We start from the raw sequence: 72,089 nt of genomic DNA on the forward strand, positions 1-72,089 counted from the left end.
GTTCTTCCCCAGCCGGGACACAAGGATTTCTCCATTTCAAGTAGCTAAAGGCCGACCAAATCAAACCCTTTGCTCTTATAATATCTTAAGAATATGTTTTTGCTGCTTTATCTCCATCAATCCAAAGGATTTCAAACACAGAAGTCATAAATAATACACTTTTAGTGTATTGATAGAGACGGCAGAGGGGATCAAAAACTCCCGTGTGCCGTGATTTAAAGGTGCATTATGTAATAAATCTAAAGCAACTTAGCCATAAAATCCTCCTAATATGTCACACAGACTCAGGAATAATGTTCATATAACAAACTGAACTCACCAACAACAACAGTACAGACAAAATATTTGCATTCAAAAAAAATATTTTGCAGACTGCAAATCATGTTTACGTTTTGAAATCATGTTTTTGCGTCATGTGGCGCCACCTACCGCCGTCTACCAATCACTGCAGTCAGTAGATTGGGCCAAAGATGGTGCCAAACTGTGCCAAAAGAGAGAACACCTAGACATCTCTTTACTAAAACCTCTGTAATTTTACGTCAGAAAACGAAACCTAAAAGACCTCGGTATTTTGAATTTGAATGTAGTAACCGTTTTTGGCCACATTCTTACATATGGCGCCTTTAAGAATCCCCAGATTCTCTCAGTGGAATTTGACCTGAGAAACGAGCAAGTTTTTATAAAACATCCCAAAAGTCAGTTTCCAGTCAAAAGAAAATAAAAGTGAGATAAAGCAAACGTATTCTTTAGATATCACAGAATTCTGTTTTTTTTTTTCGTTGTGTCACTGCTGGCAGTGAACAGGTGAATATATATCAGACCCTTGCACAGCCACAGAGAATATCACCATAAATAAAGTCCAAAGTCTAATCGCAGCACTTCTTCTTGCTCTTGGACACCGTGCCGGGCTGAGACAGACCGGCTCTCTGCATCTGCAGCGTCTGCGCGTTCGCACACTTCACGCCGTCCCAGCCCTCCTGCAGCTCCACCTCGCCGCTCAGCAGACCCTGATAGACCCGGCGGGCGACGAGCTCGAAGGACTCCCGGACGTCGCGGCCCGTCTTGGCCGAGGCCTCCATGTACGGCACGCCCAGCTGCCCGGCCAGCCTCTCGGCCTCCTCGCGGCTCACCGCCCGCTCGCCGTGAGCGTCCCTGTCGCTCTTCTGTCCCACCAGGACGAAGACGACCCGGTGCGGCTGCACCCGCTCGCACACCTCGGCGTGCCAGTCCTTGATGTGGTCGAAGGAGGATCTCTGCGTCAGGTCAAACACCAGCATGCCTCCCACCGAGTTGCGGTAATAGGAGCGGGTCACCGACCTGGGGGAGGAAATGGAGACGTCATTCATGGAGCGGAACGGGTTCGGTTTGGTACATTAGCTAGCTACAATGTCAAACTCATTTTCATTGAGGGCCACATCAGCGTAACGGTTGCCCTCAAAGGGCCAAGATGATGTAAACGCACCCTCAGAAAAAGACTTTGAAGCACGTGTGATTTCTTCAGCCACAATAAAGGCTTTTGTGAAAAACATTCTGCTGCGATCACAGTTTACCTTTTAATTATTTGACAATTTGTTGTTTTTCTCGAAGGCTAAAGCCCAATTTATGCTCCCGCGTAAAGTGCTCTACGTAGGTTACGCAGAGCAAACTCTGCGTCGACGGAGAGCCTGGCGGAGAGTCCCTCTGCGTCGTCTCCGGCTGCGCGAAATGTTTTTTTAAAGGTGAAGTAAGTGGTTTATAGTGCCATCTAGAGGAGAGGCTGAAATTTACAACAAAGAACTGCTCCTCTGCTCACCCCCTCCCTTCCCTGAGCGCTACGGTGTCCTCAGCCGGTCAAATGTCGTCCTCGTCGTCTTTCTCCGTGTCAGCAGAGGGCGGAGCTACCGCGGCCGTAGCAGACAAAGCGGAGAGAGTGGAGGCGGGACTTCCGCTACAAGTAAAGAGACGCTTGATTTGGTCTCTCGCGTTTGTCCTTACAGGCTCCGGTAGAAACATGGCGTCGTGGCAATGCAACAGCGGCCCGCGACCATGTTATTTTACATTACTTTTTGAAACACTATGAGACGGCAAGGGCTGCGATTGGTCCTCAGGACAGGCCGAGCGAACGCTGCTCTGTGCCGGCTCACAGTGCGCACCGAGCGTCCACAGAGGCGGAGCTGATCACCGTCGACAACGTCGCTGCCAAACTATAAATACGTCATATCTTAACACAAACACCACATGTTTAGACTCTAAATGGCGTTCCGTGACACAGAAAAGTGATAAAACGGCCACTGTTTCAACAACAACAGTCTTTCTCTCCCGGACGCCATTGCTCACTGTAGCCAGAAGCACAACAACCTTGCATGGCGACCCCTACTGATCGGGCGGGAAACTGCAGTGCCACATCTGGCCCCCGGGCCTCGAGTTTGACACATGGTGGCGCGAACCACTACACCAAGCCGAATTCAAGCCCCAGTTGAAACAAGTTCCTTTCTGCATGGAGTTTGCATGTTCTCCCCGTGTCTGGGGGGGTTTTCTCCGGGTTCTCCAGGTTCCTCCCACAGTCCAAAAACATGCGATATGAGGATTTGGTAAATTGGTCACTCGAAATTGACCGCAGGTGTCAGGGCCGTTTCTAGCTGTTTGGGGGCCCTATGCGAGATACTATTTGGGGGGGGGCCCCTATTTTTTTTCCAAACTCGAGGTATAGAGATTCCTAACTTTTTCTGATTACCCCACAAACACTTACATGCATAATGAATGCATCCAATACATGCAAATAAAGACGAATTCTCAAACATATAATAAAAATATGAATCTGAACGTGCAGTTTGGGGGGCACCCCTGGTGGCTGTGGGGCCCTATGCAGCCGCATAGTCCGCATATAGCAAGAAACGGCTCTGGCAGGTGTGAATGTGACAGTGAATGGTTGGTTGTATATCCCTGCAATGGACTCAACCATCCTGTGGAGGGTAAAGTGGTAGAAAATGGATGGATGGATGGTGTGGTAAGGTCAGCTGACTGGGAGATAGACTGTCCTGTTCCTGTTCAGCCGTCTTTAAAGCAGGAAGTGGAGCGACGTGCGCACGGCTTCACAGAAAATGGACTTTGTCACAAAGTCCTCTACCGAATAAACTCCCCGATTGTCTGCAGTGTTTGAGTTGAGCTCTTCCAGATAAGCAGATAAGACCTCTGTAAGAAATTGATAGCCACTGTGTTTTTCACCCTAATCACAAAAACGTCAAGCGGCACAGTCCCCCCCCCCCCCCCCCCCGTGACTCACTGAGTGTTTCAAAACCAAAGAATCCTCCTCGCCCAGACACGAGTCAGTTTTCCCTTCTTTACGAAAACAAACCAGCTTTTTTTTTTTTTTTTTGTGCTGACTCATCCGGAATTAGGCGGCCGCAGACACCAAATGCGGCAGCGAGATAAACACACAACCAGGGTAAGGGTTTATGCAATTAGCCACGGTTCATTCGAGCAGAGAGCTGGAATAATGAATTTAGAGACGGAGTAAAAACGAGTTAGTCTTTCATTAAATGCGCTGAGCTCGGAGAGAATAAAGATCCTCGGTTCAGTTGAAAACATCACAAACACTGTCATCTTCAGAGTGGAAGCACACACTGTTGTAAAAAGGTTACACACATACACATATATCTTTGATATTCATTCATTTTGACATTTTCCCATCTGTGAAAAACTGTTATTACTAGAGCTGATGTGTGTAAAGGTACCATGTGAAGTTCGGATACATCTAAAACATTGGTTCTCAAAGTGCGGCCCGGGGCCCAATGGCGGCCCGCAGAAACATTTCTGGCGGCCCTGCAATGAATTACAGTTGATAGTTTTAATCCAGGAGCTACTAAGCTTGTTAAATGTTTATTGGACATTACTGGATACAGACCAATAAGTGTAAACTGTACAACTGTATTTACTATGTCATCAAATTTTGGATGACATAGTGACACAGTATAGTATGACGTTTTTGTCAAATTTTGGCATTTAAATATTTTCCCAAAAAATTGTCACATTTTGGACGACATAGTATAGTATGACGTTTTTGTCAAATTTTGGACCAAAATTTTTTTTGTAACAAATTGTCAAATTTGGGATGGCATACATGTCATTTTTGTAAAATTTTGGACCAAATTTTTTTGGGGAAAAAAATGTCAAATTCGGGATGACATAGTATTGTATGACGTTTTTGTCAAATTTTGGACAAAAAACTTATTTCCCCAAAAATTGTACAATTTTGAACGACATAGTAAATTATGACGTTTTTGTCAAATTTTGGACCCAATTTTTTTTTTTTTTTTTAAATGTCAAATTTGGGACCACATAGTATAGTATGTCGGTTTTGTCAAATTGTGGACGCCATAGTTATTACAAATGGGATTTCTTTCAGTTTTTTTTCTTATTTTCCCCTTTTTTTGCCCTCAGTCCAATGTTGGGCTCCTAAATTGGCCCTCAGGTATCAACACTTTGAGAACCCCTGATCTAAAACATCCATTCCTATGATGACTGACATCTCCTCTCACCTGAACCTCTCCTGTCCGGCCGTGTCCCAGAACTGCAGCTTAACACGGACGCCGGGCTCCACCTCCAGGAAGTGGACGTAAAAGTCCACGCCCACCGTCTGGTTGATGGATTCCAGGAACATGTCCTCGGTGTAGCGCTTCAGCAGGGAGGACTTGCCCACCGTGGAGTCGCCCAGCATGATGATCCGGAACTGGTACTGCCACAGAGTCAGGTCCATCGCTGCTGCCTCTGATGGAGAAACAGTGACAGAGAGACTGAGGGACGGTTTTTGGAAAAACCCCCAAACCTTTAAGAGTCCAGCAGTCCCACAAGGACCAGGAGTAACAACCACAGCAGCCACTCCTGTTTTTAAATCTCCCAATCAGGACACCAATCTTTGTCCACAGTCATCTCACATTTCTGAGGCAAATTTGAGCAGCAGCAGCAGCAGCAGCACAACACTTTCATTCCAACAGTGGATCCTGAAATCCGGAAACAATCCTGAAACAAGTGGAAGACAAAGCAAAAGAAAAAAATGTGTCCAGTAAATGTCCAGAGCCGGAGCTCTCCCTCGAGCTGCTGGACTACACTGCTACTGTAAAGTAAGCATGCAGATGAGTGTGAGGGGGCGTGGACTTAAGTTTGCCTGTTGATACTTGACAAAGGGAGGGACACACACACACACACACACACAGACACACACTCACTCTTGTACTTGCTGCATACTGAGGACCAGGTAAAAGTGCTAACAAAGTGGGGACCAGCGTTTCCACTTTATAAATCAACACAATTACAAATATCTACTTCATGAATGACATCTATAAAGAACTACTGAGTGCAGTACCATAACATGTATGCAGGTGGAGCCCCAGAGCAAAAAGGGCTGGAGAACTTTTTCAATCTTTTTTATTTTATTATTTTTGGTCCAAACTTTGACAAAAACGTCATACTATACTATGTCATCCAAAAGTTGAAAAAAAAAATGAAAAAAAAAAATTGGTCCAAAATTTTACAAAAACGTCATACTATACTATGTCGACCAAAATTAAAAAAAAAATTGGACCAACAATTTTTGGTCCAAAATTTGACAAAACCGTCCTACTGTACTGTCAACCAAAATTGGAAAAAAAATGTACCCAAAATTATTCATCCAAAATTTGACAAAAACGTCATACTATACTATGTCGTCCAAAATGAAAAAAAAAATTTTGGTCCAAAATTTGACAAAGCCGTCAAACTATACTATGTTGACCAAAATTTAAAAAAAAATTCACCAAAAATGTTTGGTCCAAAATTTGACAAAAACGTCATACTATACTATGACGTCCAAAATTTAAAAAAAATTGACATAAAAATTTTGATCCAAAATTTGACAAAAACTTCATACTATATCGACCCAAATTTTTTATTTTTTTTTGACAAATTGACTTTAGCATGTTTACAACCTAAGGAAGTGATTTCAATGAATACAAAGTGCGGACTGGCCAAAATGTCCTCATTTCGTAAAAATGACCTCACTTTGTTGGTTAAAAACCCTCACTGGTCCTCAGTATGCTGCAAGTACAAGACCACACACACACACACACACACACACACACACAGGCGTCGGGAGAGCCTTTAGGGAAGGTGGGTGGGTGTTGCTGGTTATAAGGAAGTAGTGGCTGTATTTCATTGGAATGGAACGTGACACCAAGTGTGGGCATTTCTTTTGTACCCGTGCAGTTTCAGATCATGTCCATAGAACGAGAGTCGACACCTAAAAAATAGGGAAGTTGTCACCAAATACGGCTTTAAATCCTCCCGGGATCCTGTAGGGAAATGGTGATCTAAAGCGACAACACAAGCCCACGTTTTGCCTACGACGGCTTTGTCAGCAGTGTTTTAGTGCTTTATTTAAAGGTGCAGTGCGCAGGATTTTGTTTACAGCATTTGCAAAAATGCAAAAAAAAAAAAAATGAAGACTTTGACCAATCACAGATCAGTACACACGTTAAATAACAATAGTAAAGGCTTTCAGGATTTATAATACTAAGTCTTACTTGTGTTTTAAATGTTTTAGCTGAAATGTAAATAAAAGTTATTCAGGTTAATTAAGGCATTATTCATACATTATTTCAGCGTTTAAAAAGCTACCAAAACGTCAGTTAACACAGCATTACTTAGCTATAATTAAGCATTTATTAACCTTTATTAAGGGACATGTATCGCTTAACAAAGACTAACCACAGTTGATGTTTAAAGCTACTTGTGAGTCTTAAACAATCACACATATGCTAATTATTTGTGGCTAATAATGGTTAGCAAACGCTTAAATATAGTTAAGTAACGTCTTGGTGCAGAGATGCATGTTTGACAGTTAAAGTGCTCGTTTTGATGTGGAACGATTTATATTTCACAACAACAACATGTTTAAGATACAAAACAAATCTATTATTATTGAAAACAGAGAAATAAATGCAACCAATTGTAATTACCGGCTCCGATGGTCTACATGCCTGTATGTCCTTGGGCAAGATGTGGGGGACTATAAACAGCCCAATTTATTTATTTGTTTATCACCTGTCATACAAGAAATGCAGCTCAAAGTCGTTTTTTTATGTCACAATAACAATAATAATAATAATAAAGAAATAGTGACACAATAAAAGACAATGATGCCACGTATAGGGCATTAAAGTAACCGGAAAAAAGTACAAAAATAATACGATAATAAGCTGTTTTACACTTACAGTTAGTTATCCTTGTCATTATTTACTAAAGCTTCAATTTATTGCCGTTTGTTTATCCTAAACGAAGTAAAAAAAAAACATTCTTTATCGAAAACAAGCACTTCTTCTTTGGACGTCTGTCAAATATCATCGCGAATATATCGCTAACCCACTGCTAAACAGTTAGCGACACATCCTTCACTAGACCCGCCCCCTCTTTACCAGACGAGATGCTCATTGGCCCAGGTTGTTTGAGTTTGGCACCCGTGCTATAAAAGGCTTATTCTAAAGGTTATGATTATACAACGTTGTTGACACTTATATTGACATTAAATGTGATTTCTGCTAATATATACAAGCCCATAGATGTTGCACAGTGTTCCTTTAACTTACCAATCAATTATTTGTCTAAATAATTAACTAAATACGTTTAGTATTTACATCATGGCTACAAAGTTATTACAGTTTAGGTACAAATACACTCACCAGCCGCATTATTAGGTACACAAGACATCGCTCACAGTGGCAGCAGCGTCACCAGGTGTGCTCTCCCGCCGCTGTCGTCCATCTGCTTCAAGCCTGGATGTGTTCAGAGAAGGTTTCTATCATCTCGCTCAGTAGACGTTCTTTTTCTAGAAATCTTCTGGACGACTGCGTGTGAAAATCCCAGGAACAGCATTTTATGGAATTCTCAGACAAGACCATTGTCGTCGTTCCTCGCTCCGATGCTCTGTTTGAACTTCCAACAGGTCAATTTGACTATGTCTACAAGGCTGAACACACTGAGCTGCTCTTGCGTGATTGGCCGACCGGATATTTGCGCTCAAAGTGGTTTAACACGTGTTCCTAATAAAGCGGCAGGTGAGCGTGCACACTTCCAATGGAGCAAAATCTAAAACAAGGGCGCATTCAAGTCACATTGAATGCTGGAATCCGGGGCAAGAAGACCCGATTTCCTGGGTTCAAACCCCGCTCGGAACAACTTCGAGCCCCGGTTGGAACAAGAGCCTTTCTGCAAGGAGTTTACATGTTCTCCCCGTGTGTGCGCGGGTTTTCTCCGGGTTCCCCGGCTTCCTCCCACAGTTCGAAAAAAAAAAAAAAACGATGAATGACGGTGGTGGTCGGAGGGGCCGTTTGGCGCACATTGGCAGCCACGATTCCGTCAGTCTGCTCCAGAGCAGCTGTGGCTACACGTAGCTAACCACCACCAGTGAGAATGTGCTGATTAATAACGGGTCATTTGTAAACAGGGTCTCTGCAGGTTTCAACAAGTCAAATTTAAGACTTTTTAAGACTTTTTTAAGACCATAATGAATAACATTTAAGACCCATCTCAAATCCATACTGGGAAAAAAGTACAAAACACAAATTTTGGACAACAAAGTATAGTATAGTATGACATTTTTGCCAAATTTTGGAACAAAACTTTTTTTCAAAAAATTGTCAAATTTTGGCCGATATAGTATAGTATGACATTTTTTGTCAAATTTTGGACCAAAAATCTATTTTTAAAAAAAATCTAATTTTGGACGACATAGGTTTTTGTCAAATTTTGGACGACATAGTATAGTCTGACGTTTCTGTAAAATTTTGGACAAAAAACTAATTTTTTTTTTTTTTTTTTTTTAAATTGTCAAATTTTGGACAACACAGTATAGTCTGACGTTTTTGTAAAATTTTGGATGACAAAAAAAAAGTTTTCAAAAATAGAAAAATTTCAAAGCGAGACGTTTATGCATGTTTTTAAATAAAAGTTACGTTAATAGATTTTTAAGACCTTTCAAAATTGTATTTAAGACCTTTTAGGAGATTTTAAGCATTTTAAGGCCTTAAATTCAAATTATTGGATTTAAGACTTTTTAAGACTTTTTAAGACTTTTTAAGACCCCGCGGATACCCTGGTAAAGCGCTTTGGGAACTAGAAATGTAACGAATAATAACTGCTTGTGAATTAAATCACAATGGAAACAGAAAACAATATCCACACAACTGCACAAAATTGGAATTTCTGCACTGGGCTTTCATTCAATAGAACAACAAAAGTTGGATTTCTCACGCGAAAAAGTTGGAGCAACGTCATCAACTCTGACATGGGATTCCAAGATGGTTCCACCACTTCTTTTACTGTTAACGGCACCTGAGTCATATTTATTTCACCTTTAATCAGTTGTACACATGGTAGTTTTATCTCCGGATTTTGTTGATTTATTGTTGTAGATTGTTTTTAAATCGACTGGTATTGCTAACGACGGCTAGCCCGAGACCAGAAGGCGGTGAACAAATCCTCATGGGGGATAAACCAGAATAAACGATAGATTGTCATAATTTATTTATTCAGAATAAACGCACATAATGTTACAAACCACGCATGCATCCGAGCACCGTAAATATAAAAATATGTTACGCGTTTCGCACCTTTGTCACCGACAGACAAAGTGAATTGTAACATGGATGATGCTTATCATTCACACGTTACTGATAACCCTAGGATCAAATCAGTTTTTGTGTACCGAGCTTGTTTTTCCAGTTAATACCTTCGAGTCAAGGGTCACCTGAAGTCGGCTGAATAGTCAAATGACGACATCAAGCGTACTCTTGTTTCACAGATATGACGTTAAAAGACAGTGCAGCCTACAAAGGCTCCAACTAGAGCTAGTGACTGTGAGTTTATGGAATAAACAAAACGTCTAACGCGACAGGTTTGTCAGAAACAAATTCATGCAGAATAAAACCCAGGACCCTCATTATATCATCATAACTTAATCTTTCACCTCCTGTTACAACAGGAAAATGTATATACTCTGTGCCACCCTAAACCAGGATAAAGGCCAGATAATGAGGACTAGACCAGAATAAAATATAGTTCCTCGTGAGGTTTAAACCATAATAAAAAATTAGGTCATCATAAGGACCCAACAAAAACTTAGATTGCCATGAGGACCAAACCAGAATAATGGCCAGTTCCTCATGAGGTTTAAACCAGAATAAAAGCCAGTTCCTCATGAAGACTAAACCAGAATAAAGGCCAGACAAAGTCTCCATGAGGACCAAACCAGAATAAAGGCCAGTTCCTCACGAAGGTCAGTTCCTCATGAAGACTAAACCAGAATAAAGGTCAGTTCCTCATGAAGACTAAACCAGAATAAAGGTCAGTTCCTCATGAAGACTAAACCAGAATAAAGGCCAGTTCCTCATGAAGACTAAACCAGAATAAAGGCCAGTTCCTCATGAAGACTAAACCAGACTAAAGGCCAGTTCCTCATGAAGACTAAACCAGACTAAAGGCCAGTTCCTCATGAAGACTAAACCAGAATAAAGGCCAGTTCCTAATGAAGACTAAACCATAATAAAAGCCAGTTCCTCATGAGGACCAAACCAGAATAATGGCCAGTTCCTCATGAAGACTAAACCAGAATAAAAGTCAGTTCCTCATGAAGACTAAACCAGAATAAAGGTCAGTTCCTCATGAAGACTAAACCCGAATAAAAGCCAGTTCCTCATGAAGACTAAACCAGAATAAAAGCCAGTTCCTCATGAGGACTAAACCAGAATAAAGGTCAGTTCCTCATGAAGACTAAACCAGAATAAAGGCCAGTTCCTCATGAGGACTAAACCAGAATAAAGGCCAGTTCCTCATGAAGACTAAACCAGAATAAAGGCCAGTTCCTCATGAAGACTAAACCATAATAAAAGCCAGTTCCTCATGAAGACTAAACCAGAATAAACGCCAGTTCCTCATGAAGACTAAACCAGAATAAAGGCCAGTTCCTCATGAAGACTAAACCAGAATAAAGGCCAGTTCCTCATGAAGACTAAACCAGAATAAAGGTCAGTTCCTCATGAAGACTAAACCAGAATAAAAGCCAGTTCCTCATGAGGTCTAAACCAGAATAAAAGCCAGTTCCTCATGAGGACTAAACCATACATTCCCGTTTTGTCTAAAACTCAAACAATTTCCATGCAAAACATCACAAGATTATCCAAACCGAGTATAACCTGTAGTTTACACACATGAGTGTAAGAACCTGAGTGTTATATACACTTGACAGGAAAGAAACAATAAGTGGCAGTAAATAAAACTCTAAAAATAAACATACTTTAAATATCATGCAACATGGACAAATAAAGTCATGTAAGAGGTCAATGTTTTCTTTTTTCCCCAGCACGACGGCACCCTGACTCCCACTTTAATGCTATTGCTTTGCTTTTGAATATATAACCGGTAAAGTCATCGTCCATTTCCTGAAGTGCTTAGCTTCTCCCGTTTTCTTTACAGTTTTCTAACAATGTCTGTACGCAATTTTTTGTTACCATAATTCCTCAGATTACTGCATTTCACATTGTTCTTGTTGCAGCAACAGAGCTATAAAAACGTCCATGTACCGATACACAAACAAACTGAAGGCATAAATATATTTTGAATAAAAATAAAACTAGTTTAACATGTACTTTGGTTTTCCAACATTAGAGACGGACCATTTCTCACCCTGGACTTTGCAGTCGTCCACAAAAACACGGGTATATATTAAAGCACGACTACAAAGAGGGGAACCTCAGGTCCATGGTGTCGGCTTCAGGAGAGCTGCTGCCGCTGCGGTCGCTGTAGGTGTCCCTGTGATCAAACACAAAATGGATATTAAAACAGGGATTATTCTAATGCGGTTCCAGGTGCAATGGTGATAACACAGTGTAAGCTGTAATACCCTTTGCCCACAGCAGCCATTTTGACATGTTTAACAGTGTGACAGGGAACTAGCCTGCACACAAACGTAAGTAAGCTTAATGGAACTCAGCCATCGATCGTTTGGTGATTAACACTTGCTATTTCCCTACTGTGACCTGACAAAATGGCTGCCATCACACACGCATTGTAAATTTAATATCGATCAAAACGACGTCATGAGCTTGAACTTTGAACACAAAGGTGGAATCGAGGGTTTAACGATGCCCCCCAGTGTGACGTCTTGCAGGCGCGCCAGAGGGGGGGGGGGAAACAAATACAGTGTTGTGCTTGTAGCCACTGTAGCACAGCTACACGTTAGCTTTTCCTGCTAACCCGGAACTGCTGCCGACTAGAGCCCAATATATACTCCTGCGTTAAGTGCTCTCTGCGTTGTCTCCGACTGCACGAAATATTTTTTAAGTGTCCGTCACTCCGTCAAGGGACAACGGAGACGGCAAGAGCTGCGATTGGTCCTCAGGACAGGCCGAGATAACGCTGCTCTGTGCCGGCTCACAGTGCGCACCGAGCGTCCACAGAGGCGGAGCTGATCACCGCCGACAACGTCGCTGCCAAACTTATAAATACGTCATATCTTTACACACACAGCACATGTTTAGACTCTAAATGGCTAATTTCTCGCCTCAAATGATCTCTAAACTGCGTTCCGTGACACAGAAAAGTGAGAAACGGCCACTGATTCAATGCTGCAACAACAGTCTTTCTCTCTCGGACGCCATTGTTCACTGTAGCCAAAAGCACAACAAACTTGCGTAGCGACCTCTACTGATAGGGCGGGAAATTGCAGTGTGTATCCGTCACCACGACGGAGAAGTATGAAGGCTCGAGGGGTCTCCGTGGTTACGCAGTCCGAGAAGTATAATGTGGCCATGGCAACTGCTCATTTGGGCGACACATCAACCAAACTCGAAACCCCTCCTCTCTGTGACCGCTCTTCTTTTTACCGTTCGTTTCCAGTTGTTTGGTTATTGTTGCATTCATATTGTTAATAAATTATTTAAATGTAACAATAAGGCATTAGTGTGGTACATTGCAAACAAACGATGGGCACTACATCGCTCACGGCACCACATAGACAATCAAAATGGGAATACAAAAGAATTAAATTAGTTATAATGACAAAACCAATGATCCGAGACTAAACTAGCCAAGTCTAAAAAGTGCAGCCGTGTCTGAGTTTACCGTGGAGAAAGGCGACAGCCCTTGGCCATGAAGCCCGGGAGTTTCCCTGCAGCAGCCAGCAGGAGGCCAAAGTATGGAGGAGACGGTTTGATGGGTCTGGAGGTGAACTCTGGATGGTACTGCACTCCAACAAAGTAACAGTGGCCTGAAACAAAAAGAGCAGGTAGCAAAAGTCAATGCTGTATTTATTCATCATCACCATAACCATAACATGAATTTATTAAACTCACCCTCTAATTCAACAATCTCCATTCTCTCTCCTTCCACATCCTGACCAACAAAATGGAGGCCCTTTGATTCAAAGTGGTGCGTCAGCTCAGGATTCACCTGTAAGGAAGTGGTTAGTTTATAATACTGCATAATATATTTTTTTGCAGACTTGCATTTCCACCCAAAAAGCTTTAAAATGTAATTCAGTTTGTACCTCAAACCTGTGTCTATGCCTCTCCTCAACATAGTCCAAATCTCCGTACAGTTTTCCTGTTAAAAATAAATAAATAAATAAATCAGTTACAAAAAAAACCTCAAATGTTGAAAATCCACCATTTAGTTGTACATACTCAGTACACTGGTGTCCGATTTGAAAATGGTGCGTCTCTTCCCCAACCTCATCGTCCCACCCATCTGCCCTGGGTTGTGCTCCGGCATGTCAATCACCTGCCAGGAACAAAACAAGACAAAAGGATCGTTCAGCACTTTCAAGGCCGTATAAGATACTGACGAGCATCCCATCCAACTTCATTCGCACCATCAGCAGGGACACTTTATCTTTATGTCACACTTTCTCACCGTTAGACAGCCTTTTCTGACTGAAAACTGAAAGCTTTGTAAACCCCCCCCCCCCCTCTTCCACACCAAAGAGAAAATCAGCAATTTTCACATCACAGCACACAGGAGTTGTTGATCCTCACACTGCCTCCGACATCGAGTTTGAAATGTGTCTATGGTTTTAAATCCTTTGTTCAGACGTTTCATCAATTTACAAAAGGAGGCAGCAGTCGAAACCAGCAGCTCCCATGTGATCTGATTTTTCTCTATACATTGTTGTTTTTTTTACAGGCATGATATAACCGTTGATCCACTGTTGATGTAGTCAGGTGAAATATGATAAGGTGTCAACACGGGGGCTTTTATTGAACCCCCCCCCCCCCCAAAAAAAAACAAGGCCACATTACACTTCTCCGACTGCGTAACCACAAAGACCCCTCGAGCCTTCATACTTCCCAGCCGTGGTGACGGATACGCACTGCAATTTCCCGCCCGACCAGTAGGGGGCGCTACGCGAGGTTGTTGTGCTTTTGGCTACGGTGAGCAATGGCGTCCGAGAGAGAAAGACTGTTGTTTTTGTTGTTGAAACAGTGGCCGTTTCTCACTTTTCTGTGTCACTGAACGATGTTTTAAGATAACATGAGGCGAGAAATTGACCGTTTAGAGTCTAAACGTGCTTGGCGCTTGGCGCGCACAGTGGCCGGCGCAGTGCAGCGATATCTCGGCCTGTCCTGAAGACCAATTGCAGCTCTTGCCGTCTCCTTTGTCCGTCGACGGGTAGACGGAGGCTCTCCGACAGTCTCTCCGCGACGCAGAGGGCTCTGCGTAACCTACGTAGAGCACTTTACGCAGGAGTATGAATTGAGCTCTTACTATCGGTGTTGACTTCCTGTCCCGCTCTTGCTGAATTCTGCTGCACTGAAGCGCTGTATTTCGATGTCGCGACAGATATATACGCTTTCAGTGGAATCCCAGGGGAAGCAGTTTACAAAACTTCAGTATCCAGTTGGCAAAGGCCGTCCGACTTACCCCGGATTTCCACTGGACGCGTTACAGCCGCGGAACGTCAGCGGCTGCAACGCGTCCAGCGCTACCTATCGATAGCGCTGCGGCGCCGGCGAGCCGCTTCTGGGACGCTGCTGAGACGCGCCGCATCGCGTCTGGTGGAAATGCTCTCATTGATTAGAATGGAAGCGATTTGCAAACGGCGACCGCGCCGCTGACGTTCCTCGGCTGTAGCGCAGGGTTAAGCAGGTGTAGATTTGCATCTGCACTAGCAGCAAGCTGGTTTCCCATGCAGGGGGAGCACATAGTGTAGTCAGTGCTGACTTTATTTAATACTTCATACAACCACACTTTCATACAAAATTGACTAGTGCAATACCCATTCAATATGCGCCTGGTTTTTGTCTATTTCTGTGCTTGATGGTTTCTTTTTACAGCGAGAGGAAGCAGAAGTGCCTCTTTTAGTGATTTCTACCAATATCTCTTGCGTTTCCTATCCAAACAACACACGCTAGTGCCGTTTGCAAGTCATCTGCCGAGTCGGACAGATATGCATTTAAATGTAAAACGCGGCTAAAGAAACGGAACCTACCACAGGGTGTTGGGATTCAGGATCAAATTCTGTGGAGTTTGCATCTGAAAAAAAAGAAGAGCGAAAGCGATCTCAGCTCCAAACGAGTTGCGAGTGGCTTCATCATTTATGAAACCAGAGGAATTCAATGATCCTTGACAGAGTGCCCAGACCGACTGTGCAATTACTTACCTTTCCATCCAAGAACTTCTCGGGCAAACTCGCACACTGCCAGCTGCATGCCCAAACAAACGCCTGCACAAAACAAGAGCAGCAGAATTCATGCATAATTGAGAGCTGTTGTTAGAACCTGAACAAACGAGTGAACAAAAGCCCTTCTAAACAAACCACTTTGGTGGATAATGGTACGGTTATTACCGTGTGTATTATTTAGTTACAAAGTATGTGTCTGTGTAAACAGTCCCGGTTCGTTCAGTACATTTACACTGAAGTCACAACTGAGAGCTGTAATCACACCCAAGACACAGCGAGGATACGAGGATACAAGGACGCAAAGAGGCTTCTTATAAATCTGCAAATATATTATTGATGGGTTCCTGCAACTTTACAGTTTTCATATTGTATTTAGACACATTTAAGATTTAACTTAAGGATAAATGTCTTTTTTTAAGTTAAGGGAAGGACAGGACAGTATAATATGAGAGGTTTTTTTAATCTTTAAAACATCCATTTAGTCTTTTAAATTGATTCTCGATGTTTTAGTTGAGGAAGTCAAACTATGGAATGAAAGAGCTAATTAGCAGCAATTGTGTACATTTCCTGTCGATTATATGTATATATGTATATATACACACACACACACACATGTATATATACATATACATACATACACATATATATACATATACATACAGATATATACACACATATACATACATATAAATTATTATTTTATTTTAAAGTTTATTTGTTTTGTTTTTATATTTTCCCTTATCACATTGCTGATATTGTGGGATATTTATTGCATTGTACACAGATAAAAATCAGTTTATTTTTAAACTGGTGAATTAGGTTAAATCTTTAGTTTATTTTGGTTAGTGTTTAGAGTATCGTATACATGTTATGTCAAAATAAAGCCCATTTAGCATTTTATGAACAGCTCAGTGGAGCTTTAAGGATCAGTATCATATCAATAAATTAAAGTTCGCTTAGTATTACACTTAGTATTGATCAGGGGGTTTGCTGTGGCCTTTCTGGCAAAAGGAGCATTAATTCCACTGCAATTCAGCTCATTATCGAGTTGATTTATTCATGAAAGTTGACAATGCGATGCAAATATAAACCTGCATTCTAAACGGATTCAATTACACACACGTTAACTGGTTTACAGCTGGAAAATCTACATTATCAAATAATAAAAAAGGAGGCAGAATGTGTTAGTCAAGTTCAAAGTTGTGGATTCTCTCTTACCCAGAAATGGCTTGTTCTGTTTTCTTGCCCACTTAATAGCCAGAATCTTGCCTTCTGTTCCCCTCACACCAAAACCACCTGGTACCAGCACACCACTGTGGGAGGAAGAAATCCAGAATATTAAAAACACAAAAAAAATATACAGCATACATGTATTTTATTCAACACGTGACGCTTGTGCCAAAGTCTTAACATGCGTCTTGAATCCTGGGTTGCTTACGGTAATGATTCTTACATGTCCTTTACTACCACATTTTTTAAATTAACGTCACAGCCTCCACTATCTCTTGATGTCTGTGGGATGTGGTTGGACATTATGGGACACATCATAAAGAGTGTCCTTAATAGAGGACCGTGTTGCGGTGACGCTGGCTGACGAGCTTTATAGACCACTTCATGGCTGAACTTTAAGCGATTGAAATGAAGTTGGTCGTGTTGCCTTCAGGAGCAGACATGACAGCGCGAGAAACTTTGCAAACAATTTCGTTTGCTCAATGTCCGTCACATCGGAGCCAAAATGTTTCCAGATGACTCATATTTTCCTACCTTTGTTACCTTTCTGCCACGTTTTCAATCGCTCGCTCCTCATGTTATTGATGCACGCAAGTCACACGCTTGCTGCAGCTGCACTTAACACTGGTGCATTCAAGGTGTTTTTATAGCATAGGAATTTACATACACGGCGCATTAATCGTTTTTCTTCGATTATAATGTTTTTATGATCGTGAGAAGCACGAATCAAAATCACGATTAAAATTCGATTAATCGCACAGCCCTACTGCTGCCAATGCAGTGCATACAATTGTGTAAACACAGGGAAGGAGACTGTCCACATTTACCAGCCGAATGAAGAAAATGATGTCATCTCATTACCATTTATTCAGCTGCTCTGGTTTAATGTTTTGATCTTCTGGGACTTTAGAGTAAACCGTCTCTTGATTTTACTCCGAATGATCAGAAAAACAAACATCCCATGAGCAACAACAGCTTAAAGCTAAGAGCAGAAACATGTTCTGCTTATCTCTGGAATTGTAGACTGTGCAATTCATCATTTTCAAATCAAAACTGCAATTAGCAAATTGCAAACGCTGAAATTGATTGCAATGAGTTAATGACCTAGCGTTTTCAGTGCCTGGGATTGTTTACAGCAATTAGTTTTTATAATTTCTTTTTTACTCACACACTTCTGTAATGACTTTTTCTGTTGTTCTGTGTCAATTAATACACTGTAATGCACACATGATTGAAGCAATCCATTTCTTTATCCTTGCATTATAAATACAAAGCAGTTCATATTTTATTTGACGCGGTAACGCTCCGTCAAGTTTTAAATCCATTACACAGAGGATATTAAACGGAAGGTTGACTTACAAAAAAAGATTGCATCTCAAATCGAGAAACGATTAGGTCCCCGTCCCTCCCCCTCCCAAAGTCTTTCAGACCTATCGTGGACTTTAATTGCAAAGATTTTTTTGAGATGTGGTAAGAAACAAGTGATCAATACCTGATCATATCAGTTTACACAAGATTTAATGAAACTTCTACAAAGCACAGACATCCCTGCTGAAACGACAAGAGCTGCTATAATCATGTAGCATGAATTACAATACGATGAGAAAGGTAATTATATTGTCTTAAGAGTATTGAATTGTACAATTCCACCATCTTTCAGACCTTTGGGCACATGTGTTCTCTTGGGTTCGTCTACTCACTCAGCACTGCAGAGCTTCTGCCAGGCCTCGTGATATTTCACTGGTTCGTCTTGCTGAGTGGCAGGCTCCAGGTCTGCAGAGTCTATGTACTATAATAACAACACACACAGTATTTGGAAGGAGATCAGTTCAGAGATCAGATCATGGCCAACCTACTAAGACAGCATTTTCCCAAGCCAGGTCCTCAGGGAACGCGGCCATGCCATGTTTTATACGTTGCCCTGCTCCAAAAACACCTGATTCAAATAAATCGTCAGCTCATCATCAAGCTCAACTTTCAACTTTTGTCATTTAAAAAAAACTATTATATTTCAACTTATGTCATTTTTTTTCCCAAAAAATGTTGTATTTCAACTTTTGTAAGAAAAAAAAAATGTATATTTAAACTTGTCATTTTTTTTCTAAAAATGTAGTTTTAATTTTTGTCTTTAGAAAAATAAATAATAATAATAATTAAAAAAAAACAACATTTTATTTAATTTTATTTTCAAAAATGTAATGTTTCAACTGTTGTAAAAGCAAAAAAAAAAAAAAAAATATAATGTTTCATCTGAATCAGGTGTTTTTTTTTAACAGGGCAACATCTCAAACATGGCATGGCCACGTTGCCCGTGGACCAGGGTTGGGAAACACTGTACTAAGAGACCACACACACACATACAGGCACACGTATGAGATTAATCCAGTTTTCTAGCAAAGACCACAAAAGCAGAGAAGGAAATTCCAGAGATTAGTAAAGAAATAAGAAAGTATGAAACACTGAATTACATACCTTAACGTCCAGTTTGTGATTAATTGCGAGGGCCGAGTGCTCAAGGGCCTTAATAACCGATGTGTAGGAGTCGGATAACTTTGTATACTTCCCCACCAGAGCAATGGAAACTTTCTCCAGGAGACGGTCAGATCTGAGGACAGAGGAAAATGATTTAGAGACCTGACCATGTGCATTATTTAATCACATCCACACAGCTACTCTATGAACAATTCAATGTTCATTTGGTTTTTTACCTCCGCTTCCTGTGAGCTGCAGTGACTGCAGAATAATTTGGCTTTCAGCGTTCAATATTCCTGGGTTTGTTACACAATTCCTGGGAGGTAACAAATTGACTTTTTGTTCTATAACCGACTGATTCTATTCCATTTGTGTCTGTATGTTCAACTTTCTTCCACAAAGACAACGAGGTAGAAACGAGGATGAGCGCCTAAGACAAAACTTCCTCACCGGTCGGCCATCTCCTTCCACTTCGTGAGCATCTTTCTGGGCTTCGGCTCGACGGGCAAGTTCAGACGCTCGCAGAAGTACCTCATGACGCCCTGTTCCAGCAGCAGCAGAGGAACTCTGTAGACCGTAGAAACATCTTGGACACACACCACCTAAGAAGAAGAGAGAGGAAGAATTAAAAGTGTTACATCAAGTTTTATTTGACATGAGACGAGCGCAATGTCAATGTTTATATTAGGGATGTCGCGTGTATTATATGAACTGAAAGATAATAACTGTCATTTAGCAAACAGATTTTAAAAGGTGTAAAACATAAATATCCGTTTTGGATACCACCCAAACCTAACACAGACACAGCAACAATCGCAACTGGTCACAGGGATGCACATATGATGCATTTCAATGCCAGCTGTGAACAGTTGTGATCAGATCTTTTATTTGATGAATCAAATGCGATTTTGGTACTTCACCTGTGAGGGCTCCACATGACAAAACATGGAGATCTTCTCCTTAACGGATGTTTCTAGCGGTGTAGCGCAGCGGCACATAATCTGACAGAGAAATGAAGGTTCATTTTAAACGTATTACAACAGCAGGACCAAAGAACAGTCTCAAAGATTTCTATCTGCCCACACCACATGATGAATGCATACCCAACAGTTACAGTTACATACAGTTGACACAAAAGCCTGAGGCCACCATTAGATTTGTCGTTTTAGTAATGCTATAATGGCCACATAGTATAATTATTGATCAAAAACTTTATTGGAACCAGGCTTTTAGCCAGCAGGGCGTCCGGGCGTCCTGGGGACGGAAATTAGATGCCCTACTTTTAGGCAGGACGCCCTATTTTCCCCCCGGTAACCACCGAAACGATGTTGCGATGACGCGCGGGTATAGATGGGCACGTGCTGGCCGTAGTTTTTGCCAGCACGCGCTTGTCTATACCCGCTTAAAGTCTGTCCAAGATCAGTTTGGAACACCACAGGATTCCAAAAAGGTGCGAGTACACGGTGGAACAGCACCTATTAAATGCTGGAAAGTATCTTTGCGCAAAAGCGAAACTTGGCTGCAGTGCAGCGCGGAATATGAACTCCCTGCGACACTCCCTTCTCTCTCTTTGAGCGGTTAATGAAAGAGATCAGCTCATCTGATGCATCTGTTATTCCCTTAATTACAGCGCTAAAGCGTCTTCTAAAGAAAGAACTAGACGACGGAGTAAAACCAATGAAAAGTGCGTTCTTGAGAGTCTGTCAACAGTTTACTAAGATCTACTCGAAATAAAAATAAAAGTTACAAAATTGGCACAATAATTAATTTCACCCTCTAAAAAAAAGCCTAGCTAAAAGCCTGATTGGAACACAGCCAGGAAATATGGTAAACACACAAATAACATCTTCTACAGGATAAAGTTATCCTTGCAATTGAACAGCAACATGACCCTGGCTCTCTTAAACCTGGTACGGAACCCTAATCGTCGATATCGGTAAAAAACCTGTGTTTGTCCAGGTTTAAAAGGTCTATTACACCAGGTTTATTCGTGACATGCTTGAGCATTACATATACATGTATGAGGTTTGCTCATTGACAGAAAAACAACAAAGCTGGTGGTGCCTTGAGGCGACTGCACAGTACTGTAAGTGGAAGGACAGAGTAGCTTATTTATAACTGGGGTCAAAGAGGAAATGTTGTAGAATGCAAAACCTAACTCACCAAATCTGGAGACAGGCCCAGACCCCTGAGCTCTCGCACACTGTTTTGGGTCGGTTTGGTTTTTTGCTCTCCTGTGGTACTGGGCTAAGGAAAAAAATACACCACAATAACATTATAGCAGTATAGTAGCATATAGTAGTATTATACTGGGCATCCCACAAGCCACAATACTTTAATGCTATTAAATAATGCTAAAGGAGTCATTGTGTGTTTTTCTGTGCAGCGATTCATATACCTGTGGTATCAAGCTGACGTGGATGTTGCAGAAGTTCTCCCTCTTCACCTTGAACTGGAACTGTCTAAAGGCTTCAATGAAGGGCATGCTCTCGATGTCCCCCACTGTGCCTCCCAGCTGTCGACGCAGAAATACCAGCTTAGACAACAAAAACTAAGTACGCGTGAATAAACAGTTTCGGTTCTCAGAATCTTACACACTCCGACACAGACTTGGCAAGTACACGAGTGCAGCATGACATTAACTGCGCCGAGCCCATAACTCTGTCCGAGCTGCTTTTGATGCACGTCATATCAGGAAAAACTTCTGCTGGAGGCAAAGTAATAATTTAACTTGGTTTATGAGAATTTGGCTTGGAAATACCAGATGTCAAACACACCCTTGATTTATACCACTAGCTAAATTAGTTTCTTACCCAACTAATAACATAGGCACTAAAGCAGAGTCAGACTTACACAAGTGGATGAAACAATTTTAGCTTTTCAAAATAATGGGTTTGTTTTCCCGCTTCAGTGAATTATCATTTGAATAGGCTCAGTTTCTCCACATTTGCCAAGAGGGGCCAGTATTTTCTTCATCTCTCTACGAAGCTGATTTCGTTTCTGATTGAAAACCTGCTCGAGTCCACTTTATAGCACAAGAAAAACACCACAGTCACAAATTATTTCAGTAGTAGCACATGGGAGCTGTTGAAAAACAACACTTGTGTGTTTTTTCGCCTTGAATATAAAGTTGTCTCGACTAATAATTTACCTCTATAACACAAACTTGAGGCTCCACATCATCATCATCGACTGAAATTTTCGCCTGCCTCACTACCCAGTCCTGGATGGCATCTGTGATGTGAGGTACCACTAACAAAACAAAGGACACATACAATGGTCTAAGTAGTTTGCCATGTTGCTTGTGTTGATTCATCCATCGTCCACAAAGTGGGTGCAGAATTCACGCAGATGGTAGCAGAATAACCATGATACGTTATAATTTACCTTGGACAGTCTTGCCTAAGTAGTCACCCCTCCTCTCCTTGTTTATTACAGACTGGTAGATCTTTCCAGTGGTGAGGTTGTTGTCTCTGGTGAGCTTGATGTCCAGGAAACGCTCGTAGTTGCCCAAGTCCAGATCCACCTCTCCACCATCATCAAGAACAAACACTTCACCTGCACGACACAGAAATTGCAACCATTCAGTGTTCTCTGGTGTGAAGTGAATGTCGCGGGGAGTTCATAATCTGCGCCGTATGCAGCCAAGAGACTTTCCAGCATTTAATAGGTGGTGTACAGTGTACATACATTGTTGGAACCTATTGGTGTTCCAGACTGATCTTGGACAGACTCTAAACGGGAATAGACAGGGGCATCATGGCCGCAGTTTTTGCATGCGTCATCACAACATTGTTTGGGTTTGTTTCAGTGATAAAAGTTTTTCGGCCGAAACCGAAAATGCCTTTTTTTTTTGGGAAATTTCAGCCGATAACTTTCGGTGCGTCCTTAGCAAAAAGCATTTAAATTTGCGTTTAAAGGTGACGTAAGTAGTTTATAGTGACATCTAGAGGAGAGGCTGAAATTTACGACAACGAACTGCTCCTCTGCTCACCCCCTCCCTTCCCTGAGCACTACGGTATCCTCAGCCGGTCAAATGTCGCCCTCGTCGTCTTTCTCCGTGGTGCGGGCGTACGGTCAGGTACTGGTGTTCCTTTATGCGCTGTAAAATCCGCTGTGTGGTCCTCCGCTCTAAACACGTAAAAAGATCCGATCGGGACTTCCGCTACAAGTAAAGCGACGCTTGATTTGTTCTCTCGGGTTTGTCCTTACAGGCTCCAGTAGAAACATGACATCTCGCTGCTAACAGTGGCAATGCAACAGCGGCCCGCGACCGTGTTATTTTACATGACTTTTTGAAACACTACGAAAATGAAACAATTATACATCGACTAGACAATGCAGGAGCACATAATATGAATAAAAAAGTGGATTTTGGGTCATATAAACCCATAAATACTACGCAGTGTCCCTTTAAATAGTGATGTGAAGTGGAGCACTGCTGTGTCCCTCTGGACACAACCACCACTACATTGTATAATAAGTTGCACAACACTCTTGGTAACTGGTTCAAACCTGCATATTTGGCTGACAGCTTACTGGCTATAGTCAGGCTAGCTTATTGAGAAGCAGGAATTGGCTGTGTACATATTCAATCACCTTGGTTAAACAACCCACTAACATTTTTCTCATGTTTTAGGTGCTATGATAAACCCCCTTAAAATTTAAAAGGCTCTCTAACAAACATCCCTGAAAATATGCAAAATAAAGCAAAAACACTGTCCCTGTTGACATCAAAACAATGGATAAATCATGTTCCAGTTCTCACATTTCCCACTCCAAACAGGCAGTGCATTGACTGTTGTCTACAGTAAACAACACTCGAAGAATTCTAAAGGGACCATACACATCAAAACAAGTTTGGGAGAATCAGCTTAATCAGCTTTTTAACCACACAGTCGTCTTGCTCTTCTTGTGTTTGTAGTGTGTCTGGTCTGTTTACTTTATGATAACTTTTTTCCTGTGTTTACTCCCCCTGCTATGGTCATTCTGTCTCTATGTCTGCGTTTCCCCCCCCGAGTACATACTGTAAGGTAAACAGTGCACACAATTTATGGCCATGCATTCTGTAGCAGCGTTACAGTGCCACATATAGGTCTGGCATATGTACTGCAGCATTTAAAGTCGATTCGGTGCAGCTGGATGAAGACATTAAAAACAGACAGACTTATCTACTCACCGTGTTCATATGGTGAAAAGGTGCCAGCATCAATGTTAATGTAGGGGTCAATTTTGATGGCTGTCACATGAAGGCCACAGGACTTGAGGATTGTTCCCACGCTGCTCGCTATGATGCCTTTGCCAATACCGGATATGACTCCTCCAGTAACCAGGATGTACTTCATGGTGACATGCAATATCTATGCACATATAAAACACAAATCATTTATAAAAAAAATGAAGATGAGCAGATGAAACCTGACACAGTCTGGGAGTGTGTTCAACTAAACCCGCTTAACCACATATTGATGCAACATGTGATGTGCATGAGAGCTTTATATGTCTATTACATTCATGTAACGTTATGTTCTCACTGGATTCACATATACAATGCTAATGTATTATAATCACTCCAGGGCCGGCCCAAGGCATAAGCGAACTAAGCCGCTGCTTAGGGCCCCGTGACCACTGGAGGGCCCCAAGAGCATTAACTAAAAAACAAATAAATAAATAAAAGTTTGGATTGCTGTAGTTTACTTAGGATTTTCCCCCCGTTTTTTACCAAAGCTTTTTCACAGTTTTTACATAGTTGTCAGATGTGATTATTTGACTTCATATTGTATTTATAAACCATTTTTATTACCTTGTTCTGGGTGCCTCAGTTGATTTACATTATTATTTAAGTATTTGTTTGATATATATTTGATGTTTATTTTATTTTATTTAATGCTGTATTTCTTTTCATATAATAGTAAAATCTGTATTACGGGAGTGTATTTTTAAAATTTTGATTTTGCTTAGGGCCCCATGGAGGCTTGGGCCGGCCCTGATTCACTCAAATTAACCAGAGGTGACATGTTAAATTATGTTGTTTTCATACTTGCAGGTGGGCATACCGGTTTGTTTACATCTACATTTAGAACTGAACCTTCATATATATATATATATATATATATATATATATATATATATATATATATATATATATATACACGGTTTATATAGTATATAGACAATGGACGAGTAAACTGAAAAGAGCACCAAAACACTAAACCCTCAACTAAGGGTGTGTTCATAGCTGCTCATATGTTTTTGCTAACAGTCACGTACTTTATGAATTAGTGGCGGGAAATTGCAAGGGCGCATAAAAATATACCGAAAGAGACATCTGTACTGTGAGCCACCTGTGTTAAAACACCTCCACTTATTCATATTTATGAATACTTTATTCATGTTGTATTAACTACAAACGCAAAATAGGCTGTCAAAAGTTTGGTTAGCTTAACTTGGCTATCCTCCAAATCACCAACCGTTTGCACTGAGCCGTCACAGATTCACGGACTGAGCGTCAACTACGTAGTTATCAACAACAACAACAGTCGACAGTGTCACCTGTGTAAAGTCAACATGTTCAGCCTAACGTCGCTAAAAACAACAACAACAACAACAACAACAGTCCTGTTATAAACAACTAGCTACGACAGGGCTCAAATGTGCAGCATCGGTAGCTAGCTACAGTATTATTATTACAAGGCTTTCTCGCACTAAAACATAACAGCACGTAATTAGCAAAGTCTCACCCAACGGCTACAGAGAGAAGCTGGCGTTCAAAATGTGCGAGTTGCCGAGTAACCTTTACGTGTCTCTTCTATTTTCAGCGGCGACAGTTAACACGTGTAGGACACACTGACATTACTGTGCGGCGGAGTTGCTCCATGCGTTGCTCCCTTTTGCGGCTGCTGTTTGGTTCCTGCCGCGTCTTATTCTACGCATTAATATCGGCTGCAAACACGTTATCGGCCCAGCACTGCCACCTACTGGCGTGGAGTTCATATTTCCAACATTGCATTATGTTCCGCTTTGTCTCCAAACAACGCTACCCACTGTTGTAAATAATAATAATACTAATAATGATAATGATAATAAAAATAATAATAATAATAATAATAATGCATTATGTTTGCCACCTTTCTTTTTTTTATCGTATGTGAAACTGCTCATATTATCTTCTGTCTACTTTTTAATGATCCAATCCCCACATGTTATAATATTCTATTCCATCATTTGAAGTGTTGACATTGTTTTTGTGTACATTGCATTTCTCTGAACATCTAAAATATTAAACTTCTGTGTGCTTTGTGCTATATCTTAAACTAATTAATTGTTTTCCTCCCCTTCTATTAGTACGTACTCCGTTTTATTTTTATTATTACTAGGATATCAAAATAACTGAATAACTGTTATGTTGTTGTTATATAAAGCACACTTTAGTTGCCCTGTGTTATACATATAAAGCTGTCTTGGCTAAAAATTAAATGTAACTCTAATTATTCAATATTTTGTATTAGTTCTTCAAGCCAGATTTACAGCAACAACAATAAAAAATACAAATAAACAAGTTATATGATTTCATCAAAGTCAGGAAACTTATTCCATTGACTGTCCTTTGAATTGTGTAAGACTTTTTTCCCCGTCTTCTCATTTTCTCACTTAATTACACTCTGTTACATCATGACTGGTTCTTTTTGCACATTTTCTTAGCTCTTTCGCTTCCTCATTGTACAATAAATATCCAGTCAGTTCATACTTTCTAATATGACAATTTATTATTATCAAATCATTCCAAGGGGAATGAATACACTAGAGGGTCCTTGGAATGATAATACTTTCTTATCTTACTTATCGTGCCCTTATGGTCCTTGGTTGACAAAAAAAAAAAAAAAAAATCAGTGACTGCTCTTCAATATTGAACTGGAATCAGAGCACATTACTGTTTTGTTTGGGGGGGGGGGGAATTAACGTCCTCTCCCTGTGAGGACGTTAATTTCCCATGAACAATGGAATTATGTCACATATTCTGTAGTGAATAAATACAATTTAAAGCTGAGAAAAAAATAATTTCCAACTCAGTGCAAGTGTATTTTTATTATATTATATTTTTTATTTTTTATTATTGTTATTATTCGTATTCTTATTTAATTATTTATTTATTGTATTTTTTTTTTTTTTTTTATTTAAAAAAAAATTCTTATTGTTTATTTTAATTTTTTTTCATTTATTATTATTATTATTTTTATTTTTTTTAATATTTATTATTCACCCTCTTGTAACTTACGTTAGGTGTACAAATATCATCCGTATCATCAATATTTACTGACAAAAATGCACATTTCTAGATACATTAAAATGCATTCAAATGTCCTGATTTCCTCTCTGGATCTCATGAATCCACCTGCCTTCAATTCTAGGTATTTCCTCAATCTCACCACTAGATGGCGCATGAGCTCTGTGGAGCATCACTAACCACATATCCAGGGTAAATTGAGCTTTTAACATGCACATGATCAATCACAAACAATGAACTCAGTGAATTTATGGCAGAGAGCACGAGGTGTGTAGCAATATGTGGGGATTAATGGCGTTAACGGATGCCATCGTATACTCTGGTTCAGTCAAGTGAGCGAGGCAAAACAAAATAGAGCAGCAATCCCTTAAAAGCACATTTATGTGAGATATTAAAGTTCCCCTCCATGTATCCACTGTCATGCTGCTCCAGTTTCGCCGCTGCGGGGTGATAAGAGAGCGGTGATTCGAATTCATTTCTGTCCACGATCTCGGTCTAATTAAAGAGTTCGTCGCTGCCGCCGCCGCCTCATTTTCATAAGCTGTTCCTTTCAATTACGTCCGACAAGTGAACACAGACGCACATTAACCTCCGGCATTAAGAGGCACACGGCGCGGCTTCTCCGTGGAGCCTCGCAATAACAGGGACGACTGTTCAAAGGTTCTTTGGTCTCTTTCATCTACCTGTAAAACACTTACTACGGTTTCACCGTTTATTTACTCACTCGTACATGATGTTGTTACAGGTGCCATGCAACACCCTGTTTTGCAAGGATTCACAACTTGAAGGTGGAATTAATGTGGCATTTATTTGGTACAACGCTGGCCAAAACTCGGCTCACTGTCAAAGTGCATCAGGGCAAATGGATAATTTCCTGAATTTCAAAAATTCATTAAAATTATTCCCTAAGAGGTTTGCAAATATTTTCAACGGATCCTTGTTCAGGGCGATGCCGACTATTTTGATGGTAAATTTCAAGTCATTCCGAGATATTTTTTGTTTTTTTGAAAAAAGTCAGCTCACTGTCAAAGTGCATCAGGACAAATGGATGATTTCCTGAATTTCAAAAATTCATTAAAATTATTCCTTAAGAGGTTTGCAAATATTTTCAACGGATCATTGTTCAGGGTGATGCCGACTATTATGATGGTAAATTTCAAGTCATTCCGAGATATTTTTTGTTTTCGAGAAGAAAGTCAGCTCACTGTCAAAGTGCATCAGGGCAATTAAAAAAATTAATTAAAATTATTCCTTAAGAGGTTTGCAAATATTTTCCACGGATCCTTGTTCAGGGCGATGCCGACTGTCATGATGGTAAATTTCAAGTCATTCCGAGATACTTTTTGTTTTTTGAGATTAAAGTCAGCTCACTGTCAAAGTGCATCAGGGCAATTTAAAAAATTCATTAAAATTATTCCTTAAGAGGTTTGCAGATATTTTCCACTGATCCTTGTTCAGGGCGATGCCGACTGTCATGATGGTAAATTTCAAGTCATTCCGAGATACTTTTTGTTTTTGAGATTAAAGTCAGCTCACTGTCAAAGTGCAACAGGGCAATTTAAAAAATTCATTAAAATTATTCCTTAAGAGGTTTGCAAATATTTTCCACGGATCCTTGTTCAGGGCGATGCCGACTGTCATGATGGTAAATTTCAAGTCATTCCGAGATACTTTTTGTTTTTGAGATTAAAGTCAGCTCACTGTCAAAGTGCATCAGGGCAATTTAAAAAATTCATTAAAATTATTCCTTAAGAGGTTTGCAAATATTTTCAACAGATCCTTGTTCAGGGCGATGCCGACTGTCATGATGGTAAATTTCAAGTCATTCCGAGATACTTTTTGTTTTTGAGATTAAAGTCAACTCACTGTCAAAGTGCATCAGGGCAATTAAAAAAAATCATTAAAATTATTCCTTAAGAGGTTTGCAAATATTTTCAACAGATCCTTGTTCAGGGCGATGCCGACTGTCATGATGGTAAATTCCAAGTCATTCCGAGATACTTTTTGTTTTTTGAGATTAAAGTCAGCTCACTGTCAATCAAAAAGTGGAAATTCTAAATATCACGCCAATGCTTCACAAAGCACAGAGTGTGAACATGTAAACAGGAAGCAGCAACAGCATTTCACCAGAGTCGTGTTGTGTTCATGTTTACGTTTTAAATAAATAAATAAAAGCTAATTTTTTTCCATAGACTTGCAGCAAGCAGAGTCGCCCCCTGGTGGCTATTAAATATTTTTTACTGGCTATACTGGAAGACCGTCATTTTATTTTTACAGACAGTCTTTATGAATAAGTCGGCAGACACGTGAATACTGAACGAAACTCAAAATAACTCCCGGGCTATAAGTCTTTCAGAGGGGGGGGGGGGGGGGGGGAATGAACCAGACCTGATTTATCCTCCTAAATCATAATGGGGCTCATCCAAAATTGATTGACTTTTAAAATGGACCCAGCATCGTCATATGCTGTGTTGCACTTTTAAACAGTCGAATCAGTCGAATGCAGAGTGAAACACGCAGATTCACAGAGGGAGAACGTTGTCACGGGGGAAAATCACAGCTCTTACCTGCAGTTTAGTCTTTATATGCTAAACTAACCCCTACTTGCCTTCATGGCTCCGGCTGTATTTAACACCGACCTGAGAGTGCTATCGATCTTCTCGTCCAAGTCTGGACGAGAAAGTTAAATGAGACATTTTAATTTAATAGAATACAATTTTGCTTGATAGTTCCATAACTGTGTCTATAACAGAGCTGCAGCAAGTTTGTTCGTAAAACAAGTTACTCGAGTCGTTCGTCAAGGACAAATGAGCGAGTTTCTTTTGCTGCCATTCTGTGTAATAAATGTAATATATGGGGGTTTTGGTCTGCTGCTCAAACAAAACAAGGCATTTAATGTCTTCCTAACAACTTCCCTGGAGTCTTTTTTCATAAACTCTCTGTGTCCTTTTTTAAACGATAGACTCAATAATTAACTAATCATTTGACAGAATAATTACAACATTAATCAATACGAATGCAGCCATTGCTTCACTTCTGCGATCTGCAGATTTTGTCCATTGTTTACTATTTACTCCTGCCTTTGGCTCTCAAAGGGATCGTTCAATTTTTTTTAGGTTTTATCAGGTAATCACACACAGTCGGTCCTGAACAGCTTGAGACATGAACAATCCGACTGATATGTCAGGAAAAAAAACACTTAAAGCCACTTAAAAAACGGCTTAGCTGATAATATCTCCGCTTGTCTAAATCTAGGATGTGTTTAAAACACTGAAACTACAATTTGCATCCACTCACTCCCTGCACCACCGTCCATAGAGATTCGTTTTCACATCTTTGTTGCTTTTGTGACTTTGGTGTTTGGATTGACCCAAGTGACACTTTGGTGTGTTTCCATTGCGGTTCAGTTTGGTGCAGTACGGTATGGTTGGGAATCATAAATCCAATCCAATCCAATCCAATCCAATCCACTTTATTTGTACAGCACATTTTATAAACAACAAAGTTACCAAGGTGCTGCACAACAGATAAAAAATAATAAAATAAAGAACGTTAAAAGTTAAAAAACAATAAATTAAAAGCATATAAAAGGCAAAAAAACACCTGCGATCGACGTAGCGTGACGTAATACCGGTGTGTCGACAACAAAAAACAACATATTGGGACAACAATGGTGGACATCCAGCACCTCTTAAGACTGGCTAATAGTGATGCAGCAGATTTGTTGCTGCTATGTCATGTCAAATGTTCAAAACCCATGGTTTAACAGGGTTTTGACTAGCGGGAATGAGAGACATCAGTCGGTCAGTTCCTCATAAGATTACCCTTTCACCCTTCACTAGTCTGAACCACTGTCTGTTAATAATACCATTAAATGCATATACTTTGGTGTGGAAAACATAAACGCAACGCAAAAACAAGGACAAACACACAAATCTATCGTGTCAAGTTAGATCGTATGGGGTTAGGGTTAGCAGATCTGGTCCAACTCCCAGAAACAGTAGCCCATATCCCCCCTGTACACCCAAACCCATTATTAATGAATGGGAGTGGGTGCTTTTCTCCGTCCTCTTGTAGTTTTCGAATGTGCAGGACGGATCAATTTAAGATGGGAACACATATGGCTCTTAAGACACAGTGCACTGCAGTGCACCACCACTCGGACGAAAAGTGAGCTCTTGGGCAATTAGTGTCATAATGTGCTGCTCATGTGCTTGGTGGTCTGGATGAGCAGTGGCTGTGGTGGCAAAAGGGTTTAGCCGTGTGTGGTTAGCACGGATAGCGATGACAAGTGTATCACTGCAGAGGAGCCAAAACACACACACCACACATTTTTAACACAAGGATTGCTTCATGTCTCTTGATTATCAATTCATTATGAACATGGATTCAAATGTCTCATGGCCTCAACCATTTATTACCTGTGTTTTTAGGATTTATTGATTTAAAATAAAATGGGCCACATGGTGGAGCATTTGGCTACACTGTTAGAAATGTTCAAGTCATTCCGAGATACTTTTTGTTTTTTCAAAGTACCTCAATGGATAATTTCCTGAATTTCAAAAATTCATAAAAAAATTTCCTTAAGAGGTTTGCAAATATTTTCAGCGGATCCTTGTTCAGGGCGATGCCGACTATTATGATGGTAAATTTCAAGCCATTCCGAGATACATTTATTTTTGAGATTAAAGTCAGCTCACTGTCAAAGTGCACCAGGGCAAATGGATCGTTTCCTGAATTTCAAAAATTCATTAAAATTATTCCTTAAGAGGTTTGCAAATATTTCCAATGCATCCTTGTTCAGGGCGATGCTGACTATTATGATGGTAAATTTCAACTCATTCCGAAATACTTTTTGTTTTTTTGAAGAAAGTCAGTTCACTGTCAAAGTGCATCAGGGCAAATGGATCATTTCCTGAATTTCAAAAATGTATTAAAATTATTCCTTAAGAGGTTTGCAAATATTTTCAACAGATCCTTGTTATTGATGCCGACTATTATGATGGTAAATTTCAAGTTTTTCAAACCATAGATTGACTGCATTGGTTTTCTTCAGTCTGTCATTGTTTACATTGTAATGTATACACATTCAAATAAAGCTTAAGTTCTGTTTCCGTGAAGATAAGGGCCAAAAAAATAGCTGCAGGTTATTTTTTCTCCACGCACCCTTATAAAATTCTCAAAGGCCACGGTGCCATAATAATAACGGTTCCATTAAAAATGACAGGAAAATAAAGGAAAGTAGTTAAATCCTCTTCTTTATGCTCGACCACCCACTAAATTACTTTAACAACAAGAAGGTTATCAAAAGTGTTTACTCGTATTAATTCATTCCGGGCAGACAAACTCATACGTTAATCAAAAAAGGTCAGCGGAAGTTCACTGCCTGAGATTTACACACACATGCATACTATTACACACACACACACACACACACACAAACACACACACACACACACACACATTCTTGTACTTGCTGCATACTGAGGACCAGCATTTCCACTTTATAAATCAACACAATTACAAATATCTACTTCATGAATGACATTAATAAAGAATTACTGGTTGCAGTACCATAAAATGTCTGCAGGTGGAGCCCCAGAGCAAAAAGGGCTGGAAAACTTTTTTAATTTTTTTGATTTTCGGTCCAAAATTAGACGAAAACGTCATACTATACTATGTCGTCCAAAAGTTGAAAAAAAAAAATTTGGTGCAAAATTTGACAAAAATAAATTTGACCCAAAATTTTTGGTCCAAAATTTGACAATAACGTCATACTATACTGTCGTCTAAATTTTTTTTTTTTTTTTTTTTTTTACAAATTGAGTATAGCATGTTATAGCAACCTAAGGAAGTGATTTCAATGAAAACAAAGTGAGGACCGGCCAAAATGTCCTCACTCCGTAAAAATGTCCTCACTTTTTTGTTTAAAAACCCTCACTGGTCCTCGGTATGCTGCAAGTACAAGAACACACACACACACACACACACACACACACACACACACACACACACACACACACACACACACACACACACACACACACACACACACACACACACACACACACGTGCATTCTTTCACAGCTACAGTGACACACATGTGACAACGAGGTCAGGTGGGGTTGTAAACAGGAGCCTGAGGCGAACAACGTCGTCTCTGAGATATTCAGATCATGCTCCTGCAGGGGTGAACTCACACTGTGAGTGTGTTTTCATTGTCTAAACCCAGTTAATACTCTGTGTGTGAGCATGTGTGTGTTGTGCGCCTGAGTGGGAGTGTGACAGCTAACCATTCTGCTGCTCATTGCCTGAGTCAAGTTATTGAGAAAACAAATGTCAGTCGAAGGGCGTTGTCTGTTTAGCGTCTGCGCCGAGGGTTCGTCTTTCCTCCTCCTCCTGCTGCTGCTGCTTGGAGCAAACCTAATGCGATTACGAGCACCAGTGAAGAAAAAGCGTCGAGCGCGAGGATTTATTGCGTAACACGGGACCAAGGATGACAATAAAGAGATGAGAGGGAGAAGATGGAGACGAATAGAGTGAGAGAGACACTGAGGTCATATCCACATGGAAATGGGACGATATAATGTAAACGGTATGAAAAATGTCCCCCTAAACCAAACTGAAACCCCCCCCGGAAGCGACTGAATACACTGTAGTACATATGCCAGGCCTGTAAGGGGCGCTGTAATGCGAGAAGATATTGTACTCCACGGCAGGGGAATGAAAAGGAAATTAAAAAAAAGACAATTTAAAGGTGCCATATGTAAGAATGTGGCCAAAAACGGTTACTACATTCAAATTCAAAATACAGAGGTCGTTCTCCGACGTAACTGGCAACCCGTGGTTGCTCGGCAGCTGAGACTCTACTGACTGCAATGATTGGTAGACGGCGGTAGGTGGCGCCACATGACTCTAAAAAACACGATTTCAAAACAAAAACATGATTTGCAGTCTGCAAATTCAAATATTTTGTCTGTACTGTTGTTGTTGGTGAGTTCAGTTTGTTATATGAACATTATTCCTGAGTCTCTGTGACATATTAGGAGGATTTTACGGCCAGTTGATTTAGATTTATTACATAATGCGCCTTTAAGTTATCATACAGTAAACAACAAACAGTCACTCCGTTAACATGCACAGTTTAATCGAGATAAGGCCGCAGTCAGACTAAGATCGGACAACTTTCAGAGTTAGAGTATACAAGCGGAGGAGAAGCCGTGCACACCTAACCTTGCCTCCATAGATGGCGCTGTATCTCTCTATAAGCTAGTGCATATTGAATCAGTTTCTTGTTGACCTTTAGGTCACAGAAAAACAAATGGCAAACGGTGAGATGTTGTCGTTCTGTATGTTTTGTACCTGCCGAACATGTTAAAGCGGACATAGAGTGGTCCTGTTGCACATATATGTTAGTTATGGAGGTCTACTTACATACATTAACTTGTTTTTATGCTCAAAAACCTCCTAGTTGCTGCAAACGAGCCGATAGAAATCCTCTTTTCTGACACTGTTCCTCAGCCGCTAAAGCTAAAAATAGCTTCTTCACGACTCCCCGCCGCAGTCCCTTTTATGACCTTTGACCCGGAATCAGACCCAGATTCAGAAGACACTGTCGCTCGTGAAACACCTCCACAACGGACGTTATTCTTCTTATGCGGTTCAATGTACGCAACCGGATGTGCCCAGACTAGTGCCCGGACTAGTGTCCGGAGCAGGACGATCTGCTGTTCAGGAGAACCGATGTTTACGTAACCGGACCGGATTTTTTCAGAGATCTCGCTGAGCCCGAGATTACAATAAAACACAGCGTTCTCAGCAGTGGCTGAACTGTTTGTTTAGAACCTTCAGGGCTTCGTAAACGAGGTAATGACGCAGATACGCACTTAAAAAAACAGCGTTAATTGGAACTTCCGGGTCTAGGTCCGCTTTAATCGTGATAGAAATTAGATGGAGCATGGTTCTTGTGGTTGCTGTGCCGCATGTCCAAAGAAAGACATTGCCACCGTATGATATCCGGCAACAGTACTGCACTTTATCTCCTTCTACTTCCGGGTCAAAGACCGGGGAAGGAAATTTCAGTGAATGCGCAGAAGGGGACTAAACGTCCAGTCCGACTAAACGCATAGATACAGGAGTTTAGCTCAGTTTATCATGTTAACCTGACATTAAGAAAACCGACTAAAATCGAACTTTTAACATGCATGTAAACACTTAGGACTTGGTCACTATATAGACATCATATTTTTCCCAAAAGGAGCATATTTGTCATCTGCACTGAAGGCCCTATACTTCCACGCGTTGCATTGCACGTCGTCATATCGCGGACGTCAGGGTATACTCGGGCGTCAGGGTCCTGTAGTATCCCACTTCACCATCGCGTGGCGGCAAACGTCTGGACGCAGGGAATAGGACGCGTTCCTTTACGAAAGACGAATTTGAACAATGCTACAGCTCCCTTGGACACTTCTGGTTTTCAGCCGGTTGGAAGGTCACCGCGTCAAGGCTATACACCGGGGGCTTTTGAGATTTTTTCCCACTCTGAAACCCATTTTCGACCCGTTTCCTCCTCCTGTGTTGGATGGAACGCCAATATGATAACAAACCTTTGCTTATTCACCTGCGCTCATTTCCGTGTGGACGGGGCCCTCAATGTACAGAGGCCGCCATATCTCATGACCCTTGCTTATACAGTGACCCAACTCCTGCATGCCAACCTCTCCCCTGCTTTCCCTTTAACTCTCCTACTCCCATAAGCTTACTTCAGCAACTTCCATATAAAGAAAAATGGCATTTTCAGCTCAAAACAAAGTATCTCCATTAATATGCAGTAATATGTGTCCATACATGTACGCGTCCAACAGGATGTTGGTTCCCCCCCCATCTGCCATGACCCACTTGATTTATCCAGGTGCTTTTTGTTTGGACAGTTGTCTTTGGTCTCAGTGTGGACCCGGCAATATTTTTTTCTTTTGTTTCTCAGAAACCCTTTTCCGAGGGACCCAATTGGCCATCTTCCCAGGAGTACAAGGCAGGAGAGGATGTGTAATACTCAAGAGGAAAATTACAAAATAAAACAGGAAACACGGAAGAGAAAGCCAGACGAAAAAAATAAAATAAAAGTCCAACAAAAAGTCCGCAGACAATTGACCCAACAATCCAGGGGTTATGACATCTGCAGTTAGTTGTTTGCTTGGTTTCATTGAATATTTAACATTTCTTTTATATATCTTATTTTATTTAACTGTTATTTAAACAGGGAAGTTCCTTGAAAGTAAGCCCTCGTTTACATATGCACAAGCTCACAAAATACATGTATAAAACAAAACAATTAATACTGGTAGAAGGCAGGGCAAGAGAAAACTGCTAAGAGAACCAAGAACAGTCAAAAGAAACTTCAAGTGGTGTCTTAAATCTATTAAAGCTCACATAGAGTTGGTCATGTTGCACATATATGTTAGTTATGGAGGTCTACTTACATACATGAACTTGTTTTTATGCTCAAAAACCTCCTAGTTGCTGTAAACGAGCCGATAGAAATCTCTCTTTTCTGACGCTGTTTCCCAGCCACGATATTTCAGACTCAACTCTCACCCCGGCTTCCCAACTGTCTTGTGATTGGCCAGTACCCGGAAGTGACATATTCAGCACACCCACTCTCAGAAGCGCAGCTCCCCCCTCTGGAACGGTGGATGCACTGCTACTCATTATCAAAACATTGTTTTAACAGTGTTTAAAAATAGCTTCTTCAGTCCCTTTTATGACTTTGACCCAGAGTCAGAAGACACTGTCGCTCGTGAAACACCTCCACAACGGACTTTATTCTTCTTCTGCGGTTCAATGTACGCAACTGGATGTGCCCGGACATGTGCCCGGACTAGTGCCCGGAGCAGGACGATCTGCTGTTCAGGAGAACCGCTGTTTACGTAACCGGACCGGGTTTTTTCAGAGATCTCGCTGAGCCCGAGATTACAATAAAACACAGCGTTCTCAGCAGTGGCTGAACTGTTTGTTTAGAACCTTCAGGGCTTCGTAAACAAGGTATTGACGCAGATACACACTAAAAAAACAGCGTTAATTGGAACTTCCGGGTCTAGGTCCGCTTTAATGGAGACCAGCCGGTCTAGTTTGAGTATGTTCTGGAGATTGTTCCGTTTGTCAGGTGCATACAATGAGAAGGAAGTCTTCCCTAACTCAGTTTATGTATGTGGAACACGGTTTAATGTAATTCTGTGAGTGTGCATGATAATGGTTTTTGCTTGGCTGTAACAGAGTAGACAGATATGGAGGGAGTTTAATACAAAGTGCTTTATAGATAAATAAGAAACAGTGTTGCTCTCTTCTTCTTAGTGGACCAAGTATGCGTGTATGATATAATGTCACCGTAATCAAAGACATTTTTCTCCACTTTCTGTGGAGTTTGCCGTTTACATACAGACGCACTCAGCAGGAAATTGTCTGGGTGAGACACATTCACAACAACAAGAGCATCTTCCAGGGGAATTCAGGCATGGGAGGGGCGGGGCATGCAGGAAGCAGGACATCCACGCAGTTTTGTGAATCATATTTGGAGTTTGTCTCGCTGCACTGGCAGAGAATCTCTGGAGTGAAGCGCATGTCAGAAGAAAACTTATATATTGAAACCACAGCCTCTATAATAAAGAATCTGGAATAAAGATTCCAGATTCTTGTCTCACAACCACATAAACAGCTATGATTTAATCACTGTTATTAGTATCAGCGTCGCTTGATGATGTCGTGGGTGATTAAACACTCTGGTTTGATGACAGCGCACACAAAAAGGGGGGGAGTCGTGACAAAGCTATTTTTAAACATTGTTAAAACAATGTTTTGATAATGAGTAGCAGTGCATCCACCGTTCCAGAGGGGGGAGCTGCGCTTCTGAGAGCGGGTGTGCTGAATATGTCACTTCCGGGGTACTGGCCAATCACAACACACTCTGTCTTTTGGGTGAGAGAGTTGAGTCTGAAATATCGCGGCTGGGAAACAGCGTCAGAAAAGACAGGCTTCTATTGGCTCGTTTACAGCAACTAGGAGGTTTTTGAGCATAAAAACAGGTTAATGTATGTAAGTAGACCTCCATAACTAACATATATGTGCAACAGGACCAACTCTATGTGAGCTTTTACAGCAGTTACCAGCACCTGGGAGGCAACGGTTGTTGTAGCACCTCAGCCCTCGACCTGTCCTGGGATTTAAACCAGCGACCTTCCAGTTACAAGGCCAATAAATCTTTTAGTGGTGGGACAAACTAAATGCTAATTCCCTTATCTAACAAACGCAGCAACATTAACTTTCATTAATTTAATACATTTTTCACTCTCACGTCCACAATTTTTTAAAACTGTATCAGATTATTGAATGTGTGTGGGGGAATATAGGATACCAAAAATCTGTTTTTTCCTTGTGTCCCACGCTGCCAGGCATGTTTTCAGTGCGAGCGAGCATCTGCGCCTCAATCTGTTAAAGCTCCTCTAATGCTTTAAATGTTTACTCTGCTTTAGAACATTCCACAGCCGTGCATTGTTCCCAATTCCCAAACACAAATTCATTTTTTTTGCAGGAACGGGGAACCCTATCATCGGCGAGAAGACCGTCTCCATTCACGTCCTCTAAACTCACGAGCACTTGTCAGTGCATTACGCCCACAAAGGGACTACAGTATTACACAATGGAGTGTTCTATTTAGGTCTCCTTTATCAATAGAGGATCTGTCTCCCGTCAGTATCTCAGCCCCCTGCATCGCTTGTGAAAAAAAAGTCTGCACGAAGGAGTGCGAGGACAATGGCCTTCTTGATCGGAGGACGCGTCGCTCGCATCACTCGGATCACATGCGCGAGTGGAAGGCAAGAACACGAACCCGGCCAGAACTGATTTGGTTTGACCCTTCTGGATTGCGAACTCTTACTTTGGTAACAGGCATGGTCACGTAACGCTGACTTGCCTCACACACAGACCAAAAGGTTTATTGAGGCCCAACCATGTGCTCGAGAGACTCGCACGGGTTATTCTAAGCGGAAAGACTGAATGTGCCACTTGTTGTCCATAGTGCACGAATCGCCAGAGACAAGAAAACTATTGACAAACACATTTGTCTGTTCCTCTCTCTCTCTCTTGCTTCACTTCAGCAAATCCCCAACACATTTTGAGTGCGCATGTTGTCCTGCAAATAAAGTGTCTATAAAGCCCGTTTCACGCCAAAAAACGAGTGGGTCACTAATGCACCAGAAGCAGGAAAACAACACCACAGACAGACAACATTACGGTGGTTTTCCTATATTGTTATCTTTTACATCAGCTCCTCTTTCGATCAATTCATCGGTCGCTTCAAATGAGTCAATAAAAGTTTATCGAGCGCCGCTCCTAAGTTGTAAAACATAAGGTTCGCTCATGACTGTGTATAAAAAACGGATTGGAGTCCTTGTGTTTGAAAAGGGAAGCTTATAACGTGGGAAAAAAGTACCAGGTACCAGGGGGGCGATGGAAGTCTATAGTCCTATGTGAATGAATCAATGATCTGTTACAATTTGCAATGCACATGATGCTAATTTTGTAAATTAGGTTCCCATTTAAAATCACATGGTGCAGTAGTGGCTAGCACTGTTAGCACCTCACAGCAAGAAGGTCACCAGGCGTATCTGTGTGGAGTTTGCATGTTCTTGGATTTTGGATAACGGGATTGGATCACAATGTTTTAAAATGGAATTTTTCAAAAGAAAAAAACACGGATTACGTAATCGGATTAGATCTCGCAATCCAATCTTGGTTTTACGATCTGGAATCGAAACTTTAGTTTGGGTTTTGTCAGAACTTTGTAGTAGGGTTGGGATCACTTTGATCCAAAACATCTGCATTAAACTGATCCCGTCAGATGGGTGGATTCAGCGTGGATTTCAGGGCCCAAAATGTAATGAAACTTTAAAATTGTATCAAATAATACTATATTTGGATCATGCAGAATAGCCTACAAGATATAATAAGGCTTTAATCTTCTACAGTGATTAGGTAGGCTATAACATATTCAGCCGTTCAGTATAGGCCTACAGCAAAGTAGAAAGAGTTTGTCTGTCAATATTGACCACACATAAAACAAGTAATTCTGTCACTAATTAATGAGTATTCATCACAATCGAAAATAGTTTTGTTTTTTAGATTATTTTTTAGTGTCATGCAATGATAAAACAGAATAGCAAAGCAATGGCATCACTGGTTTTGAAATCAAAAACAAATCCAAATCTATAGTAATAATAATAATAATAGTCTAATATGGCAAGCAATTCATTAAAACATTAAAAATACAAAATACAAAATTACAAATAGAATAATTCATATTTTGTCTGGTTAAAAAGGATAAGAAAACATATTAAAAAAGTGTATTATGTATGTCGATCATATATGTAAAACTGAAATTAAAAAGATCTAGAAAAAAAACATGTTTTTCAATGACACTGTAACACTCGGGCTGGACCATTATGGAAAAATATTCGTCACAATTATTTTTGACTGATATTGAAATCATGATTAATAGACACGATATTCATTGATTTCAAAACTTGAGTATTTATTGAACTACCAAAATTCAACTTTACATATAATTTAAAAGAACAGCGGGAAATTACGGAGCCCCCGAAGTGACATGAGGGGAAAAAAAAGACAAAATTCTTTTTTTTTCTTCTTAAATCTCAAATTTCTAAGTCGAGATCTGTGAGACGCGTGTGGAAAAATAAAAATAAAAATCAAATTTTTTTTCCCATATATTTTGGAAACTCGAGATCTCGACTTTCCAAAAAATTATATTAAAAAAAACAAAAAAAACCACATATTTTTCTTGGAAAGCCAAGATCTCGAGTTTCCAAAAAAATATGCTTTTTTTAAAAAAATCTTTTTTTCCATATTTTTTTGGAAACTCTAGATCTTGGCTTTCCAAGAAAAATATGATTTTTTTTTTTTTTTTTTTAAATAATTTTTTTGAAAGTCGAGATCTCGAGTTTCCAAAATACATGGGAAAAAAAAATTCGATTTTTTTTTTATTTTTCCACACACGTCACACGCTTGCTGCAGCTGCACCTAACACGGGGTGCATTCAAGGTGTTTTTCGAGCATAGGAATTTACATACACGTCGCGTAATGCGGCGCATTAATTACGTTTTTCTTCGATTATAATGTTTTTATGATCGTGAGAAGCCATAATCGAAATCATGAATAAAATTCAATTAATCGTCCAGCCCTAGTTTAGACCCCCCCTCAAATTTTGCCTTTGAGGCTTTCAGGGGGTCTCGAGTGTTAATCAGGGTGGTCTAACCCACCCCCCCCCCCCCCGGACCCCACTATATTTCGCACAGTGGTGTGGGCCGTGCCCGATTGCCACGCGGCGTGACGTCGTATCCGGTGTGACGACACAACAGACAACAACAGAGGACATCGAGCAGCTCGTAGAAGAAGATTATTCTGCAGCAAAAATAATCTACGTCAGATTGTTGACTCTCGGGTGTCATGGTAGCTTGGCAGATATTCAACAAAATTGAAACCTGACTCATGATTTTTTCGCGGCGTACTTCCGTCTCCTCCCCTTGTTTTGCTCTCTTCGCCGTAGTGCGTCTATAGTGAAGCGCGGCTGCCATAAAAATAATCATTAAGGAAAGATAATCTCCCTCTCACCTCTCGCTCTAAATCTCCCCTCCGTCTCTCATTGAGTTTGGAATGCGCCAGTGCAAGTCAGTCACCCCCGCCGAGAATAACACTCGTGTTGGGTAATTTTTTTTTTTTTATGTCTTACATAAGGGAGGCGATTGCACACAACAAGACGTGTAAAAACAACATCAGGGCAAGGCCGGGGGGAGAGAAAGCAATCCTCAGCTATTTGTAATGGAGAAGGAGGGAGGGGTGGGATGTGATTTCACATTAATTGTGTGGGTTCACAGGAGTGTGTGCATGTGTGTGTGTGTGTGTGTTGCATCCACATGGGGTGGGAGGTGTTAGTGGAATTTCTGAGAGCTATGCAGACGCAGCAGTGTGTGTTTTTTTTTTTTTTTGCGTGTGTTTGTGTGCGTGCACTTGAATGTGTGCACATGAAGCCAGCATGTAGATGTGCCCTTATTGTGTGTATTGGGGAACATGTGATTGTTGCTGTGTGCGTGTGTGTGTGTGTGTGTGTGTGTGTGTGTGTGTGTGTGTGTGTGGTGTGGGCCTCCACACTTGGCTGGGGGTAGCAAGTGGAATCTTCGGAGTGCGATGTTAAATTTGCAGAGTCTTGTGGAGCCAGAACCCAGCTGCGGATTCTTTTCCGCAAGCCAGTTGCTGTTCAACAATGTGTTTATTGCTGTTGTTATTTTATTTTTTTTTAATTAGTATTTGCTGTTTATTGCCTTTTATAATGGAACTTGTGTTTTAGGTTTATGTCCCATACATACTACATACTGTATAAGGGCAACAGACACTGGTGCTCTTTCAAAAGACATGCAAGCCTTGTTGATAAGCCCATCAATCATATTAAATAAAACCTGTGTCAAGAGCACATCCCACTTCTTTTCACCAGAGAATCCTGGTTCAAGTGTTTACAGATTTAAAGCACAATTACATCTTTAATCAATCATTTTTTAGAGTTATTTCTTATATTACATTACTGTCTTAGGGTTAGACAGTGCCCGGGCACTAGTCCGGGCACATCCTGGTTGCGTACATTGAACCGTAGAAGAAGAATAGCGTCCGTTGTGGAGGTGTTTCACGAGCGACAGTGTCTTCTGACTCTGGGTCAAAGGTCGTCAAAGGGACTGCGGCGGGGAGTCGTGAAGAAGCTATTTTTAAACACTGTTAAAACAATGTTTTGATAATGAGTAGCAGTGCATCCACCGTTCCAGAGGGGGGAGCTGCGCTTCTGTCACTTCCGGGTACTGGCCAATCACAAAACAATCTGTCTTCTGGGTTTGAGAGTTGAGTCTGAAATATCGCGGCTGGCAAACAGCGTCAGAAAAGAGGATTTCTATCGGCTCGTTTACAGCAACTAGGAGGTTTTTGAGCATGAAAACAAGTTAATGTATGTAAGTAGACCTCCATAACTAACATATATGTGCAACAGGACCACTCTATGTGAGCTTTAGGATTAGTGTATGTTTGCTTTATCTCACTGTTTCACACTTTTGCTACACTGTATACGTATGTATGAGCTTTATCACTTGAAATAATTGGCTGCCACGTTGAAGAGGCGATTGCGACAAGTTTTCACTCACTTCACTCCCGGTGAAATCACAGAAATCAATTACAATCGATCACATTCTCACTGCTCTGCTCCTCTGTAGCGGACGCCATCGCTCCTTTTTAAAACATCTACCACTCAATTACCCTTTTTCTCACCCGGCATCCAGACCAGAGTTGACAAACGAAAAACGCCTTAGCGCAGCACTGACCTGATTTCCCTGCTTTTCCTTTGCTTCACCATCCGTCTGTCACTCCGCCCTTTAATTTCCTCCCTCCCTCCATCCTCTCTCTCTCTCTCTCTCTCTCCAGCTGCCCTTCCCCTCAAAGTGAACCCAACACTCAAGGTGATTTTTTGCCACCTTTTCAAGCCGCCCTTAGGTCTAATCAAATATAATATTGTATTGCCAGCTCTTCACCTATTTATCAGGAATTTCACTTTGTGAAAACACATGTATGCAGTGGTTGTGGTGTGTTTCCAAGGTTACCACAATAAAGGCAATAAATAACAGTTGACAGCTGTGACTGGGGACCATAGTCAAGCAAAACAAAATTGCCATGGATGCAGAGCCCTTGTAAATAAACATACTTTCCCCCCACGCTTAAATAAAAATTGGTATTATGAATTTTAAAGGGACACTGCGTAGTATTTATGGGTTTACATGACCCAAAATCCACCTTTTTATACATATTATGTGCTAACTGCATTGTCTAGTGTTTCGTAGTGTTTCAAAAAGTCATGTAAAATAACATGGTCACGGGCCGCTTGTTGCATTGCCACGACGCCATGTTTCTACGGGAGCCTGTAAGGACAAACCCAGAGAGAACAAATCGAGCGCCGCTTTACTTGTAGCGGAAGTCCCGAGCGGATCTTTTTACGCGTTTAGAACGGAGGGAGCACACGTGTTTTACAGCGGATAAAGGAACACCAGTACCTGACCGTACGCCCGCACCACGGAGAAAGACGACGAGGACGACATTTGACCGGCTGAGGACACCGTAGCGCTCAGTGAAGGGAGGGGGTGAGCAGAGGAGCAGTTCTTTGTTGTAAATTTCAGCCTCTCATGGTGTGACATCATACTGCTGTGACGACAACGAAGGACAAAGTCAAACGCGACACAACAATGGAGGACATCTATAGTGGCTCTTTTTCCTGCTTGGTTTGTGGCTGTTTGTCTCAACAAGAAGTCCAGCTTTGCAGGGGTTTGACCCATCTTCTATAGGATATTTACAACCGATTGCAAGGAAATTGTGTTTTCCTGTTGGCGTCCGAGAGAGAAAGACTGTTGTTGTTGAAACAGTAGCCGTTTCTCACTTTTTACTGTGTCACGGAACGCAGTTTTAAGATAATTTGAGGCGAGAAATTAGCCATTTAGAGTCTAAACATGTGCTGTGTGTGTGTTAAGATATGACGTATTTATAGTTTGGCAGCGACGTTGTCGGCGGTGATCAGCTCCGCCTCTGTGGACGCTCGGTGCGCACTTTGAGCCGGCACAGAGCAGCGATATCTCGGCCTGTCCTGAGGACCAATCGCAGCTCTTGCCGTCTCCGTTGTCCCTTGACGGAGCGACGGACACTAAAAAAATATTCCGTGCAGTCGGAGACGACGCAGAGGCTCTTCGACAGGGTGTATAAATTGGCTTTACCATTTTACTCCCCCAAGGGAGGGGTACCAAATTATGGAATGGTTGAAGCTGGTTATTTTGGTACTATTCCTACTGGAAAGAAAAAAAGGAAATACCAAACTGAACCATTCTGCTCGATGGAAACCCGACTTTAGACGAGTGAAAGCTCCCGCTGTGTGCGATCATTTTAGGAGGAGGTTAGCAGGTTATTAGATATTCTTAATAAAATGCAATATGGTGGGGTTTCTGAAGTGCCAGCCAGGATCGGCCGATGCCAACTCTTTAGGAAGAGACCCAAAGCGTAGTCGCGGCTAACAGTGTTGCAAATCTGTGATTAATCCACTTTACCGAGGGGGTTAGAAGCAGAGGAGAAATGCCTTGATTGCAATCTCCATAGTAGTGTGTCTGTGGCCATCTGTGCCGCAGAGTGTGTGTGTGTGTGTTTAGTGGGCTGCGTGACGTCTGCTCTGTGTGTATGTGGCTGGTAGTGTATTTCATCTTTCAGTCACCCGAAAGCAGATGTCACCACGGCGACGGGGAGTGGCAGATATGCCGCGGCGAATGACCGGTGGCAGGTTGAAGGTGTCTCCGCCCTACGGTGCCCAGCAGATGGAAGCTGAGGTCGTTATCTGCGACTGTGTACATCGTCTTACCCCCCTTACATAAATGCATCATTTGTAAATGTCCAACATGCAACATTCTGCATCACATGACATCGGGAAACGTTAAGTGTATTTAAATACACTGGAAAAAAAAGTCACAAAAATATTTTGTCGAACCGCCTTTGGCTTCGATTAGCCACACGTTCTTTGATAAGCTAATGCAACATCAATCGCTAATTGAAATCAACAGTTGCATACTTTGTTCGCCAAGATCTTGTGTTTATGATGGAGTTGGACCATCTCCAGCGCATCTTGCAGATTCTAAATGGGGTTAAGGTCTGGACGCTGTGGTGGCCGATCCATGCGTGAACATGATGAGTCGTGCTCCCTGATTCATTCTTTCACAATTTAATCTTGGTGAATCCCAGCAATGTCATCATGGAATAATGCTTGAGAGACCAAGACTGTTAGGCGTCTACAAAATGGGCAGGCGAGAACCCAATAGCACGACAGACCAGATGGAGACAGAGCAGTTCAGATATAGTAGGTCGAGTTTAATCGACAAAGTTCAAACCAGGAAGTCAAACAAATCAGGCAAGGAGACGACAGGCAGGGATCAAAAGCAGGAATTTTCAAGTATTTTAACTGATCTACAGTTTGGCATCGTGCGATTTTGATTCTTGTGTCGGACTTCGCCCCCCGTGACTCTTCCAGTGACGACATTGTCTGACCGATCGGTGGTCGGCAGTCTGTTGATGTCACATTTTAGTATAGGCTCAGCTTGCTTGGAACCTCGCCAGAGCAGGCACTAAAATCAGGGTATCCGCGGGGTCTTAAAAAGTCTTAAGAAGTCTTAAATCCAATAATTTGAATTTAAGGTCTTAAAATGTCTTAAATTCTCCTAAAATTTCATAAAAGGTCTTAAATACAATTTTGAAAGGTCTTAAAAATCTATTGACGTGACCGTTTTTGAGGATGGGATAACGTAACTACCACACGGAACTAAAGTAGGTCACCTGTGCTGCCCGGAGGAGAATTTATCGAGCACCACTAGCTAGCGTGCTGTGCGCGCCGCGCCACGGTGTGTTTCAGCTTAGCATAGCAGCGGAGAAAACTTAACGAAAGCCCACAGCTTAAGCCGATTTCCAAGTTCCATTGCGATTACGATTTGTGGCTCCAATTTTCCTTGATGTCTTTTGTACTTTTTTGCCAGTATGGATTTGAAATGGGTTCTTAAATTGTATTCTTTATGGTCTTAAAAAAGTCTTAAAGGTCACATAGAGTGGTCCTGTTGCACATATATGTTAGTTATGGAGGTCTACTTAAATAAATTAACTTGTTTTTATGGTCAAAAACCTCCTAGTTGCTGTAAACTAGCCGATAGAAATCCTCTTTTCTGACAGTATTTTTCTGCTGCGAGATTTCAGAGTGAACTTTCACCCACAGAAGACAGAGTCTTGTGATTGGCCAGTACTATCCAGCACATCCGTTCTCAGAAGCACAGCGCCCCCCTCTGGAACGGTGGATGCACTGCTCCTCATTATCAAAACATTGTTTTAACAGTGTTTAAAAATAGCTTCGTCACGACTCCCCGCCGCAGTCCCTTTTATGAATTTAAACCGGAGTCAGACCCAGAGTCAGAAGACACTGTCGCTCGTGAAACACCTCCACAACGGACGTTATTCTTCTTCTGCGGTTCAATGTACGTAACCGGATGTGCCCGGACTAGTGCCCGGAGCAGGACGATCGGTTGTTCAGGAGAACCGATGCTTACGTAACTATTACGGGATTTTCAGTGATCTCGTTGAGCCCCGAGATTACAATAAAACACAACGTTCTCAGCAGTGGCTGAACTGTTTGTTTCGAACCGTCAGGGCTTCATAAACAAGGTAATGACGCAGATACACACCAAAAAAACAGCGATAATAGGAACTTCCGGTCTAGTGCCGCTTTAAATTTGTCTTGTTGAAACCTGCAGAGACCCTGTAAAAAGAAAGTCTTCATACACACAGAAACAAACGGCTAAGGGTTCATATTGGAGGCTGCGCGCTCAGAGCTAGCTCTTCTTGATGCAAACAAGTCTATTTTCATTGGTGGCGAAGCTAAAATAGACATGTAAGCTAAGTGGCGTTAGCTGTCATTATTGCTTTTGTTTCGGTCTGACATTTGTGCACGACTGCAACGACGCTCGAGTATTGTATCGTGGACCTTTTAAAGGTACAATATGTAGTATTTATGGGTTTATATGACCCAAAATCCACTTTTTTATACATATTATGTGCTCCTGCATTGTCTAGTCGCTGTATAATAGTTTTTGTTTCATTTTCGTAGTGTTTCAAAAAGTCATGTAAAATAACATGACCGCAGACCGCGGTTGCATAGCCACTGTTAGCAGCGAGACGCCATGTTTCTACCGGAGCCTGTAAGGACAAACGCGAGAGAACAAAACAAGCGTCTCTTTACTCGTAGCGGAAGTCCCGCCTCCTCTCTCTCCGCTTCGTCTGCTACGGCCGCGGTAGCTCCGCCCTCTCCCTCGCCTCACGAACCTCATCTGCTGACACGGAGAAAGACGACGAGGATGACATTTGACCAGCTGCGGATACCGTAGCGCTCAGGGAAGGGAGGGGGTGAGCAGAGCAGCAGGTCTTTGTTGTAAATTTCAGCCTCTCCTCTAGATGGCACTATAAACTACTTATTTCCCCTTTAAGTCTTTTGCATCATGTAAACACAACGAGGTAACTCGCTGTAAACTGCTCGTTCTGCCGGGTAATTAAAAGTCATTATCGCAGTCCTCTCTCTGTGGATGTGATAAATGTTTCCTTATTTACTGGATCCCAGCCTCGCAAACCCCCCACTGATGGGAAATATTTACAGAGGCGCACAGTAGACCAAAGTGTTCTCTACCCCCCCCCCCGATCGCAGAGCCACTCCATTTCCTCATAAACAGCAAAAATAAAGAAAGCAATTAATGGCCATTCAGAGCAAATAAACCAAGTCAACAACCACTGGCAGGAAAGTAGGGCAAGTGCTGGAAAAGAAGCTCTCTACCACAGCAGGCAGCAGTTTCCTGGTTTATTATGCTGCCAGGGTCCTTCTATAATAAGCCGTGTGCGCACCAGCGAGGGGCATTGGGTAAATCCCTGTTCGCATGCGTCGTGTCACGTCCTTTTCTGTGTGGGCCATGGTTCAGGCAGCTGTCAGTAACAGGGTCGAACACTGTAACACTGTAACACTGCAGCCCCGGAATGGCTGCCTTGCAAGCTATTAGGAGCGTCAGCAATTATCACTCAAACTGCCTCGGGCTACAGTATATCGAGCAAAATTTCACTTCCTGTGTGCCTTTACTGCTCCTGCTGGGATCCGTCCCCCCCTCCCCCTTCCCAACTACGCTCCAGATGTGTGATGTTGTGCATTATTGAGGCCGTGGAGTGGTGGTGGTTTGCTGCTCTCGCACCTGTCCAAATGTGCCTCATGTGTTATTCTTGTTTGTTTGCTCTCTTGATGAAAAACAGCATTGTGACTATTTAACTACACATGGCCATGCTTCTGCTTCTTCTTCTTCTGCAAGATACATTCAATAAGGAGTGTTGGGGTGAATTCCAATTCCTTGCTTTAACCCTCAATCTTAAAAATGTTGCGCTCCCTCTAGTGCAAGTGCTGTCCCGATTCTCAGAAAAATTAAGTTGAGGGGCCAAGTTTAAGGGCTGTATCGCCCTCAATATTGAGATTTTTCCGAGACCACCCTTGGGAGTAAGGGCTACCCAGAATGCATTGCGTGTTTTCACATAACAAATACGGCGCCGAAAGAAGCGAAACGAGTACGCTACAAAAAGTGTTTTCTTTGTTAATAGCGATATAAAAATGATGAAAACCATTGTATTATCTTAGTTTAGGCCCATATTATAAAGTAAATGTGTTCTTCTTCTTCTTCTTCTTTTTTGGAGTTGACAGACTGGACGCAGCTTTCGCGTTATTCTGCCCCCTACAGTCTGAAGACGTATCTGCATTCAAGGGGTGTCCCATTTCTAAGTGACAAAATAACACTCAACACTTGGTTTTGAGGACCAGTTAAGATTAAGGGTTAAGATTGAGGGTTAAGATAGGAATTGGAATTGGGCCTTGGTCACATGTGCACATGTGGCACACATGCTTACGTTTCACAATGACATGCATGAAATGAAGTTTTAATTAATTTACCAAGCTGATAAACTTCATGATTCTTCTCAATTCAGAATTGAACTAGGTGTTACAGATATGGCTTTAAATAGGTCATTACATTATGCACACATTTGCTCTTGGCACAATTTATATTTTTGTGATTTGGGTCATAATCATTAAAGGTGCCATATGTAAGAATGTGGCCAAATAACAGTTACTACATTCAAATTCAAAACACCGAGGTCTTTTAGGTTTCGTTTTCTGACGTAACTGGCCACCCCGTGGTCGCTCGGCAGCTGAGACTCTACCGACTGCAATGATTGGTAGACGGCGGTAGGTGGCGCCACATGACGCCAAAACACGATTTCAAAACATAAACATGATTTTGATCAAAAGCACAACAACCTTGCGTAGCGACCTCTACTGATCGGGCGGGAAATTGCAGTGCGTATCCGTCACCACGACCATTACGCAGTCAGAGAAGTATAATGTGTCCTTTACAGTCCCTATTAAATAAATAAATAAATAAATAGATAAATAAATACCATTAAAACATAAGAGACAGTCTGGAACATATAGTGTGTATATATTGTGTATACAACATCTGTTGTTCTCTTCCTTATGACGGCAAGTATAACCATATTAAAAAAAACAAACAAAAACAATGTTACACTTGAGCCCAGTTTATCTATTGTCCAGCACAGTATCACATACAGTTTCCCGGTGGGGTCTCGACCCACACCGTCCGTAAATAACTCTCTTAGGGTGGAAACTGTTTTTAATTATGTTAATGATTGTGCTTTGTTGTGCTTTTGTTGTTCCAGACTTGGAGTCTGGAACAACAAAGCACAATCATTAACATAATTCCAGACTGTGAGGCACACTTCAGTTTGGGGGGTGAGACTCCAACCCCCCCCCCCCCCACACCACAGCAGTGCATCTCAGGGAACCATTTTTTTTCGCCCCAGTAGCATTTTTTTTAGTTGAGTAATTGTGGGGCTTTAGAGCTCTCAGTCGTCCATTTACATGTCAAAACCTCCCCAGGCTCTGGATGTAAGGGACCCAATTTGGAATGATAAAGCTCGGCCAGAGACAGCTGATCCACAAAGGAGGGCCTGGTTAAGTTCTTCCTCTCAGTCACCAGCTGCTCCACTGACCCATAGTCGCTCTATTCAGCAGACACACACACACACACACACACACACACACACAGGAGAGAGGGAGGAACGCCGCCACGCGCAACTCGCTCTGCGGAAACACAGGGAAAAGCACTTTATTCTCATGAGTCACCGATAATTTGCTGCCAATTATTGCTTCATTACAAGAGCTCATCACACTGTAGGTAATTGTCATCGGTGTAAATGAAATGTTTTCCTTGCCAGTTACAGTCTGTAATGCGGAAGAATGCTTGCTGGGTTTTTTTTGTTGGTTTTTTTTTCCCCTCTGTCCTCAAACACCAGAGTGATTTAACTGCAAAAAGCAGGTCACGCAAACAAATCCCTGCATGGCTGTGTGATACTTTACTGCTTACTGATGGATTCCTCCGAGCATTGGCTCTTTTTTTTTTACCCCCAACCACAAAGTGAGGAACATCATACGAAGGAGTATTAGGGCCGACCAAAGGGTTAGGGTAACAGAAAAAAAAAAAAAAACAGCCGAAAAAAAAAAAAAACGGCACAAAAAAAAGGCATGCAGAAAAAAAAAATCTGTCACAAGAAAAAAAAATCCATGCAAAAAAAAACAGCACAAAAAAGTCATGCAGAAAAAAAAACAGCACAAAAAAAAGTCATGCATGAAAAAAAAAATCAGCCACACAAAAAAAAAATCATGCAAAAAAAAAAACAGCACAAAAAAGTCATGCAGAAAAAAAAACCAGCACAAAAAAAAAAAAATTCATGCAGAAAAAAAAACAGCAGAAAAAAAAGCCATGCAGAAAAAAAAAATCAGTCACAAAAAAAAAAAAATTCATGCAGAAAAAAAAAACAGCAGAAAAAAAGCCATGCAGAAAAAAAAATCAGTCACAGTCAAAATGGTTGGTCCTAATACTCCTTCGTAACATCAGGTGAATTGAACTGCCATTGATTTTTTTTTTTTTTCCCACTGTTTGTGCAGCATCTGTCACACGGAAAAAAGCTGCTCCTTTCGTGACTGTGTGCCCCAGCGTGGCTCAGGGATTTCTCAGCGCCCTCCCCTCCCTGCATTGTGTCCTGGAATGACAGGATACTGACTAAAACTTGTAGGTCACACCCTGCATGTTTTTCCTTTCCGATTTCTGCTTGACATCCAAATGGAAAAAACATTGCCCCCCTCACCCATATACGCTCTCATTTTCCAACTGCACAAAGTAAACGCACAGGAGTTTGTAAAACAGTAATGACAGGGGGGGAGGGGGGGGGGGGGGGGCGATAAGTGCAGGATCGGGCCCCAGATGGTGGGGTACGGCCATCTCCTGTTGATGCGAGGAAGAGATTACATAAGTAGATTTAAAGCAGGGGGGACGTGTTTCCTTAGCGTCACTGCTGCCAAGTCTATATTTGGAGCACGAGCCCACAGAAACAGACGTACGGCGATGGAAATAGCCCTTAATAGCCCAGTTTGGGGAGCTTTATTCCATTCCAGTCTCCTGCCACAAGGATAGCGACAGACGGCGAACAGTCCGCAGAGAGCAGCTAATGTTCGCCCAATCACAGAGCTCCCCTCAGGCTGGTGAGGAAGGAGGAGAGTGTGGGAAAAAGGAAGAGGGATGGAGCACAAAAAGGGGGTGGGGGGTGGAAACACAGAGATGTGGCAACAAGCATGAGCTTGGACCTTGTTTTAGAAATGATAGCACAATATAGCTAACTGGCCTAATACCTACTTTCCTCACGCTCGTATAATAAGGCAATTTGTGTTATATATTGCAGTCTTGCAGTCAGTGAGATATATTCAGCTGCAACTTCAATAATAAATGTTGATAAATTTTACACACTGTTCCTTTTAAATATCCAGTGTATAATAATTAGTTAAAGCGGACCAAGACCGGAAATTCCAATTAACGCTGTTTTTTTTGGTGTGTATCTGCGTCATTACCTTGTTTAAGAAGCCCTGAAGGTTCTAAACAAACAGTTCAGCCACTGCTGAGAACGCTGTGTTTTATTGTAAATCTCGGGCTCAGAGAGATCTCTGAAAAAACCCGGTCCGGTTACATAAACAGCGGTTCTCCTGAACAGCAGATCCTCCTGCTCCGGGCACTAGTCCGGGTACATCCTGTTGCGTACATTGAACCGCAGAAGAAGAAGAATAACGTCCGTTGTGGAGGTGTTTCACGAGCGACAGTGTCTTCTGATTCTGGGTCAAAGGTCGTCAAAGGGACTGCGGCGGGGAGTCGTGAAGAAGCTATTTTAAATTGCGATTGGTCCTCAGGACAGGCCGAGCTAACGCTGCTCTGTGCCGGCTCACTGTGCGCACCGAGCGTCCACAGAGGCGGAGCTGATCACCGCCGACAACGTCGTTGCCAAACTATAAATACGTCATATCTTAACACACACAGCACATGTTTAGACTCTAAACGGCCAATTTCTCGCCTCAAATGATCTTAAAACTGCGTTCCGGGACACAGAAAATATATATTTCAGATGAGAAACGGCCACCGTTTCAATGTTATTCCGCAACAACAACAACAACAACAGTCTTTCTCTCTCGGACGCCATTGCTCACTGTAGCCAGAAGCACAACAACCTTGCGTAGCGACCCCTACTGATCGGGCAGGTAAATTGCAGTGCGTATCCGGCACCATGACGGAGAACTACGAAGGCTCGAGGGGTGTTGGATAATGCATTATTCAGTTGTAGAAGTATAATGTGGCCTTAAAACACAACCCTTGCCTAAAGTATACATAAATAGCTTATTCTAAGGCTATGAATACCACACGATTTTCTATTTTAAAGTTCTTGCTTGCAACTTCTATCGCCCCCCCCATGAGTTATTCTGAATAATTCCCACACCACCACCACCACCAAACTAGCTGCTCGGAGAGCGTAAACCGTTAAACCGCTTCTTCTTAGGTTTTCAGCCGTACCGCCAACTGTCGCGGTTTTGCGAGTGCTACGATGCTGGTGTGATCGCCTCCATCGGTTGGGACATTACATTAATAACTACCTGTGTGCAGCTTGGGGGACGTCACTGGGCAACACCAGATCTAAACAGCACTATAATTAGAAATACACACAGAGTCATGTGGAGCCTCATATAGGCTTAATCGGCATTGTGTGTAAGGGACATTCATTTATGTTTAAAAGTTACGTGCTGCAGCCTTAAAGTGACAAAAAAAAACATGCTTACAGATAATATATTCAAACTGGACCTTCAAATGAACAGCATAGGTGTTTTTTTTTGGTCAGCGGCGTCCAGACAGACGGACAGACGCTCACAGTCGATTCTGCTGCTGCAGATGTGTGGGGGATGGGGAGGAGTGGGTGGTAGAAACTCAATCTCCTCATATTGGGTGCCCATTACCCCCCAGAGGGAGCGCAAGAAACAAGAGGCCCAGCTGTCCTCGACAATGGACCTGCCCCTCACCGGCCAGCGCTCAAAAGACCTCATTCAGTCCCCGTGGGCTCGTGCAAAGGCTGCTCCCAGAGACACAACACGCCTGGATTCAAAACAGACATGGGCTGCCTCTGTTTCGAAACAGGTTTATCTACATTTATATGCATGTGTTCAAGTATATACATCATCTATCACTAGAGATAACTAACATTTATATATGTGTATATATGTATATACACTAGAGTGAGTGTATGCTACTCCAAAACAACTCCAAATCGTTCATGTTTAGATGGATGTTACTGACAAATCCTCACTCATCCATATACTCAATACTGACACACTGATTTATTACCTCCTTTGAGTTAAAATTAATTTGTTGAACATGTTGGAGTGTGGACAATCCTGCACTTAAAGGGACAGTTTGGAAATTTTGGACATAAGACCTATTTTTCCAACTCAGCCGATGTGATGGAGACGTCTGGAGACGTTTTCGAGAAATTTCATTCAGTTCTTCTAGTTGCCCGAGTTCGCTGATGCTATGGCTAGCGCGAGTCAACGATACAAGTTAGCATGGCATTAGAAACACTCATACCGACTCCACAGTGCACCAGAGGCAAATCGATTGTAACGGCAGACTATCGATGTACATATCTGTGTTGATAGAATAATATTTGAAACAAAACTAACGCCGCATCGCATGAACTTTTGAGGGACTACTTTCTCAGCAAATGCGGTATCAGTCCGCCGCTGCCGGAAGTATGACGCACACTTCTGCTGCTGCTGCTGAGACATAAATCCTTCAAATTGCAAGGTTTGGTTTTATTTCAAACATTCTATCAACACAGATATGTACATCGATAGTCTGCCGTTACAATCGATTTGCCTCTGGTGCACTGTGGAGTCGGTATGAGTGTTTTTAATGCCATGCTAACGCGTACCATTGACTTGCGCTAGCCATAGCATCAGCGAACTCTGCAACTAGAAGAACTAGGTCTTATGTTCAAAATTCCGAACTATCCCTTTAACTGTTTCCTTGTCAAATTATTTGAACCATTTAAGTGATTTTAGATTGGGTCGTTAAAATACTTTTCTTCAAACATGTTTTTTTTCTGTGTGCCTCCACATTTTAGTATTTATGATGTGTATATTATCGAATGAATACATAAATACATTGTCTCGTATACCTGTGCTTCTCCTGCTCGCTTCATCTACATTGACCCAGTTAATGATTCACACGAACAAACAAGTATTTCCTAGAATGTTTTTTCCCCTCAACAACTGCTCCTGAAATTGAAGTTTGAGGACACAATTCTGCTGATGATGATACTGTGCAACAACAACAACAACAACAACAACAAAAAAAACAAAAAAAAAACACAATTTCCTTCTGCAGGGTTGCATGGACCATAGTTTTATATCTGCACAAGGGCAGAGCAGATCATTGGGAACAGTCGGAATTTCCCGCACTGCAATCAATCACTGCTTTGCCGAGCTGAACGTGCAGTTAGGCTGCTACATCATGTTGACAGGCCGTCCCGTAGTTCCCCTTTATATGTTTTAGGACATTGGTTCTCAAAGTGCGGCCCGGGGGCCAATGGCGGCCCGCAGAAACATTTCTGGCGGACCCGCAATGAATTACAGTTGATAGTTTTAATCCAGGAGCTACTAAGCTTGTTAAATGTTTATTGGACATTACTGGATACAGACCAATAAGTGTAAACTGTACAACTGTATTTACTATGTCATCAAATTTTGGATGACATAGTGACAAAGTATAGTATGACGTTTTTGTCAAATTTTGGCATTTAAATTTTTTCCCAAAAATGTGGGAAGGCATATATGTAATTTTTGTCAAATTTTGGCCCGAAATTTTTTTTGAGAAAAAATTTAAAATTTGGGACGGCATATGTCATTTTTGTCAAATTTTGGACCAAATTTTATTTTTTGAAAAAAAAAAATTCAAATTGGGACGACATAGTATTGTTTAACGTTTTTGTCAAATTTTGGACCAATAATTAAAAAAAAAAAAAATCACATTTTGGACGACGTAGTATAATATGTCGCTTTTGTCAAATTTTGGACGCCATAGTTATTACAAATAAGATTTCTTTCAGTTTTTTTTCTTTTTTTTCCCTTTGGCGGCCCTCAGTCCAATGTTGGGTTCCTAAATTGGCCCTCAGGTATCAAAACTTTGAGAACCCCTGTTTTAGGAATTTAAAATGTGGACTTATTGTATGTTTTTTGGCATGTTTTTACATTGTTCACCCTTTAAACACTGTTTTGTTCTTGTTTATTGTTTTTGCATCTCCGCTCGTATTATTGTTTTTTACGTGATGTAGAGATGTGTAATATATCCTGTTATTGTTTGATCTTCAATAAAAGTATTCAAAGGTGCATTATGTAATAAATCTAAAGCAACTTAGCCATAAAATCCTCCTAATATGTCACAGAGACTCAGGAATAATGTTCATATAACAAACTGAACTCACCAACAACGACAGTGCAGACAAAATATTTGCATTAAAAAAAATATTTTGCAGACTGCAAATCATGTTTATGTTTTGAAATCGCGTTTTGGCGTCATGTGGCGCCACCTACCGCCGTCTACCAATCATTGCAGTCAGTAGAGTCTCAGCTGCTGGGCAACCACGGGTTGCCAGTTACGTCAGAAAACGAAACCTAAAAGACCTCTGTGTTTTGAATTTGAATGTAGTAACCGTTTTTGGCCACATTCTTACCTATGGCGCCTTTAAAAAGCAAACAACCATTCTCACTCTTGCCTATACGTCAATTTAGAGTGTTCAATTTACCTGATCCCCATATATATATATACCCATATATACCCACGCACACACGGGGGGGAACATAGCAGTAGTAAGAATAATAGTGACATTAATAATTAATTAATAGATAGTTAATCAAATGAGCAAATACATTTGTAAATAGAAGTCGAACCAATGAATTGAATTAAACCAATCGAATGATTTCAGTTATTTCAAAATCCTTTCATCTCCTTAAGTGCGTAAACATTGCCGATGATCCCTGATGATCCCCACTAATGCTTGGAGATCGACATTAGCCCAACAGGGAGAAACCAAAAGAAGAAGAAGAAGAAGACGCTGTGTTTCTTTGGATTTTTGGAAAAAAGCCATGATCCCACGTTTGTCTCCCTCTCTCAATTATTCTGCTCTACGCTCACTAATCTCACAGCTGAAGCTTCTTACTTAATGTGCAGGCACAGGAGTCCAATCAATCATGTCATCTGACTCTGCAAGTAAGCATATTTCCCGACTTGTTAATAAACAGCTCTAGATTTTTTCTACGACATCATTCATTCTGCTTTCCACAATCTACCGTACACTGTGTGTGACGCCGTCATCGATCCTCACCCTCAGTGAAAACACGGCTCACCTGATAAAAATATATACGCTTCTGCTTTAATACTATGATATCTAAAGAACATGTTTGCTATTTTATCTAACTGTTAGGCAGCCGTGTCTGACTGGATTTTGAGTTTGTAAACTGCTCATAGTATGGAGTTAGATTTGTGTCTTTATTGTTCAATCAAAAATTTTTTTGCTTCAATCAAGAAAATTTTTTTCAATCAAAAAAACCTTCACTTCAAACAAAAAAACCCCTTTTCAATCAAAGAAAAAAAGTGTTCAAATGAAATTGTATCAAATATTTTTTGCAATCAAACACTTTTTTTCTTTGATTGAAAATGATTTTCTTGATTGAGGTGATTTTTTTTTATTGAAAATATTTTTTTTTGTTTGAAGCAACTTCTTCTTTGATTGAGTTATAAAGACACAAATGTCCTACCCATAATATGGCCCGAACGCAAAACAGCATTACTTCAATCAAACGTTTGCTTCAAACCAAAAAAACCTTCACTTCGATCAAAGAAAACATTTTCAATCAAAGAAAAACAGTGTTCAAATGCATTTTTTTGAGTCTCAAATATATTTTTGCATCCAAACAATTTTTTTCTTTGATTAAAAAGTTTTTTTTTTGTTTGAAGTGAAGGTTTTTTTGATTGAAAACATTTTTTTTGATTGAATAATAAAGACACAAATCTAACTCCATGCTCATGCTCTTGCACCAAAATTGCATACATAAAATCAACGTTTTTAGCTCAAAGGCTATTCTATTCTGGTGAATTCTTATGCCAAATCAACTTTTGAATGATTTAAATCTTTATATTTGTGACTCTGGAGGTCCTATCAGTCGGCAAAGTGTGAAAAAAGATTCCCTCAACTCACTCGTGTTTTTGTGGTCCTCCTCGGTCTAAGTGCAGGAGTTAGAATACGCGATGTTGACTTCCGCGCTCACTGGGACGTCACGATGCGCTAAAGGGCAACTGTATCCGAAAACCGGAAAAGTTCTATTCTTGGCTCCGCGGTGCAGCACAGAGTTCTCCACAAACTTCCAGCCTCAGAGGATTTATCCGTCCAGTGGATACATGTTATATATGACGGCAATGTGCCTGCTAGAGCCTGCGAATGATCACTTTACCAAATGCTAACTGCTGTTAGCTCCCAGTAGCCTCTGTGGCTGATGTCATTTCCTGTCCCTTAGTTTTTTTTTTTGTTTTTTTTTTAAGGTGGACCTTTAAGGTGGACCTAAAGAGATACTACTAAACAGAGTGTTCTGAACAGGGCTGTTTTGTTCAGGGTGATTGAACTGCTGTGGTGCTTCATTCTTATGGTGTTTTGACCAAAGCATGTCACAGACATGTTCATTAGGACACCAGGGAACTAGTTTAACTTTGAGAAATAGGGTATAATAATGTCCCCTTTAAGATATGATCGACTGTTATGTGGCAAAATTCTCAAATCCCATTAATGGTTGGCAGCCTACATCTGATCTACATTATCTGTTGTGGTGAACATTCAAGCCGAGATCCACATTTATCACACTGTCCTTTGCCATATGCTCATCATCTCACAGCATTAGTGTTTTTTTTTACTTAATGTACAGCCACAGGAGTCCAATAAATCATGCCATCTAACAAGCAAGTAAGCATCTTTCACCAAAGTGTAGAACAATTTACTGAGACATAATAAATAGTGCCTGTATTTCCCTCATATTAGGTATAGATTTAGTATCTTTGGTTTGTGGACAAAACAGGACACTGGTGGAAAACGCCGATCGACAATTTACACAATGTTCTGCATTTGAAGGACAAAAAAAAAACTATTAATTAATGAAGTAAAATGATCAGCAGATTAATTAAAGTTTACACATAATTGTGTGGCTTATTACATCCATATATACTTTATTACAATTAAACGGCAATTACTGAGGCTTGTGTGAGGCATTCTGGGCAAAATCATGTCGAGATTCCATCTCAAGTTTCTCTGGCGTGCTGTAAAAATCCAGCTCGGCTCATTGGGAAAGCGGTGTTTTTGTTTTTTTTCTACTTAAGCAATCGGGGGGGAAAGAAAAAGTAAGTGAATCTGAGCTGCCAGAGTCTGCCAGAGGTCCCACCCATCCCATCCCAGAAATGCTGAGTTCAATGAAGGCCATATGTCACGATATTTCTCTCTCCACACACTCGCACATGCATCTGTTTTTGTGAGGGTCCTGATCTGTCAGCTTTATCTACAAAGCCTCGTTCAAATGAAAATGAGGCACATTTTAACTTTAAAGGTCCCATGTTATACCCTATTAACCCAAGTTAAACTAGGTCCTGGTGCCCTAATGAACACGTCTGTGTCATGCTTTAGTCAAAATATCATAAGGATTAAGCACAATAGCAGTTCAATAACTCTGCCAAAACAGCCTTTTTCAAAACGCTGGTCATTTACATGTGAATGAGACCCAGGTCAACACACATCCACTGCTTCCAGGGGAGTGTCGATCTAACTTACTATCCACAGTGATAGAGTGACCACGATTTTGGCTTCTCGCGATCATAAAAACATTAAAATCAAAGAAAAACGATTAATGCGCCGTGCGGCGTGTATCTTAATTCCCATGTTAGAAAAAGACCCTGAACGCACCAGTGTTACTGCGGCTCCAACTGACGTGTGTGTGGATCAACAACACGAGGAGAGAACGTGGAAACACGACAGAAAGGCAGCCTTTGGTTGAGAAGAAATGTAGGACAACATCTACATCTTTCTGCAGTGCTTTCAAACGCGTGCTTTTGCCTTTAAACTGTTAATAAGATGAAGTACAATAAAGTAACTTTATATAACAAAAATGTGTTGAGTGCTGTCCCAAGTTGTAAACATGTAGTTTCTCTTAAAAAACATGCTCACGACTCTATGCTCACGACCGGAAGATGACATTTGCGTCTCGGCGTTGCACCAGAAACAGAGAAACGTATCGCGGCGCTACAATTAAAGGAGACAAAGAAGAATACATTTGTGTTTTGTAACCCATGGGTCTTGCGTTGCAGAGTCGACTGACCTTTAAAGGGACACTGTGTAGTATTTATGGGTTTATATAACACAAAATCCACTTTTTTATACATATTATGTGCTCCTGCATTGTCTAGTCGCTCTATAATATTCTTTGTTTCATTTTCGTTGTGTTTCAAAAAGTCATGTAAAATAACATGGTCGCGGGGCCGCGGTTGCATAGCCACTGTTAGCAGCAAGACTCCGTGTTTCTACCGGAGCCTGTAAGGACAAACGCGAGAAAACAAATCAAGCGTCGCTTTACTTGTAGCGGAAGTCCCGCCTCCTCTCTCTCCGCTTCGTCCGCTACGGCCGCGGTAGCTCCGCCCTCTCCCTCGCCTCACGAACCTCATCTGCTGACACGGAGAAAGACGACGAGGACGACATTTGACCGACCGAGGATACCGTAGCGCTCAGGGAAGGGAGGGGGGGTGAGCAGAGGAGCAGTTCTTTGTTGTAAATTTCAGCCTCTCCTCTAGATGGCACTATAAACTACTTACTTCTACTCCTTTACGTAAATGCTGACTAAACACATTCCCACTGGTCAAAAAGCGTGTTTTAAACCCAGGATTGTGGAGAGATCTTCACATATGATGTGACTGCGTGTGTGATTGTTTCTATTAAAAAGATGTGTGAAGCCACAAGCAACACATGTGCATTTCCAAATACTTTATTGCGAACGTCTGCTGCACATATTCAGGAACCTCTCTCATCATCATCATCATCATCATCATCATCCTCCCCCCCCCCCCCAAGAGCGACGTCTATCTCCACAGAGGAAAACACCAGTCATTCAGTTCCAGGAGCTTTAGAGTAGAGGCTTCCCCTCCCCCCCATCACAACACTGATCCACTCACACACACACACACAGGACATGCAAGCTGAACATATGCTCAAAGGCATATAGGAGAATTGCTTACACACACACACACACACACACACACACAACATGCACAAGGTTGCTTTTTTTCTCCTTCACACACACACTTGTGTTTTTTCATGGCAACCCCAGTGCTGATAGCATCTCATTCTATCTCAATTACATCAGCCAACTCCCCATCCTCCTCAGCAACAACTGTTTTTCTTCTTTCCCTATACTATTGCCCCACTACCCCCCCACACCCCCCCCCCCCACGTCTGACATGCGTCACCTTTAGATCAATATGTCATCCACAAAAACACCATAATTGACACCGGTGCCAACGTGGTTTCATGTGGGATAAAAAGGAAGAAGAAAAAAAAAAAAAGCAACAATCTGAAATTACGCTTCACGGGGAAATGATTGGCCGGTTGCGTTCAGTTGCATCACCGCTGGAAACACTAAGGCAAACACTGGTCACAAAATATAAAAACTGCAAAAAAGGAAAGCTGCAAATTGAAACACGATATATAGACAATTTTCCCTGTGAAAATATGATTTATTGCACGTTTTATCAGTTTCATAAAATTACAAAAACATTCCTTACCAAGCTTATATGACCTCTGTATTCATCTGCAGCGGAAAAACAAACAAACAAGGGCTACATTCACGAATGTGACTTTTCTTACACTTTTGTGTTAAACATTTTGTTCTTTCTGTTACCTTTAGATAGCTACATTGTGGCTAACGTCAGTACACTGTCGTCCCAATCGTTTAGATACGGTATTTTAATGAAGAACTGTTACGTATTAGAGCTTTAAAGGTGCCATATGTAAGAATGTGGCCAAAAATGGTTACTACATTCAAATTCAAAATACCGAGGTCGTTTTTTTCTGACGTAACTGGCAATCCGTGGTTGCTCGGCAATTGGGACTGTACCGACTGCAATGATTGGTAGACGGCGGTAGGTGGCGCCACATGACGCCAAAACGCGCTTTCAAAACATAAACATGATTTGCAGTCTGCAAAAGATTTGTTTTAATGCAAATATTTAGTCTGTACTGTTGTTGTTGGTGAGTTCAGTCTGTTATATGAACATTATTCCTGAGTCTCTGTGACATATTAGGAGGATTTTATGCTTTAGATTTATTACATAATGCACCTTTAAGTATACATTTTTCCTTCCTTTTTAGAAAAACAACAAACAAACAAAGAAAGTGGTCATTGAATTATTGTTGCACAGCGGAACAACTTGCATAAAACCAGAACAGCCACAATAAGAATTAAATAACGGAGCATATTCTTTTCCCATGACTCAGCTGAAATGTTATTGTTTGTTTTTACATAACATTTTACAGTATGTGCATAGTATCGGATTTTACAGTTTTATCTGTGCGATATCTGATCCAGTACTGAGGATCATATTGGCTCTTCCCTAGTAACCAGAAGCAAATATTTAGTTCCTCACTCCAAGGTTTTACTGTTACCTTTAATAAAAAATATGCATGTCTTGGGATTAAGATAATGCTATTAATGATACATTGTGGCTATTGTCAGTACGCTATCGTCCCATCGTTTAGATACAGTGTTTTAACGTAGAACTGTTACATATTATAGCATTGGTTCTCAAAGTGCGTTCCGTGGGGACAATGGCGGCCCGCAGAAACATATCTGGCGGCCCCGCAATGAATTACAGTTGATAGTTTTAATCCAGGAGTTACTAAGCTTGTTAAATGTTTATTGGACATTACTGGATACAGACCAATAAGTGTAAACTGTACAACTGTATTTACTATGTCATCAAATTTTGGACGACATAGTAACACAGTACAGTATGACGTTTTTGTCAAATTTTGGACCAAAATTATTATTATTATTATTTTTTTTTTAATTGTCAAATTTGGGACGGCATATATGTCATTTTTGTCCAATTTTGGACCACATTTTTTGGGGGAAAAATAATTGTCAAATTTGGGACGACATAGTATTGTACAACGTTTTTGTCAAATTTTGGACCAAAAACTTTTTCCCCAAAAAATTGTAAAATTTTGAACGACACAGTATAGTATGATGTTTTTGTCAAATTTTGGCATTTAAATTTTTTCCCAAAAAAATTTCACATTTTGGACAACGTTTTTGTCAAATTTTGGACCAAATTTTTTTGGGGGTAAAAAATTGTCAAATTTGGGACGACATAGTATTGCACAACGTTTTTGTCAAATTTTGGACCAAAAACTTTTTTCCCCAAAAATTTTAACATTTTGAACGATATAGTATAGTACGATGTTTTTGTCAAATTTTGGACCAAAAAAACGTTTTCAAAAAAATGGTCACATTTTTGACAACTTAGTATAGTATGTCGGTTTTGTCAAATTTTGGACGCCATAGTTATTACAAATGGGATTTCTTTCAGGTTATTTTTCTTTTTTTTTCAATGTTGGGTTCGTAAATTGGCCCTCAGGTATCAAAACTTTGAGAACCCCATGTATTAGAGCTTTAACTGGAGACGACGCCACTGGGAGCTGGTGGGAGAATCTGTGCTTCTGTGACTTCTGTGGACATTTTTGCGTTCAGCATCTCTGTGCAAGTCTCTGGAGTTCGGTGCACGTCTGAAAGCAGCTATAGTGAAGGATTAGGGCCTCGGAGTGTCATAAATCACCTTTACAGATGGCACTCCTGTGTCCCCGAAGAAGCCAAGGTTTCATGTACTGTTTTTTTTTTTCCCTCCGTCATGTTTATAAGTCACAGAGTGTCTCGCTGCTGCAAACAGTCACGTCACATCACCCAAACAGCTCTTTTGCTAATTCCCCCGGGTGTGAAGAATCAGACAAATAACTTTTATCTCGATTTGTTTGCGTCCTTGCCGCCTTTCATCGCCGGTTCTCTCGCTACCTTTCCTCGTGTCCTTCCTCTCCGGTCAAGTCCTCCCGTTGTGTTTTCCACACGGCTAGTTATACTGAGCTGCCTTTTCAAAGTAAAACCCTCTGAAGGCTCTTCTCAGAGTGTAGCTGTTAGAAACAGTAATCGTGGGTAATGATTAAAGCCGTTTCAGGCTGTGCTGTGAAGTGCAGTGTCCCTGTGCTCTGCTTTTGATGAACAAATGATGAGCCTGTTACTCACTGAGAGGGCCGTTCTGGCAAAGTGACCGTGATTTGCACAGTCCTTGTTTACAATGACAGTGGTCACATTTTTTGCATGTTTGGTTTTTGGTCTTTTTTTTTGCGTTTTAAGTTTTTATTTCCTGTTTCCTGGCTGTGTTGGGTAATCTGTGCCCTATCAGTTGCAAAACATGAACGTGCACGCACACACACGCACACACACACACGCGCGCAGATACACACATATGGGAGAATTGAAAATTCTGTCGTTGAACTTCTGCTAGTGTAGCAAGCAAATCCACTTCCTGCAACAGACAATAACAGGAAGTCTTTAACAAGGTCCTTGACAGGCACCGGCAGTAGTGGAAATTCCTACCACAAAACAAAAATGGGAATTTGGAACTGAATGTCAGAGACACTCCCACTGGATTTTTTTTGGGTCACAAAGACACAGATTTGGAAGAGCAAGAAAAAGGAGTGGTTTCAATTTGGCCAAGTCATTCATGTGACAGACAAATGAACAAAGGCCAGTCACTTTGAGAGATTAAAGCTCACATAGAGTTGGTCCTGTTGCGCATATAAGTTAGTTATGGAGGTCTACTTACATACATTAACTTGTTTTTATGGTCAAAAACCAACTGGTTGCTGTAAACGAGCCGATAGAAATCTGTCTTTTCTGACGCTGTTTCCCAGCCGCGATATTTCAGACATAAATCTCACCCCCAGAAGACAGACTGTGTTGTGATTGGCCAGTACCCGGAAGTGACATATTCAGCACACCCGCTCTCCCCCTCTGGAACGGTGGATGCACTGCTACTCATTATCAAAACATTGTTTTAAACCTTCAGGGCTTCATAAACAAGGTAATGACGCAGATACACACTAAAAAACAAGGTAATGACGAGTATTTTATATTTATGTCTGAAATACCTATCGACATTCTCGTCCGACAGCAGGAGAAGAGTCATTTAACCATGGCTCTGAAAGTGTCTAAAGCCCAATTTATACTCCCGAGTAAAGTGCTCTACGTAGGTTACGCAGAGCCTGTCAAAGAGCCTCTGCGTCGTCTCCGACTGAACAAAATATTTTTTAAAGTGTCCGTCACTCCGTCAAGGGACAACGGAGACGGCAAGAGCTGCGATTGGTCTTCAGGACAGGCCGAGATAACGCTGCTCTGTGCCGGCTCACAGTGAGCACCGAGCGTCCACAGAGGCGGAGCTGATCACCGCCGACAACGTCGCTCCCAAACTATAAATCCGTCATATCTTAACACACACAGCACACGTTTAGACTCTAAATGGCCAATTTCTCGCCTCAAATGATCTTAAAACTGCGTTCCGTGACACAGAAAAGTGAGAAACGGCCACTGTTTCAATGTTATTCAGCTGCAACAACAACAGTCTTTCTCTCTCGGACGCCATTGCTCACTGTAGCCAGAAGCACAACAACCTCGCGTGGCGACCCCTTCTGATTGGGGGGGAAATTGCAGTGCGTATCCGTCACCACGACGCAGAAGTATAATGTGGCCTTTAGTGTGTTTCCTCCTCAGAGGGGACGACAGCATTAGTGGAAATAGCAGTAAAGGGTCCTACAGGGTCAAGATCGTACTTCCCACGCTCCTCAAGTACGCAGAGGTCCACTCGGGGTCCTTGTGACACAAGTTTCCTCATTCGCCCATTTCCGCATCGGATCCTACTCAGCGCACACTTCCACTCTCGTTCCACTCGGAGAGACAATGAAGAAGATGGCAACGTTGGACGCATGCTTTGGGATATATATGAGGAAGTCATCAGCCAGTACACAATCATGTGCAACTCAGCACTCAAAGAATACAAGGAAATACAAAGAGAGGGATTTCCTGGTGAGAAATTGCTGCTGCTGCTAGAGTGGAATAGGACTTTGAGTATTCAATGTTTTTCAGCGACTGCATTAAAATGGAGGTGGGTTGATTGTGGGGAAATGTAAACATTGTGCAACTTGGCAAACATTCATCAAAAAGGTTCCCTAATTACGCTGATTTACAAAAAGCAATTTAGACTATTTCTATTTTCTCCCAAGAGTATTTGCTGTTGCTAATGAGTCGTGTACTTGCTAGACATAAACCATTGTAGAAAAAAACCGGGAGATACCAACTTTTTCCTTGGAAATTTTTCTCTCGTTAAATATTTCTTCGCTCCGTGTATGTGTTTTTAAATCGTATAGCTTATAGCCAGTGTGCGAAATACCCATTAATAATCTGTCATAACATGTTTAAACTAGGGCTGGACGATTATGGCAAAAATATTAATCACAATTATTTTTGAATGTTATTGGAATCAAAATAAATTTCAAAAATGTAGTATTTATTGAACCACCAAAATTCAACTTTAAATATAATTTAAAAAGTGCAGCCAGAAATGACGGAGCCCCCGAAGTGACATGAGGAAAAAAAAAAGACAATTTTTTTTTTTTTGAAATCTCGAGTTTCAAAGTCGAGATCTCGAGTTTCCATAAAAAAGTTTTTTTTTGAAGAAAATCTTTTTTTCCAAAAATTTTTGGAAACTCGAGATCTCGACTTTCCCAAAAAAATATGAAAAAAAAAAAAAATTGAAATAAGAAAAAAAATACATAATTTTATATATATATACACATTTTTTCACACATGTCACACCACCGCGCCATGCGGCACATTAATCGTTTTTCTTCGATTTTAACGTTTTCATGATCGTGAGAAGCCAAAATCAAAAGCATGAATAAAATTCAATTAATCGTCCAGCCCTAGTTTAGACCCCCCTCAAACTTTGCCTTTGAGGCTTTCAGGGGGTCTCGAGTGTTAATCAGGGGGGTCTAACCCCCCCCACAGACCCCCCTGTATTTCGCACAGTGATTATAGCTAAATCTTACAGCTTTTCTTTAAGAAAGAGTGTGAAGAAGCAACGAACGAGGGAAACGTTCACCTATAACATCATAATCAGTGTCCTTAAAAAATGGTTACCACGGCTAATAAAGAACACATTAGCAGTCATGTCAAGGGTTTGTCTACCCTGCGTATTTTAGATGATTCCAACACACCTTCCATTCAAATGGTCAGCTCATCAGCCAGCACTGCAGAAGCCTGATAATGACCCATTTATTTTTAATCAGGTGTGTTGGAGTCGGAGACGTTGAGAATAATTGGACACTTGTTTTGTACACCGCTCAGTCTCCCACACCAAAGAGCTGCTGGTCTACTGCTGCTGCTGCCTTGCCTCATACGTTTGTGTGTGTGCTCCACAAAATGGATTTCAAACACCAAAGTCACAAAATAACACAATTGTACGGATAAGCATTGGATAAGCATTGGTTCTCAAAGTGCGGCCTGGGGGCCAATGGCGGCCCTCAATGAATTACAGTTGATAGTTTTAATCCAGGAGCTACTAAGCTTGTTAAATGTTTATTGGACATTATTGGATACAGACCAATAAGTGTAAACTGTACAACTGTATTTACTATGTCATCTAATTTTGGATGACATAGTGACACAGTATAGTATGACATTTTTGTCAAATTTTGGCATTTAAATTTTTTCCCAAAAAAATTTCACATTTTGGACGACAGAGTTTATTATGATGTTTTTGTCAAATTTTGGACCCAATTTTTTTTTGAATTTTTTTTTCAAATTTGGGACGACATAGTATTATACAAAGTTTTTGTCAAATTTTGAACCAAAAACTTTTTTCTCCAAAAATTGTCACATTTTGGACGACATAGTATAGTATGACGTTTTTGTCAAATTTTGGACCTTTTTTTTTTTGTTTGAAAAAAACAACAACATTTTGGAAAAAAATTGTCAAATTGGGACGACATAGTATTGTACAACGTTTTTGTCAAATTTTGGACCAAAAACTTTTTCCCCAAAAAATTGTAAAATTTTGAACGACACAGTATAGTATGATGTTTTTGTCAAATTTTGGCATTTAAATTTTTTCCCAAAAAAATTTCACATTTTGGACAACGTTTTTGTCAAATTTTGGACCAAATTTTTTTGGGGGTAAAAAATTGTCAAATTTGGGACGACATAGTATTGCACAACGTTTTTGTCAAATTTTGGACCAAAAACTTTTTTCCCAAAAAATGCTAACATGAACGACTTAGTATATTCTGACGTTTTTGTCAAATTTTGGACCAAAAAAATGTTTTCAAAAAAATTGTCACATTTTGGACAACGTAGTATAGTCTGTCGGTTTTGTCAAATTTTGGACGCCATAGTTATTACAAATAGGATTTCTTTCAGTTGTTTTTCTTTTTTTTCCTTTGGTGGCCCTCAGTCAATGTTGGGTTCCTAAATTGGCCCTCAGGTATCAAAACCCACCTCCAACTCCTGTGTTCCTTGATGTAAAAGATGATGCCCTTACTCTCTATGAATATCAATTTCCAGCGAGAAAAAGACCATGATATGTGTAACCATGATATAAAGCATTGGTTCTCAAAGTGCGGCCCGGGGGCCCAATGGCGGCCCACAGAAACATTTCTGGCGGCCCCCGCAATGAATTACAGTTGATAGTTTTAATCCAGGAGCGACTAAGCTAGTTAATTTAGTTTATTGGACATTACTGGATACAGACCAATAAGTGTAAACAAAAATACTGAGTATTTACCTGGTTTCTATATGGTGAATTTTCGTGTATTATTGGGTTATAAGCTGGTAATAAGCAGGTAGCTACAGCCCCCAATTACTAGCTATTCACCCAGTAAATATATGGTAACAGAAATGTGTTACTTGGTATTAACCTGTAATTAGAAGGTAAGAACAATGGCCAAAATACTGGGTAATTACCCAGTAAATTATAAAGCGTTATTATATTAACACTTAAATTACTTTATATTACTTAACGCTAAACTGTAGAACTGCGATCTGGTCATTAAAATCTTTCCTTTGGCGGCCCTCAGTCCAATGTTGGGTTCCTCAGGTATCAAAACTTTGAGAACCCCGTGATATAAATACACAAACATAATCTTATTAAAGATAATGTCGACTGTTTTTCATTATGTCCTCATTATCAGCCATGTTTTTTTCTGTGCAAGCATCTGTGTCTCAAGCTGGTTCTCCGGTGCAGCGGCACAGTCGGCGCTGACCTAAAAAATGCAGCTACGCTTCAAAAACGCTGAAATATTACACTTTGAATTATGTTCGCTTTAATCACGGTAAACCACATGCATATGTAAAAATCGTAATGTTTTTAAGCCGGCGAAGCTAAATGTGAATTTCCGTGTAATGTTAAATGCTACAAAAGTCAGTATCATCCACAGGCACAACAACCCTAACCCGTAAAAATTATTCATATGTGCAAGCTTACGAGTGAAAAGAAGCTTCTTCTTCTTCTTCTTCTTCTTTCTCTCTCTCGGTCTGTAATTAATGTTCTTCGGGGGACGTGTAAATATAGTTGCTCGGTCTTTTAGCCAATTACACAGAACAAAGACGCCGGTGTCAGCAGAATCCTCGGCGCTCTGGGACCAACCGGCACAACCAGAACTGACCTTCAGGCTTTTCACTACTTTGCCGCTCCATATCGGCCACACATCACTGTGTTATTGTCACCCAGGCATAGTGCAGCGGTTTTTTTTCAAGGACAGGCTGGGGGGTTTAAATTATGCCAGAAAATAAACACGTTTTAAAAAAAATCAATGTTGGTTTTTTTATAGAGTGCTCTTTCTAATTTTTTCTAACTAAAAAAAAAGAAAAAATTTCTCATGCGCACGAGATACTTGAATGGCAAATATCTCGTGCGCATGAGAAACGTTTTTTTTTTTGCTGGAGTGGTTTGACCTGACTCCAGCAACCGCGACGTCTTCCGCTTTACACCAAAAAAGAATTCAAGTATCTCGTGCGCATGAGAAACGTTTTTGTTTTTTTTTGGTGTAAAGCGGAAGACGTCGCGGTTGCTGGAGTCAGGTCAAACCAACCAAAAGAAGCTCTTCTCTCATCCACCAGCGTAGGCCCCGCCCATCGGGTGCAGTTGAATTCGCAACCAAAACTTGGTTGACTGATTTGTAAGCAAACGGTTGTATGTTTTTTTTAGAGCTGAAACGATTAATCAATGAATCGATTATTAATCGATAACTAAAGCTTTTTTCATGATTAAAACCAGATTTCTGATCGTTTCAGCTTCTTAAATGTCAATATTGAAGTTTTTCTCATAATTAAAACAAGATTTCTGATTGTTTCAGCTTCTTAAATGTGAATATTTTCTTGGTTTCTTTGCTCCACATAAACAAAGAAATCAGTAAAACTGAATCATTTTGGTTTGTGGACAAAACAAAGACATTCAAGAACATCGTCATCTCCAGGTTTGACGAACACCGATCAACGTTTTTTTAACATTTTATGGACCAAACGATTCATCGATTAATCGAGAAAGTAGTCGACAGATTAATCGATTACGAAATAATCGTTAGTTGCAGCTCTAATGTTTTGATTGAATTTGAAATTAATATATATATATATTTTTTCAATTGCATCCTGTTCTGTTTCCATCTCCAAACATCCTTTTTTTGGATCGTCACTTACTCTTTCTCTTGCTCTCAAATCTCTTTTTTGGTGTCAAATCTATACTGCGTTTGATTGAATAATAAATCAATTGCATGTTATTCTGTCATATTGTGGATAACTCTTTCCAAACGTGCGTATTTGCACTGTATTTTGCACCCGATTCTTCTTCTTTCTGTTCTCTTTTGCCCACTGAATCTCAGTAGCTAACTGCCTCGGAAGGAGCTTTTCACTATCAGCCGGCACATGTGCACACAGACACAAAGCTCTCACAGTGAAGCTATCACCGCTGCTGCCATGTAGGTCAAGTGGGTGCAGCAATAAGAGCAATCAACCTGCTTGTGTCTCGGCGTCGTTGTGCGCCTCCTCCGCTGACTCTGAAGAATGGTGTGTGTGCTTCTGGAGCTCAGCTGTGTTGGGAAAAA

General features: G+C 41.0%; 2 protein-coding genes across 2 annotated transcripts; both read right to left on the bottom strand.

The window, feature by feature from the left end:
• Positions 1 to 866: 866 nt before the first annotated feature.
• Positions 867 to 4,735, bottom strand: rab42b (RAB42, member RAS oncogene family; the record flags this gene model as incomplete). Its single annotated transcript, XM_083910398.1, has 2 exons — positions 867 to 1,317; positions 4,518 to 4,735. The coding sequence occupies 2 exons, from the start codon at positions 4,733 to 4,735 to the stop codon at positions 867 to 869; spliced, it is 669 nt and encodes a 222-aa protein (XP_083766524.1).
• Positions 4,736 to 11,039: 6,304 nt separating this feature from the next.
• LOC310944328 (CTP synthase 1-like) lies at positions 11,040 to 26,266 on the bottom strand. The gene is made up of 18 exons (XM_083910081.1): positions 26,128 to 26,266; positions 24,567 to 24,747; positions 22,775 to 22,945; positions 22,539 to 22,639; positions 21,786 to 21,902; positions 21,551 to 21,634; positions 20,308 to 20,388; positions 19,838 to 19,989; positions 19,388 to 19,520; positions 18,616 to 18,704; positions 16,904 to 16,998; positions 15,665 to 15,727; positions 15,494 to 15,537; positions 13,689 to 13,785; positions 13,553 to 13,608; positions 13,359 to 13,455; positions 13,129 to 13,273; positions 11,040 to 11,817 (listed from the first exon to the last, which is right to left on the bottom strand). The coding sequence occupies exons 2-18, from the start codon at positions 24,730 to 24,732 to the stop codon at positions 11,742 to 11,744; spliced, it is 1,767 nt and encodes a 588-aa protein (XP_083766207.1). The 5' UTR covers positions 24,733 to 24,747; positions 26,128 to 26,266; the 3' UTR covers positions 11,040 to 11,741.
• Between the last annotated feature and the right edge of the window lie 45,823 nt (positions 26,267 to 72,089).

The sequence above is a fragment of the Microchirus variegatus genome (genome assembly GCF_963457635.1).
Source record: "Microchirus variegatus genome assembly, chromosome: 2".
Taxonomy (NCBI): domain Eukaryota; kingdom Metazoa; phylum Chordata; class Actinopteri; order Pleuronectiformes; family Soleidae; genus Microchirus; species Microchirus variegatus.

Bases quoted from the DNA above. Each gene is read 5' to 3' on its own strand.
- LOC310944328 (XM_083910081.1), bottom strand. From the start codon at position 24,732: ATGAAGTACATCCTGGTTACTGGAGGAGTCATATCCGGTATTGGCAAA. The intron at 21,635-21,785 runs GTATATGAATCG...TTTTTTCCTTAG, and splicing joins ACGTCAGCTTGATACCACAG to CCCAGTACCACAGGAGAGCA. The intron at 13,274-13,358 runs GTGAGTTTAATA...TTTTTGTTTCAG, and splicing joins GGAGATTGTTGAATTAGAGG to GCCACTGTTACTTTGTTGGA.